General features: G+C 38.2%; 2 protein-coding genes across 13 annotated transcripts in view; one reads left to right on the top strand and one right to left on the bottom strand.

Moving 5' to 3' along the window:
• Nucleotides 1-32436: 32436 nt before the first annotated feature.
• Nucleotides 32437-50307, top strand: MYOC (myocilin). Of its 2 annotated transcripts, none has more exons than XM_056815548.1 (3): nt 32437-33178; nt 45410-45535; nt 48779-50307. In XM_056815548.1, exons 1-3 carry the CDS (start codon nt 32632-32634, stop codon nt 49561-49563), a joined length of 1458 nt encoding a protein of 485 aa, XP_056671526.1. In that variant the 5' UTR covers nt 32437-32631; the 3' UTR covers nt 49564-50307. The 2 variants fall into 2 exon arrangements, with proteins under 2 accessions (XP_056671526.1, XP_007480835.2); XM_007480773.2 differs by having other exon boundaries at nt 32450-33178; nt 45410-45514.
• An 18148-nt stretch (nt 50308-68455) lies between these two features.
• LOC100020287 (protein PRRC2C) overlaps nt 68456-72089 on the bottom strand; it is a 96597-nt gene continuing 92963 nt past the window's right edge. For all 11 annotated transcript variants that reach the window (XM_056815536.1, XM_056815546.1, XM_056815541.1 and 8 more), the window contains one exon: nt 68456-70418. In XM_056815536.1, coding sequence (XP_056671514.1) covers nt 70161-70418 — 258 coding nt within the window. In that variant the 3' untranslated portion in view covers nt 68456-70160. The remainder of the gene's footprint in view (nt 70419-72089) is intronic.

The following is a 72089-nucleotide window of genomic DNA, read 5'->3' as shown; positions in this document are numbered from 1 at the left end:
GTATAAAAGTTTTTCTTTTTAATGAAGTAAAAAAATATTTATTTTCTTTTTTGCAACTACCTCTGTTCCATGTCTGATTAAAAATTTTCCCCTTAGATTTATCTGTGAAAGTATCTGATTTCACTGTCTTCCTTTTTTATGATGTCACCTTTAATATATATGACTCGTATCTATTTTGATTTTAGTGTAGTATATAGCATGAGATGTTGGCCCAAACCTAATTTCAGGCTAATTACTTAATAGTTTTACAGATGATTTTTGAGAACTAAGAAGTTATCACCTCTTTGGTTTATTGAATGTGGGTCCATGGTGTTCAGTTCTTTCTAATTCTTCCCTATTTAATCTGTACATGAATCTACTTTTTATCTAGTACCAAACTGCCACACAATTCAGTGTTTCAAAAGTCTTAGTGTAGTTTTAAGCTATTAATGCTTAAATATTATGCCTTAATTAAACTGCACTAAGACTTTGGGGTTCCTCATATAAATACTTGAGATCAGTAAATGCTATTCCCCCTTTGTTCCTATGTCTTTTCTTCTTTTCTTTGATATTCTAGACTTTCTCTTCCCCCAAATGGGTTCTGATATTGGCTTATTGACTCTATAAAGTATTCCTGAGGTAGTTTTGATTAGTATAGCCTAATCTATATTAGTAATTAATAATAAAAAGTAATAACTAATCTATTAATAAAGTCTAAATCTATAAATTAATTAAAGTAGTGTCATATAATATATATATATATATATTATCATATTAGCATAGTACAACCATGAACAGTGAGCATACTTCCAATATTTAAGTCATTCTCTATTTAAAGAGTGTTTATAATTTTAGTCAGAAATCTTGAGTCTGCCTTTATTGATTTTCTTCTGGAACTTTAAAACTTTTTAAAGAACTTTTAAAGAATTAAAAAAAACAAATTTCCTTTTCTATTATTCCCATCTGGATTTTTTTATTGCTATATAGAAATGTAATTTTTAGTGGGTTTATTTTTTTATCCTACCACTTGACTGGCATCATTAGCTGTCTAAATTAATTTCTTTGTTGCTCTTCCAAGAGTTTTCAAAGTAAACCATCATTTTATAAGCAAAATAGGAAAAATTATACCTTTTCAATGCCAGTACTTGGGCCTTTAATTTCTTTCTCTTGTTTTATTGTGATTGAAGCATTTAATAAAGCATTTTTGCTATTCCTCTAAATAAGCTGAAGAGATGTGGGATTGACCATCAGACTTTAAGAATTCAAGGGAGTCTCCATTGGAAGGCTCCAAGGATCTGTGTTTGATCCTTTGTTTCATTTTTCATCAATGACTTAAATAAAGGCAGGGAGAACATGTTTAATAAATTAGTAGGTAACACAAAGCAGGGAAGAATAAGTAACAAAAGATATTGTGAGAAAGAGGTACAGGCTCAAGGAAAGGTGGGACTCACTAAAAGGAAATATCTCAAGATCTTGAAACTCTGGAGAAGTGATGCAGGATCCCAAAAGATCTTCATAGGCCTTTAGATTGAATATAATTTAAAAAATATAAAATTTTACACATCTGTTCAAGAAATCCATTTCACAAATACAAGGTGAGTTATAGATCCACATCTCCAACTGCCTTCGGGACATGCCCTCCCTGGTGTTCAATAGGCATCTTAAGCTCAACATGCCCTAAACAGAACTCAGGTTCTTTCCTCTAAAACCTTCCTTTCCTCCTAATTTTCCTATTTCTATTGAGAATCAGCACCCTAACCCAAACCATAACCCAGGTTTGCATCCTTGGGGACCATCTTCCTTCACCTTCTCATATGCAATCAGTCTCCAAATCTTGATGGTTAGACTTCCACGGCATCTTTTACTTCTGTCTCCTTCATTCCTTCCCTAGTTTGGAGCTTAATCAGTTCTTTCCGAGATCATTTTAATGGTTTCTGAATTGTTTTCTTGGTCTCCTGCCTGTCCTCTTTGATGCATCCTCGACACAGTTGTCCAATTCATATTATTAAAACATGGCTCTGACTATGTCACCCTCCTTCTGGGAAAAGTCTAGTAGCTTTCTATTTCTTATATGAGAAAATAGAAACTCCTCTGCTTGTTTGTTTTAATAACCCTTGGTTTCTATCTTAGAATCTATATTAGGAATTGGTTGCAAGAGGGAAGAGTAGTAAAGACTAGGCAATGGGGGTTAAGTGACCTGCCCAGGGTCACACACTTTGGAAGTGCCTGAGGCCAGATTTAATAAATGCTTTTGGAAATGGATTGAGTTAAATGGGAGAGGCATAGTTAGCAGTTGGCAAAACAAAAAACAAAAACAAAAAAAATATTTGGGAGTCTTCATTTATGGCAAAAACAATATGTGACATTATAGTGATATGGCAGCCAAAAAACTAATGTTTTCTTTGGCTTCAAAAAGGGACAGATTTTATGAATGTGAGGAAATTCCTTTAATCACTCAGGTCATTACTTTTCCCTGAAACGTTTAGCCTTTAGTGAGTTATATAGAGAATGGAGAGGTTAAGTGATTTATCCAAGATCACATAGTCAATATGTTTCCAGGGTGACACCTGAACCCCAGATATAGATGGGGCCCAATGGCCACTGAGATCCCTTCCAAAGTGGAAATTCTGTAATTCATTGACTCTAGGTTCCTCCATATCTACCTATGCACATATGTGGAATATTTTCACAGGTAGGGGCTGGCACCTAAAGGGTTAAGATGCAGAAAAAAAGTTGGAGAGAATAGAGAGATAAAGAGAAAAGCAGGGAATTTGGAGTCTTATTTTAAAAAAAGTAAAAGAAGAGACAGATGTCTTAGCCTCATTTGAAATGGGAGAAAGAGGCACAGGCCCAAAATGGAAAGAAAGATTGGCTTGGTATTCCACTGCTACTATGAACCATGTGTTCTATGGAAGTTTCAAGGAAAGATGGGACTCACTAAAAGGAAAGATTTCCAGACCTTGAAACTCTGGAGAAGTGAGCTGAGTTTTCTTTCCTATGATATGGGAGTATTTGGGATAAGCAAAACTTGTTCTTTATTCAATGTCTTATTAGCTTAAGTAATTATAAGTGAGCTGAAAATCTTTTTAGGGAGAAAATAAAACCAAATGCTGATTTTCCAAAGAGAAATATTCTCATTAGGATTCAATGGGATATAGATCAATTTTAAAAGATAGCATTGGAGGGGTACATTTTCTCCAAATGGAATTGGGTAAAAGGGTGATATTATATATATATATGTATATATATATATGCTAATGTTTATATAGCTGTTAGTATATGCCAAACAATATGCTAAGTGATTTTAAATTATTATCTCATAGCAATCCTGTGAAATAAATGCTATTACTATACCCATTTAACTTGGAACAATGGAAGTGAAAATACCACAGAAAACTTTGTTATCCCAAGTGCTTTCTAAAATAAAACTGACAGGAAGAACAACAAATGGATGGAAACCATAACATGCATTTAAGTGTCTCTATTTGAACCCTAATTTCTCTGTATCGAATAACTTTAAAAATTGGCACTTTAAAAAATAAAGTTAAGTCAGATCTTTGGGAAAGGAAAGATTTTTAAGACTAAGCAAGAGTTAGAAAAAAGTGATAAAATGTAAAATAATTTTGATTACAGTAGGTTAAAAAGGTTTTATACAAATAAAATTAATGCAACCAAAATTAGAAGGGAAGTAACAAATTGGGAAAGAATCTTCATAACAAAAACCTCTGACAAAGGCCTAATTACTCAAATTTATAAGGAGCTAAATCAAGTGTACAAAAAATCAAGCCATTCTCCAATTGATAAATGGGCAAGAGACATGAATAGACAATTTTCAGATAAAGAAATCAAAACTATTAATAAGCACATGAAAAACTGTTCTAAATCTCTTATAATCAGAAAAATGTAAATCAAAACAACTCCAAGATCACATAGTCAATATGTTTCCAGGGTGACACCTGAACCCCAGATATAGCACATGGGCTAAAATGACAGCATGTTAATAAATGTTGGAGGGGGTGTGGCAAAATTGGGACATTAATGCATTGCTGGTGGAGTTGTGAATTGATCCAACCATTCTGGAAGGCAATTTGGAACTATTTCCAAAGGGCGCTAAAAGACTGTCTGCCCTTTGATCCAGCCATAGCACTGCTGGGTTTGAACCCCAAAGAGATAATAAGGAAAAAGACATGTACAAGAATATTCATAGCTGCACTCTTTGTGGTGGCAAAAGATTTGAAAATGAGGGGATGCCCTTCAATTGGGGAATGGCTGAATAAATTGTGGTATATGTTGGTGATGGAATACTATTTTGCTCAAAGGAATAATGAGCTGGAGGAATTCCATGTGAACTGGAAGGACCTCTAGGAATTGATGCAGAGTGAAAGGAGCAGAACCAGGAGAACATTGTACGAAGAGACTGATAACACTGGGGTACAATCGAATGTAATGAACTTCTCTACTAGCAGCAATGCAATGATACAGAACTATTTGGAGGGACATAGGAGAAAGAACACTATCTACATTCAGAGGAAGAACTGTGGGAGCAGAAACACAGAAGAAAAACAACTGTTTGATCACATGGGTTGATGAGGATGTGATTGGGGATATAGACTCTAAAAGATCACCCTGGTAAAAATATCAATATGGAAATAGATCTTGATCAATGACACATGTAAAACCTAGTGGAATTGTGCATCAGCTATGGGAGAGGATTGGGGGAGGACAGGGAAAGAACATGAATCTTGTAACCAAGGAAAAATATTCTAAATTAACTAATTAAATAAAATTTTTCAAAAAATAAAATAAAATAAAAATAATAAAAAATGAAGTTAAAGAGTCAAATCAAACACCCTGATAAAATCCAATATGAAGATGACATCTAAAAAGCATTGAAGGATCTCTTTATGAAATATCTCAGAGAAAAGATAGTTCCAAAATAAGGGGAAAGATATCACAAATTATATTGATAATTCTAAAAACAACTGAATTGTCATTATCTACCAGTCCATATGCCTACATCTTCATCTCTTTATTAAAAAGATCTATGCTCGTAGTGAGGGAATCCTTGATGAAAATATTTGAAAGAAACAGGCAAGTTTCTGAAATTATTCAGTGGAATACATTTTTAGAGTCATATAACTGAATGAAAAAAATTTTAAATGCAAGAACCTGCTGTATATTCTTTGTTGATTACAAAAATTCATTTGACTCAGCAGAGCAAATTCACTCCAAAGTCTCTCCTCCAACAAAGAGTCTGTTGTATGTATTTTATCCCCAACTCCCAATATGAATGTACATAGTAGATATCACATGTTTGTTAAATTGGGATAGGGAGAGGGAAAGAATGAGCAAAGGAGACAGAAAAGGAGTGGCCAGAGACATGGGAAATGTACCCAAAGTTCACAAGTTCATAGAGCTTAGAGCTAGAAGAGACCTTAGAGATTATTCAGAATTGAAAAAGAAAATAGATAAATCATGGCAATAAATAAGTTTTTATTTTAACTTTGGGATTAATTGATTTTTTCAACAAATTCATTTTTGCTGAAGCTAATATTAAAATCACATTGCAGTCCCCAATCATACAGTGGTCTTTACTGAAGAGAATCCACAATGAAATTCACAAGAGGATAATAAGATGGAGTCAACTCAATTCTACACATGTGAATTTTCATTTTTATATAGAGTCCAAAAAAGTCAGAAAGCAAGTGGTCATTTCTTTGGGGAGAAAATGTTTTCTTGAAGAGCTGGACATGAGCTACTTGGTTTAGATTTTTAAGGACAGACTGTTCTTTGTTAAAGCCAAACTTCTTGGCTTTTTGAGCAAACTGCCTCCTTGGCATTCTCTCACTCTTTAATTTTGCTAGTGAGAGATTTAGCTTACAATTTCAAAATAAAAAATTTAGTGACACTTTCTTCACTGAAATTCTCGGAGTCATGTCTACCAAACTCTACTACTGTGTTTAACTGAGCCTTCAGAGAAGAGAACATGCATTTCCTATGGGGAAAAGAGCAAACGAATAGACTAAAATGTTTAAAATGATCTCAATTTTTAAAAAGGATCATTTTAATAATGTCTTCTTAATAGGCATAACATGAATATGCCTAATATTATTTATTTAATTAATATGCACAAAATACAAAAGCACAGCTCAAATACTCAGATGGAAGAATGAGATACGAGGAACAGACAAACTGCAGTTACTGACCTCTCTCTTCTTAACTGAGTTCTGCTTTTCAGTAGTGCTTTGCATTCAGAGCCGGTGGACTGGAATTGGCAAGAGTACTTCAATATGGAAGGTCAAACAAAATAAGAAGGAACGGTTCTCTCAAAACTGAGATGGAAAATTATAGTTAGATTAACCAGAAACTGATAAGAGTTGGGATTTCATGATTAAATCATCAGATTATAACTATAAGGTTATTTCTTTAAATATTATTTATTTTTTAAAAAGGATTTCTTAGTAGTTCTATGGTGCTTGTTTGAATAGACTTCCCTTTGGGGGAATAAAAAGATTATCTAGTAGATAAAAACATTCCTTCTCTCAGAAAAACTTCACCTGTGATTGAAGACTAGGCTTTCTTACCTAAAGACAAAGAATTATATGCTAGAGGTGAAAATATACTGTCAGAGTTCACAGTCACAGAATTTCCAAGTTGGAAAGGACTTTGGAAGCCTTCAATGAAGGAGAACTCACTTTTTTTTTTGAGGCAACCTATTCGACTTTAAGACAGCTCCACTTGTTAATAAATGTTTTTAATATAAGCCAAAATCTCTACACTTTCTTCTTATTGCTCAAGCAAAGGGAAATAGGATAGCTAGGTAGTGAAATAGATAAAATGATGGACCAGGAGTCAGGAAGTGCTGAATTCAAATCTGGCCTCCAAACCCTTACTAGCTATGTGATTTTGGGCTAATTGTTTAAGCATTCTCTGTTTCAGTTTTCTTAGCTATAAATGGGGATTATAATAGCAGCTGCCTCCCAAGGTTGTTGGGAGAATCAAATGAGATAATATTTGTAAAGTGCTTAGCACAGTGCCCAGCACCTACTAGACACTTAATAAATGTTTGTTACCTACCTTTCTTCATCCAAATTCCTTCTGTGGCTATGCAGAACAACTTAATCTTTCTTCAGTATGCCATGTCTTGAAGTCATCATCCATTTCAGTCCTCTGACCTGACGACCTGTTACTATTAATGCAATATTGCCTTTTGTTTCACCCTCTGCTGATCCTCACCTAAATGTCCTTTACTAGATCCCTCTTTGCTTTCTTCACATAAATGCCTTTTTACTAAACTATCTTAGTCATGAAATTGTTTTAACCATATGTGCTTTAACTAGGCTGGGTAGTGAATGTATTAGATAACATATAGAATACATGAAGATCCTGAAAAGCTAGAATATCAGGATAACCTAATAAGAAACTGCAGTGGATTTGACATCAGAGGACCCTAATTCAAATCCAAGTTCTTCCTGTTACTGTATTGACCTAAGAAAAGTCATTAAAGCCCTCTGAATTTTCTTATTTGCAAAATTAGAAGGTTGGACTAAATGACCTTTTAAAAATGTTTTTATATTTTATTTTTTCCAATTATATGAAAAAATTAACTTTCATTTTAAAAATAAATTTGAGGAGAAGAATGACAATGAGAGAACTTGACAAATAAGATTCAGTTGAAGGAACCTAGGGTGTTTATCCTAAGAAGAGAAGCCTAACAAGGCAGAGAGGTAGTCAGGATAGTATTCTTATAGTGCATAAAGGGCTGCCAACCTCCTAGAACAAAGAAGTTGAAGCAATGCAGTATGTTGGAGCCAATCCCAAACAGTCCTGGTGGAGTTGATTGTTAAATTTTCAGTGTGAGCATTTACATCTTAAAATCAGCAAATGCTACCAGTTATGGATTTATTTATTTTTTATTATCTAAAATTAACATTTCTTGGGTAAATATTTACAAAAATATAAATTGTCTAGATTAACAAAAGAGGAAATGGAATACTTAAATAATTCCATCTCAGAAAAAGAAATTAAACAAACTATCAAGAAACTTCCTAAGAAAAAAATCCCCAGGGCCAGATGGATTCACAAGTGAATTCTATCAGACTTTTAAAGAACAACTAATCCCAATACTATACAAATTATTTGTTAAAATAAACAAAGAAAAAGTCTTACCAAATTATTTTTATGACACAAATATGGTACTGATTCCAAAGCCAGGCAGACCAAAAACAGGGAAAGAAAACTACAGACTAATATCCCTAATGAACATAGATGCAAAAATCTTAAATAAAATACTAGCAAAGAGACTATAGCAAGTTATCACAAGGATTATTCACTATGATCAGATGGGATTAATACCAGGAATGAAAGGATGGTTTAATATTAGGAAAACCATCCACATAATTGACCATATCAATAATCAAACCAAGAGAAATCACATGATTATCTCAAAAGATGCAGAAAAAACCTTTAACAAAATACAAGACCCATTCCTATTGAAAACATTAGAAAGTATAGGAATAGAAGGTCCATTCCTCAAAATAATAAACAGTATATATTTAAAACCATCAACAAGTATCATCTGCAATGGGGACAACTTAGAAGCCTTCCCAGTAAGATCAGGAGTGAAGCAAGGCTACCCATTATCACCTCTATTATTCAATATTGTATTAGAAAAGCTAGCAGTAGCAATTAGAGAAGAAAAAGACATTGAAGGGATTAAAGTATGCAATGAGGAGACAAAACTATCACTCTTTGAAGATGATATGATGGTCTACTTAAAGAATCCTTGAGAATCAACTAAAAGAATAGTGGAAATAATGAACCACTTTAGCAAAGTTACAGGATCCAAAAAATAAACCCACATAAATCATCTGCATTTCTATATTTCCAACAAAACTCAGCAGCAGGAGTTAGAAAGAGAAACTCCATTTAAAACCATTCTAGAAAAAATATAAAATATTTAGGAATCTATCTGTGAATACAAACACAGGAAGTATATGAACACAACTACAAAACACTTCACACCATTAAAACTGTATCTAAATGGAAAAATGCTAATTTTGCTCATGGGTAGAATGAGCTAATATAATAAAAATAATAAACTTACACAAACTAATTTACTTATTTAGTGCCGTACCTATCAAACTACCAAAAAAATCCTTATTTATAGAATTAGAAAAAAATATAGCAAAGTTCATCTGGAAGAACAAAAGATCAAGAATATCAAGGGAAATGATAAAAAAAAGTGTGAAGGAATGTGGCTTAGCAGTACCAGGTCTTAAACTGTATTATAAAGCAGTGGTTATCAAAAAACCAATATGGTACTGACTAAGAGACAGGAGAGTGGATCAATGGAATAGACTGGGTAAATGACCTCAGCAAGCTAGTATTCAATAAAAACAAAGATCTCAGCTTTTGGGACAAGACCTCACTATTTGAGTGAGGGATACAAACTGCTGGGATAATTGGAAAACATCAACATCTCACACCCTATACCGAGATACATTCAAAATTGGTAAATGGCTTAAATATAAAGAATGAAATCATAAATAAATTAGGTGAACATAGAATATTATACCTCATATCTGTGGGAAGGGAAGGAATTTAAGACCAAGCAAAAGATAGAGAACATTACAAAATGTAAAATGAATGATTTTGATTACATCAAATTAAAACCAAAATTAGAAGGAAAGCAACAAACTTGGAAAAAATTTTATAACAAAACTCTCTGATAAAGGTTTATCCCCCCCCCCCAAATAAGAAACTAAATCAAATTTACAAAAAATCAAGCCATTCCCCAATCAATAAATGGTCAAGGGCCATGAATAACGTTAACATTTCTGTTGTTATCCTTTAGCTATTCAATCTGTCTAACTCTTCATGACTCCATGGACCATAGCATGCCACATCTATCCTTCTATCCTTCACTATCTCCTTAAGTCTGTCCTAGCTCATGTTCATTGCTTTTGTGACACTCTCTTTCCATCTGATCCTCTGCCATCCCCTTCTCCCTTTGCCTTTAATCTTTCCCAGCATTAGGGTCCTTTCCCAATGAATCCTGTCTTCTCCAAAGTATTTAAGTTGCAACTTCGGTATTTGGCCTTCCAGTAAAAAGTTGGAATGATTTTTTTTTAAAGTATTGACTGATTTGATCTCTTTGCTGTCCAAGGGACTCTCAAAAGTCTTTTTCAGTACCACAATTCAAAAGTGTTGGTACTGTAATGCTCAGCTTTCTTTTTAGTCTAATTCTCACAGTCATACATTGCTACTGGAAAAACTATAGCTTTGACTGCTTGCACCTTTGTCAGCAAGGTGATGTCTCTGCTTTTTAGTATGCTGTACAGATTTGCTGTGGCTTTCCATCCACGGAGCAAGCATATCATAATTCCATGGCTTCAGTCATCATCTACAGTAATCTTTGAGCCCAAGAAAACAAAACCTGCCATTGCTTCTATTTCTTCTCTCTCTATTTACCAAGAAGTAATGGGACCATTTGCCATGACCTTAGTTTTCTTTTTATGTTAAGGTTTCCAGATTTTTCACTCTCCTCTTTAACCGTCATCAAGAAATTTCTTAAATCTTCACTTTCTGCCAGGGAGTGGTATCATCTGCATTTCTGAGTTTGTTGATATTTCTCACAGCAACCTCAATTCCAGATTTTGATTTGACTAGCTTGGCATTTTGCATGATGTCAATGACATTCAAGACATCAGCTTTTAAACTTTCCATCTCCTGTTTGGCCATATCCAGCTTACCCTGATTCCTAGATCTACCATTTCAGGTTCTTATGGAATATAGTGAGGGAGAAATGGAAGTAATATATATATTACACTTTAAGGTGTGTGATGTATACTTTTTTTTTTGAGAGAGAGCTGGTTGTTAAATATTTGCCACCCTATTCTTGGAGTGGGTAGAATTTGGAGAGGAGCAGATGTAGGATTGAGGTAAGAAAAAAACTTTTTAAATTAAACTGTCTAATAGTAGAATAGGATGCCTTAAGAGGCAGTGAATACTCCTTAGAGATGATGGTTAGTTGTGGTTTTATAGTGGGAATGCTGAACTAGATTCCTGAGATCCCTGCCAACTCAGAGCTTCCAGGGGTATAGCAATAAGTATTTGGCCCATTGCAAATTTGGAAAAGGAAGCTTAGAGGAGTCTAAATTATAGTAGGGTGCCCATGTCTGTAGGGAACACATTCCAAGACCCATTTGCAAGACATAGCTACCATGGAAGGCTGAAAAACAGATATAAGTGAATGCTGGCTGACTCCATAACAGGATTTTCTTGTACATGCATATAATGAAGTTTAATTGATAAATTAAGCACGCAGTAAGGCATTACCAATATTAAATACAATAATAACAAAGTATATCGTACATTATTAAACAGTACTGTTCCCATTTTCCCAAGGTTTAAATGGCTTGCCCAAGGTCACATAGCTAGGAAGTGTCTGAGCCACCTAGCTGCTCTTTACTTTAACTTTTGATGTTATGCTAACTGTACAGTAATATGCTCTCTCCCAGTTCCTGCCACTCGACTCAGTGCTCCACAGCCTCTCCCCACTCAAAAAAGAATCCCTAAAAAATCCCTTCAAGTAAAAGCAGAATTAATCCTAATGGAAACTGCCACCCTGGGCAGACTGAGACCTCCTCAGGTAGACATCTGGTACAGAGGAAAATATGCCTCAATTTCCTCATCTATAAAATGGGAATAATAATAACACCTACCAACCACAATTGTTGTGAAGGTCAAAAGATTATTAATAAAGTGTGTGATGTATAATAAGTTATATACAAATATTAGGTGTTGTTATTAGCTATCATTCCTATTATTATAGTAAGTTCAGTTAGAGTGTTATTCTTTTACTAACCCATAATAATGGCAATAAAAACAGAAGGAATATTTTAGCAAATATGAATAGTGTGGATGGAAAATGTTACATTTTTCTAAGGATCCTCCCTGGATGTCCCTCTGGCAGGAAAGGCTATCCTGATCTTTTTTTCCAGGAAAAACAAGGAGTCATAACATAAGCCTAATTCAGGTTGAAGTTGAAGACTGTTACTATTTACACCATTTCAGCATCTAAATTTCATCATAGACGAGACATACTTTCTCAGCTTTTAGTCAAACTTATTGTAAAAAAAAAAACAACCACATGACTTCAGATTTCAATCGATGTGATGCTCTAATGGGTTTTGCAGAAGAAGAGCCATGCAACTCAAATTGTCCATTTTTCTTACAGGATCATGTGAACCTAGAAGAGGAAATAAGCAGTGATACTTTAGTTAACAAGGAGAAGGCAGGAGTAATTTACAAAAGTTGCAAAAAACAGAAGAATCAAAGAATAAGAGATGCAAACTTACCAGGTACTATCTTGAGAAAATATGGTCCCACAACACTTGAAAATGGCTACAATGGAGAAGGATGAGGATAGAGCCTGGACCTGTGAATCCACTGGTAGAGGGCAGGAAACTGCCTCTGCTAATGTAGATCAGTATCTTTACTACAGTTTCTAGTCTCCTAGAGCACTGAAACCTTCAGTGTCTTGCCCAAGCTCCAACCAACCACTCTATCAAAGTGCCAGACCTAATAACAGAGCTAGAAAATAATATTTAGCACTTTAGAATATAGTTCTTTGAGGGCATTTATGTCTTTGTATCCTTCTCATACAGCTGGCGCTCAGTAAATATTAGTAGAATTGGATTTCAGATGAATTCTCAAAGGAGGAATTTGAGATCAATGGGTAAACTGAGCCCTGAAACTGAGTTTGTAAAGTTAGTTCTAAATAACTGGCTCGGTCTGGGAGCTTTCAAGCTCTTTTTGCCTTTTTGTTGTTGTTTTTGAATTCTAAATTTGAATGCCCTTGTTTCTCAGCTGGCAGTGCATGTGAAAGACTATAAGGCTCAAATAAGAAAATCTTGTTCCATGGTGAAGTTTTTCTGAAAGCTCTGGTGGAATTGGCTGATTCATATAACAAACATTCATTCAACAAATATTTATTGGGCTTTGACGCCCCTGGGAGCTAAATCTTTTCATTTAATGATCCATGTTATTCTTGTGTCCAGCGCGCCACTCCCCACACCCCCACCAAAGGAAAGAATCTGCTTTATTTACGTAATTCAGGTCATTTTCAAATACAGAAAAATAGTGCCATTGTTTAAGTTTTCTTCAATGAACAGTGACTTGGCATAAAGGGACTTGGCATATGCCAACATGATTTGGCATAATAACCCAGGTTTTCTAATCTTGATTTCTGTGACTAGTAGGTGCTTGACCCAGGACAACAGAATCAATCAACAAATATATTTTAGATGTCTATTATATTCTCTCATGGAGTTAAATTCAATAGAAACACTGCATACAATGTGTAAATAAATGGAATAAATACATATATGATATATATAACAATAAGTGGACCTGCCACTTTATTTCTTTGAGGCTCAATTATCACATCTATATAATGAAAGGGTTGGACCAGAGAGTTTCCATGGTCTTGTCTGGCTCCAAACTCTATGACTCTCTGAATTGCTTGAATAAGCATGGCATATAAAGACTGCTGAATTCTGAGTTAGAAACTCTAAGTTCAAATCTTGCCTCCATTGTTTAATAATTGTAAGACTAAGTCATACTTTGAGGAGGGTCTCTGAGTTTCAGAGAAATTTGATGCAAAGATTTTTCCCCCTTCAACCATTTCTTGTCCTATGCTAGATACATTGATGTCTGTACAAAAGCTTTACAGTTTCATGTAATCAAAGTTATCTATTTTATCTTTTGTAATTATCTCCCTCTCTTGTTTGGTTAAGAATGTATCTCCTACCACAGCCACAGAGAGATATATAATCTGTTTCTCTTCTAATTTTTTATAGTATGACCTTTAATATAAAGGGTACAAAGAAGACATTGTGGAATATGGTATAAAGCACTGGTCTAAGTCTAATTTCTGCCAGATTGCTTTCCAGTTTTCCTGAAAGTTTTTCTCAAATGAAGAGCATATTTCCTAGGTAATTTCTGTTTTCTACTTTATCAAACTCTGGGTTATTGAGTTTCATTGTTTTCAGTCTCTCTTGTTTAGTCTGTTCCATTGATCTGTCTATTTTTTAACCAATAACAGATGATTGTGATGACCACTGCTTTATACTATAGTTTGAGGTCCAGAAAGGCAATATCCCTCTTTATCGCCACTTCCTTTCATCATTTTATTTGATATCCATTTGATATTTTAGCTTCTCCAAATGAATTTTTTATTATTTCATAAAAATGCTTTGTTATATTATTATTAATTATATGTATATACTTAATATATAATAATTACATTTCTCATTATGTTGTTAAAGCACCCACTTAGTAATTTGATTGATATAATGTTAAAAGTGTAAAAAAAAAAAACACCTGATTTATGACCATTCCATACAAGTGAAGGACCAGCCCATGACCTCCTGGGAGTAGCGACCCCACCAGGAACCTCAGAGATTCTTCACTCATCAAGTTCTTTTATCTTCACATGCTTGGAGATAGAGAGTGGGGATGGAATGGATGAAGACAGAAGAGAAAGGAATGTTCACAGAGCTGACCCACCACTCCCTTTTCTCCACCAATTGTAGAGTGTGTTCCCAGTTCTCTTCTCATTCAATGTAAGATCATGCATTTCCCCTCAGAAAGAATGCTATGTTATGGTTAGATGGTTAGGGTTCTCAACAGATACATTAAACTTATGTTGTAACTGAGCTTTAGTCACAGAACTACCATTTGTATTTTTTTTTCTGTGTAAAAATGTGTTCCGGGCATGTGGCAAGAAAGGGAAAAGTAGTACTAGGAAGATTTTTCTGCCTCATCTCACAAAACAGAGCTGGCAGCGAAAAAGCAATAAGGTACAGGGTGGAGTTACCAGGGCTTTGCCCCAGGGTGACTATTTTGAAAGCATTGGAAATATTTATAATTCTTTCACAGCATAGAAAAAAAATCAGTTTACCATGTTTCTTCTCCACCTTCCCTTCCCAGAAGCAACATATTCAAACTTTCCTCTCCTCTCTCTACCCCACAATACCCCACCGTCAGGAGCTGATTCTGGAGAGTTAAAACAAAACAAAGAATTGACAATTGAGGCAAAGGAAAAGGATTTATATGTTCTAAAATATTTATAACAACTTTCTTGCAAGAACGAGAAATTGAAAGGATGCCCATCAATTGGGAAATGGCTAAACATGTTGTGGCATATAATCGTGATGGAATACTACTTTGCCATAAGAAACAGTGAGCAGGTTATTTATTAAAAACCACTGAAAGACCTACATGAAATTATCAAGAGTGAAATGAGAACTAGGAAAACATTATATACAACAACAAAAATATTATTTGAAGAATGACTTGTGTCTGTTCACTTCCAGAGAAAGAACTGAAAAATAGAAATAAGCAAGACATAGCTTTAAATCTATATCTATATCTTTTTGTCTTTGTGGGGAGGGGACAATGGGAGAGAGTGACCTGGGTTTTTTAGTGTAACAAATAAACAAATAAATGAATTTTTAAAAAAATAATCTAGCTTTTTGCTACTTTTCTAGTCTTCTTATATTTTACTCCCTTCAATGTACTCTAGGATTATTGTTACACTGGCCCTCTTGCTGTTCTTTGCATAGGACACCTCATCATCTATGTATCTTTGGACTGACTAATCATAATTCCTCAAATGCCTCTCCCTCTTCAGTTCTTTCTCTTAGTTTCCTTTGCTTCGTTCAAGACTATAACTAGATGCCCCACTCCTTTCTAGCAAACACAAGTAAAAGATTAACTTGAGGACTTTTTTTTTCTGTTTCTTTCTTGGAGAATGATTTGTACTCTGATAGAAAAAATAATAGTTTTGTCCTAGTTACAAAATCATGGATATCTACCTGGATGCTGCTCTAGTAATTCTCAAGCCATTTTTACTTTCCCTGTGGGGAACAAACTTTGCCAATTCATGATGAAGAGAAAGGCAGAAAATATGCAGTATTGTGTAGTAAGTACATAAGGATAATAAAACAAAGTATTATGTAAAGTCTGAGGGGGAAAAGGTTGTTTCCAGCTTTGGGAGTGGGGAGGGTGATCAAAAAAGGATTCAGAGAAGAAGTGACATTTGAGTTGGATTTTAAAGGATGGAGAGGAATTCAAAGGATAAAGAGAGGTTGCTTTTAAAGCATAGGAGATAGCATAACTGAAGGCATGAGAGCATAGTGGATTTGATGGGAGAGTAGCTCCATTGCTTTCCTTCACAGGTTTCCATGAGCAGTTTCTGCTCTTCAAATGGGAGACCTGCTTTTTAATAAAATGGAGGAAGCAATATTTTAAAACTATATATAGTACTTCATTTTAGAGGTGTTTGCTGTTCCATTCATGCTTATGCAAGACTTACAAGCCCTAGGAAAGATTCTCCTATTTGTGATGATTATTTCAGTGTCCAGTGTCATGTTCTTTAGGGTCTACATTTCAGAGATCATGAGATGACAAATACTAAGTGCACCAGAGAAGAGTTATAAACAGAAATGAATTAAAATTTGTAGGATCAAATACTGATTAAAAATAACTTCAACATAAAAGAAGGCCAGGAAACAAATATAGGAACCAAAGTTTACTCAACTAAGAAATGTAGCTGTCAGAGTTATAAATGGAGATGGTTTTCAGTAAGAGATATATTTGTGATACGAAAGAGTAACTATGGAAGCCACAAGAGTCAGGAAATAGGTCACAGCAATAAAGCTAAGTACAAAAACCAGGGATGAGATTAGGAAGACTAAAGCTAGAAGAAAAATCTGCTAATAAAACAACAACTAGCATTTTATAGTTCTGTGAAGTTTGAGAAGTGATTTATATGTTCTCATTTGGTCCTAAAAAAAAAACACCATTGCCAAAACTATCTACTATATCCCATAAAAATGATAGACTAAAGAAAACCTCTTAGGAAATAGGGAAAAGTCTAAACATTTGAATGTCTTCACTTTTGTCTATTCCAAAAAAGTTAGACTAAAAAAGATGGGTCAGGGAAGTAGGGAATGAGCATTTATATAGGAACTGCTGTGTGCCAGGCACTGTGCTAAGGTGCATTTCCTAGCCATTTCCTAGGGTCAGGAATTGAGTCTTGGGCTTTGTTTGTTTCCTTCCTTCTTTCCTTCCTTCCTTCCTTCTTTCCTTCCTTCTTTCCTTCCTTCCTTCCTTCCTTCCTTCCTTCCTTCCTTCCTTCCTTCCTTCCTTCCTTCCTTCCTTCCTTCCTTCCTTCCTTCCTTCCTTCCTTCCTTCCTTCCTTCCTTCCTTCTTTTCCTTCTTCATCTCTCTCTCTCCGCCCTCCCTCCCCCTCCTTTCCTGCCCCCTTTCCTTCTTCACTTCCTTCCTTTAATGACTTAATGATACCAGAAACCTTCAGTGATTCCCAATTGCCTCTTGATTCCCAAGACAAGTTCCTCAAGCCTGGCATTTAAAACCTTCTACTATCTATTTCCAATCTATTTGGCCAACATCATTCTATCTTAATAACACCATTACAGTTACGTTTCCAACATCCAAGGTCCAGACAAGGCATTCCCCATGCCTAGCATATGCTCCCTCCTCATTTCTGCCTCTCAGAATCCTTGCCTTACTTCAAGTCTCAGTTTAAGTATCATCTATATCATGATGTCATCTTGAATCTTCCCTCTCTCACCCCTTATTGGTGTTTTCTCCTCTACCCTTCCCTCCCAATCTATTTTCCTTATAAGTTATTAATTTTCATAGATGTTGTTGAGTGCCAAGTTTCTAGAAGGTAAAGACCATCGTTCCTATTCCTAGCACAGTGATTAACAAATGTTTAATTGAATTGAATATATTCACTAAGTTTCTTCAGGTATCTGAAGAAATCCTCAAAATAAAACTAATTCTAAGTTACTTAATTTTTGTAATTAATGCAGGCTACATAGCACTTTTAGGAAGGGACAGCAGATTTAGCACATCAAATATATGAGGAAAGAGGTGTAACAGTTCCTGTAAAGTTAGAGATAAAGTCTCACCCATTCTATGAATATTTCTTGAAGGCTTGGAACACCTTGAACCACAAAGGACTTCTTGGTCTACCTTAAATCTTTGTGTTACTCTATCAGAATAGTAGTTGTAGAAACCTTAAGTTAGACGGGGCAAAAGGTACTCACTCTCCTGGGATCCCAGACAAAAAGGTGCTCCCTGAGAAAAAAAGTGACTCTAGCCTTCTAAGGTATGGGTTAGAATCCTACCTTTGTAGCCTGCTGCCTGGGTGACCCCAAGCAAATCACCTTCTAACTCCTGATGTCCATCCCCCCACCTTTCAACTCAAAATCCCTTCTCTACTGGAGTCTCAATTTCCTTGTTTGTACTTTTTTTCCTGTTTTCATTCTGTATACCAGAGTGGAAGAGAAGTATCTGGATTCCAAGGACTTATTCTGCAAAATCAGAATTGGAGAGAGGGAGAGGGGTTGGAGAAGGTCTAAAGGGCACATAGATACTGAGCAAATGATGATGGCGGAGTTATTTTTATTTTTTCCATGAAATCTCTGTTCTACTTAGTTGATGGAAATTCATTTGGCAGAGGAAAGCAGTTTCATAAAACCTGCTATAAAAGTCTCAGGTTTTCATTTAATTATCTTTCACTCAATGCCTTTAGTTGTGATCTAGGAAACTAGCTCACTTCCTGGAGCACAAATTCATGGAAAAAGTTACTAGACTAAGGGCCTTTCATGATTACTGGGTAATGACAGGGAGGGGCTGGTGGGTCCTGGAAGGGAGCTGAGGCAAAATGAATAATAAATATGATTTTCAAACCTTAAAATGTCATATGAATGCCAGTTGTTCTTATTATTATCATTATCATCACCACCACCATCATCCATGTCTCTAGTGAATGTTGCTTGTTCTAGAGATTTACTGGAAAGAGCTTTGGATTCGTTGATCTGGAGATCTAGATCTTTTTTCAGATTTTTTGTCAGTTACTGGCTGTTACTTCCAGCCATGGCAATAGCCTGTCAATTGTTATACCTGCCCTTGAGTCTCTTCTCAGTCCACTCCATCCATCTTCCATTCAGCTGTCAAACTAATCTTCCTTAAGTACAAGGCTGATCTCTGGGCTCTCACTCCCAGGTGCTAGTCGTTTCCTTTCATCTCCAGGATCAAATAAAAACTCAGTCAAAGTTCTAGGCAAGCTGCCCCCTTCTACCTTGACAGTCTTCTCACACCTTACTCATCACCACATATTCTGTGATCCAGTGATGCTGGCCTCCTTGATAACACTAATTATTAACTTCAAATCTAGACTCCAAGTATTTTTGCTGGCTGCCCCCCATCCCCATTTCTGGAATATTCTCACTCTTTATCTTCACCTACTAGGCTTCCAAGGTTTCCTTCAGGTCCCAAATAAAACCTAATCTTCTAGAAGTCTTACCCAATTCCTCTCCCTCTTTTTTTTTTAAACCCTTACCTTCTATCTTACAATCTATGCTAAATATCAGTTCCAAGACCCAAAATCCATAAGGGCTAGACAATTGGGGTTAAAGACATGCCCAGGCAAAGTCTGAGATCACATTTGAACCCAGGACCTCCCATCTTAGGCTTGGCTCTCATGCCATTGAACCACTGTAATGGAGAAAAGGTTTGGGGATGGTAAAGGAAACAGGATCTAGGAGAGAGATAGCTGATGTTTAGGGTTGGCTCAGAGAGAAGAGAGGGGATTTGAAGATTTTCCCCCTTCTGCCTTCCCTCCTTAGCTATGACTTCTCTCCCAGATTTGCTCTTGTCCTTCTTGTCCCCCCTCCACTACTAGAGACTTAAATATTTCTTCTTAATAAGCTGTCTATCCGCCCTGACGCTGTTCACTCACACTTGGTTCAAAGTTTGGGGAAAAGATAACTACTTTAATGTCAATTAACTCAATCAGGGTGATATCAAGGAATGGATGGCAGGGAAAGAATGGAAAAGGAAAGTGGAGGGAAGGGCATCCCTTTATCTAGCTAAAACCCTTTTCCCTCCCTCTTTGAGTTGGGGGGGGGGGGACTCAAGCTTTGGCAGCCTGAGCTTCCTGAGAGATAGTCAGGTTGACTGCCCCTTGACCATAGTTCAGACCCAGGGCACCAGGAGCTGACAGAGATTCAAAATGCCTTTCTCAGGTTTCTCGTCAACAGTCTTTTGAAGGAACTGTGGTCCATGGATATTAAGTGCCCATGGTCACTCATAGTAAATGTTTGAGATTTTAACCTAGATTCTCTCACTGTTTTTGTTATAGTAGATGATTTTATTTATTGATTCAAGATTTTTTAATTGTTTTAATTGGAATTCATATTTTTGTGTTTTTTGGTTTTAAAACAACTGTTGATTTCTGGGATTGTTAGCTGTATGTTCAATTCTTTGAACTCTTTAGCTTTTACTGATAGAAGTATTTTACACAACTGTTTTGGCTATATCCCCAAAGTGTTGCTATGTCATTTCATTGTCATAATTTTTATAACACTATTCACTGTTTTTATTTTTGTTTTTACCAATTCTTTAAAATTATTTGTTTTTTTTAAAAACCTTTATTCTTAAAACAAACAACTGTACCTTTCATTTTAGAATCAATACTAAGTATTGGTTCAAAGGCAGAAGAGTGGTAAGAGCAAGGCAATGAGAGTCAAAGTGACTTGCCCAGCTAGCAAGTGTCTTAAGCCAAATTTGAACCCAGGACCTTCTGTCATTCTTTTTCCATCCTCAATGGATGAACAGATTACAGTTTATGAATAAAATGGAGTACTACTCTGCTGTAAGAAATGAAAGAAAAAACAATTCAAAGAGATATGGAAAGACAACATGAATGGATAGAGTTTGGTGAGCTACAACCAGAAGGACAAAATATTTTAACATCAGTATTATAAAAAATGGAAATTTTTAAAAGAATATTTAGATTAAGAACCAGGCCCAGAGACAGGAGGTCCTAGGTTCAGATCTGGCCTCAGACATTTCCTCTCTGTGGGACTCTAGGCAAGTCACTTAACTCCCCTCCCTTACCACTCTTCTTTCTGGAACCAATACCTAATATTGATTCTACGATGGAAGGTGAGAGTTTCAAAAAAAGAAAGGAAGATGACTTAATAACTTTGAGCAACTAAGTGATCAAACATGATTCCAGAGGATTGATAAGGAGGAACACTGCACACATTGAGACAGAAAAATGATGGGACTAAAATGAAGAATAAGAAATGCATTTTTGGATGCGAACAATGTGGAAATTTATTTTGCTTGACTGTATTTATGATTCGGAGATTCTATGGTTTTGTGTTTGTATTTGTTTCTTTTTGGTAGGTGAGGAGAGTTGAGATGAAGAAAACCAAATATTTGATCAACCAAATAATCAATGATAACATTGAGAAAAATAATAAAAAATTTAAAATTAGTGTTAATATGAGAGATTTTGCCAAATGAAATTTTGATAATTAGATAAACTATGCCCATAGACTTCCTCTGACCTACCATTTACCAAAAAAAAAAATCGCTTCATGATGAAATCATGCTGGCTCTTTGTGATAACTGTTTCCCTTTCTCATTTGACAATCTTGCCCAAGAAACAAACTTAGGTGAGTTTGCATAGGTAAATCAAGTCTATTTAAATGGGGTACACAGCTAAATGTCTATATAAAGTGTTAGGAGAACTCTCAACTGTGTCCAACCAGAGAAAATTGTAGTCAAACTGCCTGAGGCTAAAATGGCAGTACAGGCCTAGCACCTAGAGGAATGTGGACAGCAATTCCAATGCCCCAGCCCTCCCTCTACAGAAGGCACAGTCTTTGTACCTTTGTGTTAGTCAAGGGGTAGGACAATGGTATAGTCTGTTGCTTATAGGAATCCAAGAGCCAGACAGAGCCTAAAAGGTCATCCAAGCTAACTTCCTCACTTTAGAGGATTTAAAATAACTTGCCCAAGGAGCTAGGATTCAAACTCAGAACCTGTGATCCAAGAGGAACATTCTTTCCACTGAACAACACTGCCCCCTTAAAGGCTGGAAGAGAAGCAAACATCTCATGGTTGAGTTGGGAATTAGAAACTGTTGAATTCTTCTTTGGCAGTCATGATCTCATCAGTTAACCCTTAATGGCCTTTGGCCATTAGTTCTCTTTGCTAGCATCCTGCAACAAGTATTATAGTGTATTCAGAATACAAGGTGGGCTAGGGAAAAGGTACCCCACTGCCATTTTTATGTCCCAGATCTGAACTCTTCATATGGATTTTCTTCCTGTTTCCCTTTCCCAGAAATCTCTCTCTCTCTCAAAAAAAAAAAAGTTCCATGTCACCAAGCTGGAGGATTCTTTAAGAGTCACCTCTTATACTTCCTGAGTCACATCTCTCTTGGCATCGCTGGCAGCATGGTGGCCCAGGAGGCAAAAGGTTTCAAAAGGTTCACAACAAGCTCTTTAATAGACATTCTAGAAATGTGCCAAGAACTGAAGTCAAGCTTGCCAACCTAGTGTTTATTGAGTCCCTCTCCTTCCCCTTTTTGAAAATCAAGACATTGGCTCATCCATGGTCCCATGGCACCTCATTCTCTACAGTTTTTTTTTTTTTAAATCACAAGGAGAAGCTCCAACAATCACTATCATAAGTATTTTTTTCAGGATCCTATAATGTAATTCATCCAAGATTAGTAAGTTGAACTCCACAATAGGTCCTTATATGACTTAGATTTCAATTAAAGTATTTTTTGTAATAACAATAATAACTTACACAGTAAGGTTTATAAAACACTTTATTTACATGATCTTGAACCCTGAAACAGCCTTGTGAGGCAAGTTTCCTAATTTTCTTAGGCGCCTCGAGTCAGGAAGACCTGAATTCAAACCTGACCTCAGACACTTACTACCTACATAGGCCTGGGCTAATCACTTAAGCTCTGTTTGCTTCCATTTCTTCAACTATAAAATGAGAACAGTCATGGCACCTGCCTTCCAGGAATGTGGTGAGGTTCAAATGAGATAATGTTTGTAAAAAGCATTTAGCACAATGCTTGGCAAATAGTAGGTGCCATATAAATGATTTTCTCTTCCCCCTAATTTTGCTAATGAGAAAACTGCAGTTCAGAGAGGCTGTGATTTTTCTTCTGACCAAACATGATTTGAGCCTAGATTTAACTGACTCCTAGTCAAAGTCTTGATCTTTGATGTCACATTTCCTTTCACTTTTCTAGTCTGAAGAACATTCTCCTTTGTAGAGAAAACAAAAAAGAAAATAGGAATTAATTCCTTCCTATTATAATCCCATTAACCTAAAGGTTCCAAATACCTTCTGTGCTCTTCTTGAGTAACCAGAAAAACTCTTTCCAGTGTCCTTATTTTTTGTCACCAGTAGGATCAAGCAATTTCCCCCATTCATCTTCTGTTATCTGTGTCTTCTTTCATCTTCTGTAAAGGTATTTTTTGAAATAAAGGTTAATCACTGAGTTTCCTGGATATCCACATAGGACTCTTTAGATCAATGACCCTATTTTTCTTTATCAGAATCTCATTTTGGAGGGGCCATGAAAGATGGTGACATTAGAAGGAACAGTACAAACTAGCTCTGCTCCCATGGCAATCTTTCCTACAACACAGATTGAGGAAGAACACCTTACAAGTGGTGACTGAGAAATCCAAGGAAAACAATAGTGGGTCATTGTTCTGGGCCAGGTCAAAGGAGGGAGATGACTAGAGGGAGAGGGGTTCAGCAAGGAAGGACTCTATCAAGCAGGAGATTTTGTTGGGGAAGTGGTTCTGTCTGGGAGAGGGACAACATAAAGCTGAGATGTCTGATGTATTAATTTGACTCTGGAAAGGGGTCCGGGATCAAGCCTAGACAGAGAATGGACCTAAAGTTATATACTGGGTGAGAGAACAGAAACAGAGGTCAGTTGGACCCCAGAGTGAAGTCTCAAGGTATTCTGGAGCAGATCAGAACTGGGGTTATAGATGGAAATTGTGTTTTGGGTCAGGAAGCATAGACCATTGGTACATGCAGCTATGATTCTCTCACCCTAGACCAGGCACAGAAGGAATCTGGGGTCCTCAGCCAGGGGGAAGCTTGTAGGTCTGTCACTCTAAACATGCGGGACCTTCCAGTTTGCTGACAGGGGCTGGGACCAAAAGCTGTTAGCTGAAGCTCCAATCAGGAGAAAGTTTGTATTTGTGTCACCCAGACCAAAAATGGGGTTGGGAGCAATTATTAGATGCACTGAAAGTTTGCAACTCTCTGGTTAGAGTCACCCCCAATCCTTGAAGAGCACAATACTCAATACTCATAGAGAGCATTTGACAAGTTCTCAAAAAACATATGTAAGGGTTAAATTAGAAGTTTTGACAAAATAAGAGAGCAGCTTTTAATAATTAAAGTTTTAATGAGAATATATTAGAGTTATAAATTAATATTATCCCTTTAAGCCAGAGAAAAGAAAACTTCTAGCAGCTTTTAACAATTAACACTTTAGCATAATTAAAATAGAGATAGTAAAAGAATATTGTAAAATGAATATAGTAAAGAAGAGAAATATAGGAAAGAGGTAGAGAAAGAAAATTTCCTAATGTCTATACTAGTTATCCTATAATACCTATAACTAACTATAATTACTACCTAAAACTGCCTATATCTACCTATAAATAACTACTACCCCACAAAGTTCCAATCCAATCCAGCCCAATCAAAACCAACCCAATCAGTATTTAATCCAACCCCAGTTAGGTCAGTCAACAAAAACCAGTCACCTTCCAAAAAGTTCAAGGAAGGGAAAAAACCCTAATAGCCCAAATCAAAAGCCCAAAACCCAAAAGGCAAAAAGCCCTCTAAAGGCTAAAGCCCTCTCAGTACTTTCAGGCCTACCTTTATATTCCAGCAACTAAATGCCAACCACCAACTAATCACTAACCCACACCACCAGCAACCAACTCCCCCAAACCAACTCACACCCAGACCAGCAGTCAAATTCCTGCAACTGCCAGCCCTAACTGTCAGCAACTGACAGCCTGACCAACTCATGCTTAGCCCCTTTTATAACCTCCTACTACCTCACTTCCTATCTCTATGGTTCCTCCTTCCTATCTTTATGGTTTCTACTTTCTGTCATTGTGGGCTGGTTAATCCCTACACATCTCTATGGTAAGAGGACCTCCAGGTCCCCTGTTAAATTAAAAAAGGAATAAAGAATTCTTTTTTTACACATATATGTCAGGATCTAATGCAAATTCAGGAAGCAAGGCTGGAATAAAGACTAAAAGAACAAAAACCTTACCAATGATAAAGAGCTGTATAGAGGAAGGATCTCCCAAGAAAAAAAGCCAGAAGGAAAGACCAGTCACCTAACATTTATAAGCAAAATATAGTTTGACCACAAAATCAACCACAATTCCTGGAAGAAATAAAGCAAGTTTTAAAAAAAAATAATACTATAAATGAAAAGAGAGCCCTAGAGGAAGGAATTGGAGAATAAAGACTTGGAAGGAGAATTAATAAATAGCTTTGTACAAAAGGCAAAAAAACCTTAGCCAAATAACAGACTCCCTGATAATTAGTCTGAATCTAACAAGAGAGAAGTTAATTAGAGATAACAAATATTTTTTCTTTTCAGAGAGTCTTTTGTTAAACATATACCAGGAGACCACTAGATGGGAGAATATTACAAACAATGGACAAGAGGAAATGGATAATGCATTATAGTGGAATATCACAAGCCTGCAATAGATGCATAATATAGTGGAGATGGGAAACTTCAATTATCCACTCATATACTATTGTTCTCTCTCTCTCTCTCTCTCTCTCTCTCTCTCTCTCTCTCTCTCTCTCTCTCTCTCTCTCTCTCTCTCTCCTAAAAGTATAGCAGCTAATAAATTCTTGAATTACCTTAATAATAATTTAATTCTTCAAAAGGTGGAAGAGGAAATGATAAGGTGGTCTGACTCTGACCAATAGAGAAAATTGAAATACCTCAAAAGGATATATATATATATATATATATATATATATATATATTAAAACAATAAGAAGACCAAAACACTTTTTTTTAAATGTGAGTTTATATCACATAAGGAAACACTGACTTGGAGAGCAAGTCAATGAGAAAGAAATCGAATAATCATTGGATTATCCCAAAGCCACAAAAACAAACAAACAAACAAACAAACAAACAAAAAAACCCAGTCGGGGATATCATATTTCAGGATTTGGTGGCTATGTCTATATCATGTCCTCTCTAAAAAGAGAGCTTAAAATAGGATATCCCAAAGGTAAAAGATTTAGGTTTACAACCAAGAATAACTTCTTTGACAAAACTAAAAATGAACTTTTAATGGTTTTCCCAAGTGTTCCTTGTGAAAAGATTAGAGCTGAGTAGAAACTTTGCAATGCAAATTTAGGAGTCAAGAGAAACAGAAAAAGTAAAATATATTTGAGTAATTGGAAGGGTGAACTGCAGAATTAAATATATATATTCTAATAGGGGAAAATAACATGAGTTTAATAAATGCTTATTAACTGATTAATTGATTCTTACTATGGGCACAGTGTAACATGGATGATGAATATAGTCTATTTTTTGGACATTGTGCAGGGAGAGCTGATGACTTGGTGGATATTTAAAAGAAAGTATCCTCACCCTACATTTTACTTTTTTCTTGTATTGGACATTGACCCTGACATGATGACGTCTTTTTGGTCCTCATCAAGTACCAAGGACACAACCCTATCTCTCTGAAGGTGTCATTTGCTCTAGACCAAAACTCATGGTTTGGACCAGGCTCAGTCTTGTAGGGTAGGAGAAGGTAGTCCTCAATGAGAGAGTGAATAGGTTCCATTTTTAAATATTCTACAGTTCATTAGACCTCCATCTCTGTGCTTCAGAGAAAAACTTATTTAAGGCTTGAGTTTTGTCTCAGGTCTTGGAGATACAAAAGAGGTAAAAGGTAGTCACTGCTTTCAAGGACCTCACAATCTAAAGAAGAAGATACACTATATATAGAATAAATAGAAAATAATCAAGAGAGGGAAGGCACTAGAATTAAGAAAAATTGGGAAAGGCTGCCTGTAAAAGATGGGATTTTATTTGGGACTAGAAGGAAGTCAGAAAAGCCAGTAAGTAGAGATGAGGAGGGGGAGCATGTGAGATGGGGATGGGGTAGGGAGGGAACAGTCAGAGAGAATTCCCAGAGATCAGAGATGGAGTATCTTGTTCAAGACGTGGCAAGAAGATTAGAAAGAGGTGGAAAGCAGAATGGAGAAAGGAAATAGACTAGAAGGAGTATATGAACTGGGGCAGGGAAGATAACAAGATTGAACTGATGGCTGGTTTGCTGAAATATGAAGCATAGTTTGATTTGAGGCCAGCTAGATATATTGAGAGCTAGGCAAGCCTGTATTCACTTTAAGATGGTTGTCTCAGAAGGGAAATTCCAAATGTGAATTTAGGTGAGTAGATTTAACTTCCCCAAGGATTGTGTCTGCAGATTGTGGAGTCTAGTGCACAATGTAATGGTCCAAGTGGAACAGTAATAATGACAGTGTAGCAGTTGACAAAATAACATGAATGGGTGCCTGGATGGGATGGGAAACAAGGGGATTCTATCTATCCTTTCTCTGGCCTCTTTAGAAATCCACTCTTCCTAAATCTAGAATATGTATCAGATTATGTCTGCCTTTATCTTCATTATCATCACCAATTCTGATAGAATATCCTTTTGAGGTATTTCAATTTTCTCTATTGGTCAGAGTCAGAACACCTTATCATTTCCTCTTCCACCTTATGAAGAATTAAGTTATTATTAAGGTAATTCAAGAATTTATTAGCTGCTATACTTTTAGGAGAAAGAGAGAGAGAGAGAGAGAGAGAGAGAGAGAGAGAGAGAGAGAGAGAGAGAGAGAGAGAGAGAGCGAGCGCAATAGTATATGAGTGGAAAATTGAAGTTTCCCATCTCCACTATATTATGCATCTATTGCAGGCTTGTGATATTCCACTATAATGCATTATCCATTTCCTCTTGTCCATGGTTTGTAATATTCTCTCATCCAGTGGTCTCCTGGTATATGTTTAACAAAAGACTCTCTGAAAAGAAAAATATAAACATAATACACTTTTTTAAACTCTTACCTTCCATCTCAGAATCAATACTGTATATTGGTTCCAAAGCAGAATGACTAGCCAATGGCACTTAAGTGACTTGCTCAGGGTCACACAGCTAGAAAGTGAATGGGGTCATATTTGAACCCAGGACCTCCTGTCTCTAGGTCTGGCTCTCAATCCACTGAGCCACCAAGTTGTCCACCACAATACACTTTTAAGTTTAATCTACAATATTAATATTTTCTTCATCATTTTCTTAACCATGGAAAGCCCTGATCTACAGTGTTTGCCAGTTTCTGAGGCATAAATGCTCACATTGATGAACAATTGGTTCTCAACTTGCCCCTGCTCCTATTACAATATTGTTTCTTCTTCCATTTATCCTCAGCCAAATGATTTCCATTCTGTTTTTGGTTTCTTTCAAAGGGTTATAGTTTCCTCAGACAATATGGCTTTGCATTTCTTATCTAATCCATTTTATTCCCATAGTCCCTCATACCATCAAGTTTGAGTGATACTTATGAAATGAAATGTATCTCTTTGTCTTGAGATCAGCAGTTACCTTGTTGAAAACCAATACTCTATGTGCTTGCATATGTGTGTTAGAGATCTTGTAGATCAACTCCACCCTTTCAGGATATTAGCTCCTTTGAATTATGGAGCCTTTCCATTATTTTTCTTCCTATGCCATATTTGCTACTTATTATCTTTGTTATTTCCATTAGTTGTGGTATTTAGTGAGTTTTCTCCACTGCCATTTCAGTGTCCTCTTTCAATTTAAGATCTTGATCAGATCTGCCAGAGTCAGTGAAATTTATATTTACCTGTCCTCATTAGGCACACTTCATGCCTGGCCAAGAGCTTCAGGTTTCAGTATTTTAAGACCAGAAATAAAAATCCTGTTCTCTAGTATCATCTTCTTTATTATTTATTAACAACCTAAATAAGTTATGATAACATGAGTAAAGCACTTTGCAAACATTAAAGTACTATATAAATGCTCAATATTTTTATTATTATTACTGTAGCAGTTAGGTAACACAATGGACTTTCCAGGAAGACCTGAGTACAAATCCTACCTATCAAGAATTCAAATCCTGCCTTTCAAAAATGCAGCTTGACCTGCTAATTGTAGATGCCGTTCTAGGCTCTGATATAAAAGGGAAATTGTATACTCAGCTACTCTCTACTAGGACATCTCCTTTAGACATTTAATTTCTATTTATTTCATCTCTTCCTTTCTCGTCTATCCTCACACCAACTGATTAGATTTCTGATGTCATCTATTCACATATCTTCATTGCAGGGATGAAGTACTCCTGTCTAAGGAGGACTTTTCTTGGATAGTTCAGTATAGTAGAACTCCTGGATTTGGGTTCAAAATCCAAGTCTGCCACATGTGTAACCTCAGGAAAGCTGCCTAAAGTTTCTTCATTTGCTTCATCTGTAAAATGGGTATAATAACATTTGCATTGTGAACTTTAGATTACTCCACCCTACTTAATCTAACAAAAACAGGAATGTCTACACCCATACTTAAGGATTAAGTATTTAGGAGGATAGCCTATGACTGGTATGTGCTAGCAAATGACAAATCAGAACAACTGACAGACCCCTGGGCTGTCCTAAGTCAAGCTTAAGCTACCATTGGTACATGTGAGATGCAGGAAGTGATGTAAAAAGAGTCTATATATTTTGCATCACTTCCTCTCTCCGGTCTCTTTCCACGGAGAGGTGGTTCTGGCAGCAGCTTGCTGAGCGTTTTGGCATCTTGGTATGGTGGCAGCTATTGTCCAGTTTTGGCAGTGAGTTTTCCTTGATACTATACTGGGAGAAGCTTAGTAGCCTAGTTCAGGTGAGGCATCTTCACTGGGCTCTCTCGGAGTTTAGGCTGATTCTTTTCTCCTTTACCTTCCAAATACTATCCTCTTAGAAAAGCCTCTAATCTTCAAAGACCTTGTGGCACAGGTCTTTGAACTTCCCCTGGCACAGGCCAGATGGGAGAAATCCTATACCCTCTTTCTCTCCTCCTTAATTCCTTCCCTCTATATTAATTAAAATCACCATAAATTTCCAAACTGACTTGGGTATTTTATTTGGGATTTTCTCTGGTGACCAAATTAATTTAGATTAGGTCACAACCCTAAAATTATCCTTACAGCATACTGGTAAAAACCATGCTTATATAATTGTTGGAAAATATGCAAAATGCTTTGTTACCATAAAGGACCATAGAAATATGGTATGATTTTCCATGTACCCCACAGTGTATTACTGATCTTTTCTTCCTAACGTAGTGCCCGGCTGTGCTTGTGCCCTGGCAGGGCTCTTGCCTTGATAATTCTAATAGTTCAGAGAAGTACTTCTGTTATGTTTACTGGCTGCATGAAAACCTCAAAATAGTGCCACTTGGTCAGCTGTAAACAGATGTCAATCCCTGAAGGTTTCAAGTTCAAGTCTAAGTTTAGAGCTACCCCCTTTGCCACATGTCAGGGTGAAACTGCAGAAATGCTTGGGAAATGCTCACTCCAAAAATAGGGAGCCTGAGCAAAGAGGACCAACCTGAGAACTAGGCATTCACACCTTCACTGACAAGAGATGTGTGGCAAACACACCTGGGAATTATAGTAGCTGCCGGCAGTCCCAGTGTTCACTATGGTGTAGAAGTTATCCCTGCCTGGTTTTTTTTGGGGGGGGGGTATGGTGAAAGAAGGGTAAAATTAGTCATAAAGTTGATTTAATATAGAAAATGAAACTGCTGGTAATGCGAGCTAAATTATATTTGCTTTATAAATATTAACATAAATGTAAGCATAGATATGTGCACTGTGCCACTGACAAGCAAAGTAGATACAGCAGCACAGGAAGATTTGAGTTTAAATTCAGATTCAGAAACTTACTAGCTATGTGGCTATAGGCAAGTCACTTAACCTTGTTTTTCTCAGTTTTCTCATCTATAAAATGGGCTGGGAAAGGAAATGGCAAACCATTCCAGTGTCTTTGCCAAGAAAACTCCAAATGGGAGTCACAGAATCAGACACAACTGAAAGCAACTCAATAACAAAACATCCATATGTATGGGCCTATCTGTATGTCTATTGAGTTATCTTTAGGAGTAGTGGTATAGAGGAAAGATTATTAGAATTGTGTAAAACAACATCAACCTTGGTCCAAATCCTGCTGGCTCTGCTACTTACTCGTTGAGTGATTGTAGGTAGATTTTCTCTCTTAAAATCAGTTTCCTCATCTGTCAAATGAAGATAATAATACTTAATATTCCCTAACTCAAAATATTTGTAAACCTTAATGCTCCTAAATCTAAATATTGAAGAATATTAAATTTCCTCTATATTTTATTTCAATAACAAATTTATACAGTTTTTTAAAGTTTTATTTAGTTAATTAATTTAGAATATTTTTCCATGGTTACATGATTTATATTCTTTCCTTCCCCTCCTTCCACCCCCTCCTGTAGCCAACGAGCAATTCCACTGGGTTTTACATGTGTCATTGATAAACCTGTTTCCATATTACTAATAATTTGCACTAGATTGATCATTTAGAGTCTACATCCCTAATTATGTTCCTATTGAACCATTATACATAGGCTTTCCCAAGCTATATGATTCAGGTTGTCTCTGTCCCCTCTTCCCTCCCCATTCCTAGGGTTGACAAGCAATTCCACTGTTTCCCCTTTTTTTTTAGACCCTTACTTTCGATCTTAGAATCAATATGATGTATCAGTTCCAAGACAGAAGAATGGTGAGGGCTAGGCAGTCAGGGTCAAGTGACTTACCCAGAGTCACACACTTAAGGAATTTTTTTGGTTTGGTTTAAAGGGTTGGTTGTTTTTTTTTTTTTTTGGTCCAAATATGGTTTCATCTGTATGATGGAACTCCATTGACAAAGAGCACACATTGCAGAGCAGGTTCTGCTCTGCCCTGGTGGGAGGGAGTGTCCACACCAGTGAAATCACAGATCTGGTTCCCTCTCAGCCCTCACAATATGTCTGCTCATCTTAATTTTAAAACCAGAAAAGAATCACGTGAGAATTTTGCTTTTTGGTCTCCTTTTAAGAGTGTAATGACTCGAGAGGGCTGTGTTCACCTACGTGGCACCGTGGCCTTCCTTGTGGTGGATCACACACAAGAAACCAAAGAGAAATCCTTGCTATGTGTCTATAATCCCCTGAGCCAAATAGTCTAGGGAGGTTGGGGTGGGCAGCCTGTGAAACTGACATTCTTCTTTTAAGAAATTCGAACCAGAGATTTTTTTTAAAAGGAAAAAAAAAACCCTCTCCTGACGATGAGAAACAGCTCCCCTCTTCTCCTTCCCCTCATTGCCCCACCCAACTTTGCCCTGCTTCTCCTGGTGGCCTCCTCTTGTTTCCTCCGCCCCTGCCCCCCCATAGATTGGCTCCCATCAGTATATATGAAACCTCTTCCCTTGAGCTCAGACACTGGAGAGCTCCCAGGGCCACTCATTCTGACAGTTTCACTGAGAAACTGAACATTCTCAGGGAAGCACTGTGGGATAGCAGCAGTACCTTGTGGGATTTCTGGGCAGTTCTTTAAAGAGCTGGCAGAGCCATGCTGGGTCCTCAGCTCCTGGTTTTGGGTTGCTTGGTGTGGGGGGCTCTAGGCAGGACAGCCAGTCTCAGAAGGGCTAATGACAAGAATGGCAGATGCCTCTACACTTTTACCGTGCCCAGCCCCACTGAGTCTAGCTGTCCAGGATCTACTGAAGCCAATTCAGCCATCCAGGAGCTCCAGAGAGTTAGCAGTGCCCAGAGGTCAGAGTTAGAAGCTGCAAAGAGCCGGCTCAGTGCCCTGGAGACCCTCGTGAGGCAACTGGGAGGGGATGTCATCACTCCAAGTCTCATGCCTCCAGCAGTAGAGGACATGCAAAGAGAACTGGATAACCTGAGGAGAGAGAAAAGCAGCCTGGAGCAAGACTATAACAATTTCCTCCAGGAAAAAGCTTCCCTGGAGAAGGAGAAAAGGCAGCTGGAGAATGAGAATCGAAACCTGGCCAGGAGGCTGGCGAGCAACCGCCAGGAGATGGAGATGCTAAGATTAGGCCAATGTCCTCAGATCAAAGAAACAGCAGCCGATGTTCCCCAAGGTTCCAAGGAAGGTAAGGCCACAAGGTGGACAAGCTCTGCTATATAGGAAATAACATGTAACAAGGTGGAATTATTTCAGGAAGCTTTTAGGTGGCTCAGTGGATAGTGTGGAACTTAAGAAGCAGGAAGATCTGAATTCAAATCCTGACTCAGAAATCATTCAGCCTCTCCCAGAGCAGAAATAACATGGTTTAAAGCCATCAAATCAAAAATTTAGAGTTGGGAAGTATCTAAGAGATCATTTAATGCAATTGCCTTAATTTTATGGGTGAGGAAACTCAAGCCCTAATAGATTCATGCAACTCCTTCAAAATCCTAGACAGTTAAGAAATAGAGTCAGGATTTGGACTCAGGTCCCTGGCTCAGGAGGGCAAAGTGATACCATGGAAAAGGCTTAAGGCAAGTGCTAAGGGACTTGTCTAAGGTCATGTAGGTAAATAAGGGAGAAGTCCTGGGATTTCAGTTCAATTTCAGTGTTCTTTCCACTCTATCAATCCACATTCCTAATCCAGATGAACTGGTTTCAAACCCTGGATCTGGTCCTTATTTTCTAGGTCACCTTAACTTCTCAGTGCCTCAATTTCCAAATCTGTAAAATAAAGACAAATTGGATTAAATGACCTGAAGATACCTTCAACCTTTAAATTTAGGAACCTAATGATTCTCTAAAGATATTTTCCATTCTTATTCTCTCCTAATGAAGCAAGGCAATGTGGCTTATTGGGTAGGGACCACACCTGCCAAAAAAAGACCAGTCTCCAGCCCTGACTCTGTCACATACTGGTTCTGCATCCCTGAGCAAATCAATTAACATCTCAGTGGTTTAAAAAACTCTAAGTCTGGGATAATGGGGTGACTCAGTAGATAGAGAACCAAGCCCAGATATGGGAGGTCCTGGGTTCAAATTTAACCTCAGATACTTCCTAGCTCTGTGACCCTGGGGCAAGTCACTTTATCCCTATTGCTTAGCCCTTACCACTCTTCTGCTTTGGAATCCATACCAAGTATTGATTCCAAGATGGAAGGTAAAAGTTTAAATAAAACAACAACTCTAGGTCTATAGACCATTGACAGAGTAATGACCTGCAGACTAGTAGAGAATCTCTTATCTGGGAATTCCTTATGTCAATGAAATCCCAGGTCCAATTCCTATCCCTTCACCTAAAGAGGTGCTTACAGTTGGTATTGTTGAGTTGGTTTTCCAGTTGTGTCTGACTCTGTGATCTCATTTGGTGGTTTCTTGGCAAAGATCCTAGAGAGCCTTACCATTTCCTTCTCCAGTTCATTTGACAGATGAGGAAACTGAGGAAATAGCTTTTAAGTGACTTGCCCATAGCTACACAGCTAGTAAGTTTCAGGAAGCTGACTTGAACTCTGGTCTTCCTAACTCTAAGCCTGGCATTTTACCCACTGCACCACCTAGCTGCCCAAGCTTAGAGTGCCTGAGGGCAAATGGCCATAATTCCAAAGCACTCAAAATGATGCTTCAGTTGGTCAATTTCCCTTTACTCAATATTAACAAGGAGTTAATTTTTCCCCCTTTAGTGCCTCTGCTCAGAGAATTGCTTTTTCCCTCCCCTCCACTCAGATTCAAGGAATGCTAGTGCTGGAAAAAATTTTAGATGAAAGCTCACAGGCATTTAGGGCTGGAAGGGACCTTAGAGACCTAGTCCAATATCCTCCTTTTATTGATGAAGATGGCTCTGAGGAAGCAAGCCACTTGCCTAAGTCACAGAGTTAGCAATGGATGAAACTTGGACTTGAACCCAAGTCTGGTGACTTCAACTGTAGCACACATTCAATCTACTTTCTTGGGAATCATGTGTATGTGTATGTGCCCATGTACCTGTGGACCAGTCCTCAGTGCTTTGTGCATTTTAGGTCCCAAATAAATATTCATTGAATTTCGTGTTCGATGCTCCTGTCACCATTTTAATCTTTAACGTAAAGTCAACTGTGACATTCTAAAGTTATAGTCTTGACTCATCATCAGAATGCTTTCTATAGGAAAGACAATACCTTACAATTCACATGTCTGTTTAGTTTGACTTCCATCTTCTCTGGAGGTAGAACTAAAGAAAAACACAATTAGATCTATGTATACCTATATATAATATATTTATGTTATCTGTGTATTTATATTTATTTACATATTATATTTGCCTTCCTGATTACACACTTGATGCCCTAGTGCCATCTTGCTGTCCTAATCTCTCATGTTCATCCCTTTGAACCAACTGGCCCAACACCCTGGTGTTCAAGCCCCCATCATCTCTCACCAGGATTATAGCAATATCGGCCTATTTGGTTTCTCTGACTACTTCAGCCTCTCCCCTTTCCCACCCGGCCATCAAAGGGATTTTCCTAAAGTCCAGGTCGGATGACATCCCTCCACTGCTCGATAAACTTTCTTGACTTCTTGTTACTCCTAGAATCAAGTACAAATTCCTTTGTTTGACATTGAAAGTCTTTCACAGCTCACCTTCAGCCTGCAGTTGAGTCCTGGGTATCCCCACACATTTTCCGGTCCAGCCAAAGTGGCCTTATTACATATACAGGACACTCCACATCCTCTGCCTGTGCCTTGGTCCTGAGCATCCATCCTCTAGAACCGGAATGTACTCTTCCTCACTTCCACTTTCCATAATCTCTTGCTTCTTTCCTCATTTCTGCATAACCTCTTATATAAAGTCTTTTATCTCTTCAACTGCTTATGTCCCACTATTATCTTTAATTCATATATATTTTATACATGTGTATATGTACATATACAAACTTTTATGTATATACATAAGTATATACATAAATTATATGCAATATTTATTGTATGTGTGCATATACACATTTGCAACTATAAACACATATTATATAATGGGAGTGGGGGAATCTAGGTGGCCCAGCAGATAGAATGCCTAGAGTCAGGAAGATTCATCTTCCTGAGTTCAAATCTGACCTCAGACATTTACTGGCTAGGTGACCCTGAGAAAGTCACTTTATCCTTTTTGCCTCAGTTTCCTCATCTATAAAATCAGCTGGAGAAGGAATGGTAAACCACTCCAGTACCTCCACCAAGAAAACTCCAAATGGAGTCACAAAGAGTCAACTGCAAAAGAAAATGACTGAACAACTGTGTGTAGTTTATATACACAGATGATATGTCTATATATAAATGCATGTGTATAAACATATTATAGTGTATATATGTGTGTGTAAAGTGAGTAAAGCATATATAGTATATAGGTGTGTATATGTATAGGTGATGTGTATGTATGCATAAGTTTTCCTCAACTGAGGGAAAGGGACTTGAGGGCAGGGGCTGCCTCTTTTCTGTCCAGTGCCTCTGATCTGGAGATCCTTGCCCAAAGAAAGCATTTATTCAATGTTTGTTGACTGAATTGAATTAGTTTTCATTTTTCATTGTCTTATGGTCTTTGAGGAATTTCCTAGATAGCATTTAAAATTTTATCATGTATTTTTTCCATTTCCTGTTTTACTTTGGAAATATAGGTCCAATTTGACAGGGTAGTGATCTTCCTCCCTCTAGGTGGAATTTTGAAAAGAGGAGAAAATTCCAATGAGAAGCCCTTCATTTCAGAGGGCAATTTAGAGATCCTCTAGTCCAGTGATGGTGAACCTATAACACACATGCTAAAGATGGCACTCAGAGCACTCCCTGTGGGCATGTGGCCACCTTTCCCCCACTACCTCCACCAGAGTTTGTTACTAGAAAGACAGGAACTTGGGAGAAGCTGCTCCCTTCCCCATCTCCACCATGCTTGATGATATTTTTTTCACATTCCCTGCCCCTCCACCCATCAATCCAATAGGAGCGCATAGGCAATAAGGTAGGAGGCTCATAGGCAGCAGAGCTGGAGGGGAGTAGAGTGCTTAGGCTACTCCCCTCCTCCTCTTCACCTGCACTGAGGACATTCCTCACTTCACCTGCCCCTCTACCTAGCAGTCTAATGGGAGCAATGTCTCCTTCCCCTGTGTGGGGTAAAGGGGAGGGAATATGCCTGGCACATGGTCTCTGGGGGGCAGGGCACAGGATGTGATCTCTAAAAGGTTCACCATCACTGATCTAGTCCAACTTCTTTATTTTACAAAAGAAGAAACTGAGTCCCAGGAAAGCAAATTGCTAGAGGTAAAATTTGGACCTAAGTTCACTCCTTCATCCTATTCCAACTGCTCTATATTGCTTTCTAGGCTTTAGGACCTAGGGCTTATATAATAATCACTAGCATATTTATATGATATTTTTAAGATTCACAAAGTATACTTACAAGTGTTATCTCATTTTATCTACACAATAACGCAGGAAGGTAAATACTATTAAGGTTCCCATTTTACAGTTGAGGAAACTGAGGCTGAGAGAGATTAAGTGCCTTGTCTAGTATCACAGGCAGAATATGAACATCCTCAGATGGAGCACTCAATATTCTACCCATTGTATTACTCAATTGCCTTTTAAATACAGTTGCTAATTGGCCTTCATTTACTATAAGTAGTAAATAAAAAGTAACCTGAAGAAAATGCAATAAAGAGCCATATTTTTCCACCTTCAGACAAAAATATTTTTGGTTAGTGGTTTGAAAGTCTAGTAGGGGGACCTTGTAGTATAGCGACAAGAAAACTAATTTGAGTCAGAAGACATGGGGTCAGATACAGTGTCTGAGACATGTCAGGTGACCTCAGATAAGTCTTAACCTTTCTGAATTTCAATTTTCTCATCAGTAAAATGAGAATACTTACATAGGTATTGCCTCCTTCACATTGTATAATTTAAAGCACTATTTAAGTGTCAAGAATGGGGAAACTTATATGAGAAAAACTGAGAAGAATTTAAAAATAATTACTGTTTGTTGACAGAACAAAAGAACTGTCAAGATTCTGTCCCTCTTGTCTCATCTTCTAGAAATCAAATGGTACACAGTCCAATACTATCAAAACAGAGAGAAGCTATTATAGACAAAGGCTTCAGAAATGTACTTCTATAGAATTGTCCTAAAATAAAATGGTCTTCATTGGGATAGGGAGAAACAAATGACTCAGGGTGACTCTGGATGATGACTTGTTAGAGATGTTATAAATGGAATTCATGCTTGGGTTAGTGTTGGACTAAACTGTTGTCATTTAGTTGTTTTTTAATTGTGTCTGATTCTTTGTGACCCTATTTGGAGTTTTATTGGCAAAGATAATGGAGTAGCTTGTCATTTCTTTCTCCAGTTCATTTTACAGACAAGGAAACTGAGGTGAACAAGATTAAGTAACTTGCCCAGGGTCACATAGCTAGTAGGTATCTAAGGTAGGATTTGAACTCAGGTTTTTCTGACTCTAGACCCAGTACTGTACCTACTGTATCACCTAGTTGACCTTGGACTAAATTACCTCTAAGATGTCTTCTAATTCTGAGGTTCTATGATTGCTTATGGTAATATCAAAATAGAATTGTACTTCTAAGCTAGTGGTCTCCAAATTAGGGCTAAGGGATCCCTAAAGGATCATAGCATGACCTCAAGGGGTCCATGGCTTGATTCCCAAAGTTGTAATGTAATTAACTAATAAGAAAGCGAGAATTTGAGTGACATCCTACCCTTCTCACAGCAGCAAATCATGAAGCTTGCCTCCAGCCAATCAAGCCTACCCTTCACCCAATACAACCCAACTCTTCTTTATTCTATCTTTCTCACTGCTGCTCATGCTCCCACTTTTTCTGAGCTAGAAGTTGGCTTTCCAAGTTAGTTATAACTTAATTCCAAGTCAGGTATTTGCTGTAGCAACTACACAAATGCAACTAGAAAAAGTCACTCCAATCTCATGTATCCCCCCCCCCCCAGCCCACCCTATCCCTCATTGCTGATACATTTGCATCCTCAAGAAATTTAGGAGATCACTGTTCCAGAACAAGGAAATTACTTTGTAAAAATACTTCTAATGTAATTGAATTTTATCCATTTCCTTTTAAGCAATGATCATCTGGATTTATTCAAGTGATAAATTTGGAGGTGATTGTTTATTTTGAAGAAATTATTTTAAAAGTAGAACTCTCTTGGGACATTTAAGATCTAATTCTTTTTTAACAAAACAAAAACAAAAACAAGTTATCTACAATATAGCACTTCATTGCTTTCATACAAGTCATGTAGATTTCTACTCATTCTTTGGGCTGACTTGGTAGATTCATTACTCAGAGATTAAAAGAGACAAATAGATGGAGAGAAATGAGGAGGGAGGGAAGGAATGAGGGGGAGGAAAGAAAGAGAGAGAGACAGACAGAGACAGAGACACAGAGACACAGAGACAGAGAGAGTGTGTGTCTCTGTTGCACTCTGTTGGTGATCCTACAAGTTTTGGGAGTCACAGCAGAGAACTCAGCTCCTGCCAGTCTGACTAGAACTGGATTTTTCTGATGGGAATAACCACTAAGAAATTGGCAGATTCATTTCTAGGCTATCCAATCTGCCAATAGCATTCTCCTTGCCAATAAAGAATGAACCTGTGAGTCTTTCTGGGACATTTTAGCTTGGTTCCTAAAAAAGCCAAACCGTTTAGGTCCTGTGTGCTCTGAAACACTGTGTCTGAGCTCTAGCTTTTTGCCTCTAAGTAGAATTCCATACTTTGATTCTTCATTACCCAGAGTACTTCATCAGCATTACTGCTCCTTGGGGAACTTTTATTGGACTACCTCAGAGCTAGAGAGAACATGCTTCCTGTGCTGGGTTACTCGTTAATTTGTAGGAAGTTAGAGCTGGAAAGGAGCCTGGAGATTGTCTATGGCCAGGGTATGGCTTAGACAAGATGGCCTTGTCTATCTCTTCCTCTGTGTGTGGGTGGTAAAATTTTGTGCTTCTGTGATCTAATGCAGCCCCCACATTCTTTAGGTGAAGAAATTAAGATTTAGAAAAGGAAAACAATTTGCCCAAGGTCACTATACTTCCTCCTTTATTTAGAGAGAATGACATAGAACCACACTAGGGAGGAGTGGGCTTTGATCTAGAGCACCAAAATTTAGACTGGTGTAAAAATGGTGAACTGAGCTTATTACCTAGTTAACATGAATAAGAAATTAAAATAGTAAGTTACTAGATGCTTATACATTGTTAATAGTTATAATCTTCAAATTGACTGACTGAATTTCACTTAATTACTTATATTATTTTTCATATTGTAAATTACAAATTGATTCAAGAGTGCTTCTAAGGCTGACTGTCCCAGGAGATAAAAGTCCTGGGTATAGATCAACTTAAAACTTGGCTGGGATGAGCACTGCCATCTTTGTATCATAAGCATTTAAAATACATTTGCTGCTTATCTTGCTTAAATTAAATTTATGAAATTTTAAGACATTTACTATGTGCAGATAAAAGTACCAAAATAAAAAGTCCCTCACCTCAAGGACTTTATATTTTCTTGGATAAAAACAGCATAAGTATTAGTGTCTTGACCTGCCTATAAGCAAAGTTTGAGTTGCTATTTAGCTCACATGAGTCCTGAGAATTGTGTCTGACCTCTCAGCAGAGATATAGAGAAAATAAACATTTCTAAGGCACATAGTTAGAGATGTGGTACTCAGGATCCCAATAGCACCTTATTAATCTCCTCTTGGGCATGCTTTCTGCATTGTTATTTTGTCTCTACCAAACTGTTTCTAACTATACCAAGCAGTTCCTAATTCTTTCTATCTCAGCGAATAATGAACTTGGAGCCCTTGTTTCTGCTGTCTTTCCAGTCATATGACCATGACCAAGAAAGAGAGAGACAGAGAGACAGAGAGAGAGAGAGAGACAGAGACAGAGACAGAGACAGAGACAGAGACAGAGAGACAGAGAGGAAGGAAGGAAGGAAGGAAGGAAGGAAGGAAGGAAGGAAGGAAGGAAGGAAGGAAGGAAGGAAGGAAGGAAGGAAGGAAGGAAGGGAGTGAGGAAAGAAAGAAAGAAAGAAAGAAAGAAAAGAAAGAAAGAAAGAAAGAAAGAAGAGAGAGAGAGAGAGAAAGAGAGAAAGAGAGAAAGAGAGAGAGAGAGAGAGAGAGAGAGAGAGAAAGAGAGAAAGAAAGAGAGAAAGAGAAGAGAGAAAGAGAGAAGGAGAGAAAGAAAGAAAGAAAGAAAGAAAGAAAGAAAGAAAGAAAGAAAGAAAGAAAGAAAGAAAGAAAGAAAGAAAGAAAAGAAAGAAAGAAAGAAAGAAAGAAAGAAGAAAGAAAGGAAGGAAGGAAGGAAGGAAGGAAGGAAGGAAGGAAGGAAGGGAAGGAAGGAAGGAAGGAAGGAAGGAAGGAAGGGAGGGAGGGAGGGAGGGAGGAAGGAAGGGAGGGAGGGAGGGAGGAAGGAGGAAAGGAAGAGGAAAGGAAGGAGGAAAGGAAGAAAGGAAAAAAGGGAAAAAGAAAGTGATTATAATATATATGTTAAAACTAATTTAAATCTGTTGTTACTAATTACATTTTTATTGTATTAATATTTGATGCTCAATGATTAATAATACATTGAATTAATATGTAAAATAATCTGTGCTGGAGTAAAGATTCAAAGCCTTTTGATGAACAGACATGGAGGGACCATCATGTTTATATTTTGTCTAGAGCACAGCAACACATGGTCCTGTGTATCTAAAATGTAATCATTTCTTGACTTTCCTTCTTTTCTCCTCCTTAAAACATAGCCTAAACCTTTAAGGAAGTTGGCATGTTGAGTAGGCAGTGCTAAGTTAGGATTGCAGTGGGTGCACAGAGAAATATGGAGGGTAATGGACCAGTGAACTGAAGGTCTCTGCTAGCACCAGGAAACTAAAATAGATAGCAGCAAAGGTACCATGGACCTTCATAGAAATTTGTTTCTCATGCCTCACATCTCAATAAGGTGTGCTGAACCACCCATTGCTTTTTCCTATGTCTAAAGAAAAGGGTGGTGTAAATGGATCACCAGAGACCCACTCATAGTAGGGGTACCAATGCTCCAAAGGCACTGTTCTGTGAACCTGATGGCCTTCATTCAAATCCATTTCTTAATGAGTTCTGTAAGTGGCACTTCCCAAGATTTCCTGGGGATGTGAGATAAAGATGGGATGTGCTCCATAGCTATGCTACAACCTTTTAGCATGGGGAATGCAAAGTTTCCAACATCATTACCTATGACACTCCTTCCTCTGATCTATATTCCAGCTAAATTGACTTTCTAGCTGTTCCTCACAAATGATACTCCATTTCCCATCTGTATATTTTTGCATTGGCAGTCCCCCATTTTTGAATATATTCCCACCTCATTTCTGCCATTCTTGTTGCCGTTTAGTTGTTTTTAGTTGTATCTGACTCTTCATGACCCCTTTTGGGGTATTCTTGGCAAAGATATAAAAAAGTAACTTGCCATTTCTTTCTCCAGCTCATTTTACAAATGAGGAAACTGAGGCAAATAGGATTAAGTGCCTCAGTCAGGGTCACAGAACTAGTAAGTGTCTGAGACTAGATTTGAACTTGGGTTTTCCTGACTCCAGGCCCAGTATTCTATTTATTGTGCACCTAGCTTTCTGTTTCTGCCTCTTAGAATCTCCATTTCCTTCAAAACTATTTTCAAGAGGCATCTTTCACATAAAATAATTTCTTTATTCTCCCAGTTGCTGGTATTCTCTCCTGTATATCTGTATTAGGTAGTTAGGCATCACCTTCCCCAGGAGACTTTAAGTTCCTTAAAAACAAAAACTATTTGATTTTGCCATATCCCCAGACCCTACTGCATATTAGGTACTTAATAAAATGCATATTGATTGATTGGACTTTGTCCATGAGACGCCTTAGCTTCCTATGCCTAATCATCACACCCCTATTGCAATATATACCAGGACACTGGATACCAATGGAAATTTCTGCAACTTATTATAGGATCAGACTACATCAAGGCCAACAGCTGCATCAACAGTGAGTCAGAAGGTGGGGGTGGGGTGGGAAGACTAGGATCAGGGCCAGAGACAGTAAATTAGGCAATGGACCTCCACTTGCTTCTCTCCACCACATGTGCCAAGAGTTGCCAGGTCCTTCCTTAAATGCCACATCTCAATTTTGTAAGTCAGCATAGGTAAGAGTGAAAAATGGTCCTCTTGGATGGTGCTGAAAGCTAACATTCATAACATCCAGGATGGTTTGGCAATTTAGAGAGGTTGAGCAATGGGGGGGGGGGGAAAAGGCAGGAAAAGTCCTGTTGAATGGGATAATTCAGATTTTGTTCCTCCAGGAATTCCTCCCTTGCTCTGTGTTACTTATTTATCCTTGCTACATTGCTAAGATGCACAGGACTGTGAAGAAGGTGATACAAGTCCTTGTTGTCATAACCAATCTGAAAAAAATGGAACCAACTGGGGAACTCAGACAAAGGAATAGATCGACTAGCATGACCTATTCTTGCTCTTGCACCTAAGGATCATATATGAATAGATTCCCAAGCAAAAACAGGGATCTGGGATAATTTGTAGCAGGATTGACTTTAGACAAAAAAATATGAAATTGTCTAATATTGTCTTTGAACTTCCCCTTTTTGCACCATATCTCCCAGTCTGGGGCATAACAGCTTCCCCCATTTTCCATCAAAAACTCTGCAACTTCATATTTTATCCACTCAATTGCCTATCAGAACAGTTCTCGGAAAAAAAATCTAATAAACTACTCTTGAAGGGTAGCCAGGTGGAGCAGTGGGTAAAGAACCAGGCTTGGAGTCAGGAAGACTCAAATTTAAACACAGCCTCAGTCCTATTAACTATGTTACCCTGGGAACATCACTTTACCTTCATTTGCCTCCATTCCTTATCTGTAAAATGGGGACAATAACAGCACCTATTTCCTAAGGTAGTTGTGAAGATTACTGAAACAATAATTATAAAAGACTTAGCACAGTGCCTGGCACATGATTGTTGTTTTGGTGGTTGGTAGTGGTGATGGTGGTGGTGCTATTATTGCTCCCAGGGACATTTGTATTTCAATAGCTAGATGAAGCTTTATCTAATAATAGAAGTGAAGTTGATGATGAAAATGATAACTTGTATTTACATAGCTCTTTGGACTTTTAATACCTTATCTTATTTGATATGATCTTCACATGATCCTCTGAGGTATATATTATTATGATCTCTATTTCATTGATGAGGAAATGGAGGCTCAGAGAGCATGACTTCCCCAGGGTCATGCTGCTAGGGAGTGTCTGGGGCATTAGAGTTTTTCTGACTCCAAATCCAGGGCTTACCATGGAACGCACATCCCTGAAATCAAAATTAACCTACTAATAAAGCATCTCTGTTCATCAATTATCTCTCCCCACCTCCATTATGCCTTTCCCAATTCCCTAATTTTTTTGAGAAATATTATGATTTAATAGTCTATATCTTGTAAGGACTCAAGAAACAAAGATTGTTATAAAACTCATCAAATTTCAACTATATATTATATGCTAGATGTTGAATTTAAATTAATACCATTTCAGTTAAGAAAACACACACACGCCACATTATCACAACGAGCATCTCTCATTTATAACTAAGCTAAGGGATGCTAATGTGCTGATTTTTTCAGCATTGTTATCTTGATCTCAAAGACCCTTCCATCTTATCTCCTTTTACACTAGATGCTTGTGGGAAGAGTAAAGACATCTAAATTCCAATATTTTGAAGAAATGTGTATTTAACAACTGAATACAGTTGCTTCTCCCCCCCCCCAGTTACCCTGTTTCTTTTCTCTTTTTCATATACATATTTTGTATTTACTAATATATGTACATGCTAGGTCCCTCTATAAAATGTAGGCTTCTTGAAGGTGTTTACTTGAAAATTTTTCCTCTTATCCTTAAATTATTGTAATTTAAAAGTTGGATATATTTACAAGATCCATTGGAGAGACTAGTCTTCCACAGATCTCAGGGGGAATGTATAATTGAAAATCTGTTACCCTAAAAAAAGAACTACATTTCCCCAGGAGCCCACTGACTTCCTGCCATTCCATACTACCTGTAGACAGAAGATATTAGTGAGTGGGTGGTCCTCTCGGGCCTTTTTGGCTTTCTGTCAGTGAGCATGGTGGTGGTAAGAGAGGGTGTGAAATGGCTGGTTAGCTATGGGCATGTGGTTTTTATTTTGTATCCCTTTTATTCTTTTTACTTCTAATGATATTTAACAAATCTCCTAAAATATAATATTTTATTATTTGACATTAATTTTAATTTTTACACTATATCTATGTCTCTCTTCACTGCTTCATTTATCTCATTCTTTCATTACAGTTTCTAAATGGGGTGTGCAGAAGCTAGACTACCAAGAACTGAAGTCTGAATTAACTGAAGTTCCTGCTTCACACATCTTCAAAGAGAGTTTGACTAATCATTCTGGTAATAAGGATGTGGGCGATGGTATTAACTTTACATTTCTTCTACATTTTTCTTTTCTGATTTGTCTCTATTCCTCTTTGAATTGTCTTTAAAGAACAAGAATTTCCCTTGTGACTTGTGAGGTGACTTTCCCTTTCTTGTGGTTTTCAAGGAAAGGAGAAGAGAAGGTAGCCATGAAGAAGGATCGGTTGCCCTTGTGAATATTATAGGAATTTGCCCTACTCAGTTAGTGGAATCTCTCCAAAGATATTTGACTCACAGACTCCCTATGCTGGAAGGCACCCCAGAACTCATAGAATCTAGCCTGTACCTATTATCCCCAAAGAGTCATCAAGTCAAGTCATCAAATCTCCAGTTGAAATCTTCCAGGGAAAGTAGCATGAGGAAGCTTGTGATGATTTTGGACAGCTCTATTTATTTGAAGAATTTTTCTGACAACAAAATCTGGATTTTTGCAACATCCACACATTGTTTTCAATCTTATCTTCTGGATCCAAGGAAAACAAGTCTAAAGCTTCCAAATACAGCCTTTCAGACACTTGAAGGCAGCTACCATGTCCCCCTGAGTGTTCTTGCAAATATCCCTAATTCCTCTAAGCAATCCTCATAGAGCAGAGTTTCAAATCTTCTAACCATCTCGGTTACTCATGTCTGGTCCTACTCCCATTTTCAATAATCATTCCTAAAACATGGTACCCAAAACTCAATATAATACTGTAGAGGTAGTTTGCATGGGGCAGAGCAGAGCAAAATTATCATCAGAGGGTCTAGACATTATGTCTTTCTTTGAAATCAAAGATCCCTTTAGATTTGGACAGTTATATCACTACTGATTCATATGGGATCTGCTAAAACCACCTAGAATTTTTTTTCATATGAAGCATTGTATAACTAGCCTCCTTCACCTTCTATTCATGCATTTGATTTTTGAAACATAAATATGACTTTACATTTTTTTCTTATGTCTCACTTTATTATGCAGGATGTCCCCAAAGTCAGTGCAGTTAAAAAAAAAAACAAAAAAACCCTTTCCTTCTGTCTTCAAATCAATACTGTGTATTGGTTCCAAGGCAGAAGAATGGTAAGGGCTGGGCAATGGAGGTTGTAAGTGGCTTTCCCAGGGTCACAAAGCTAGGAAGTGTCCATGGGAAGATTTGAACCTGGCTCTCAATCTACTGACCAACCTAGCTTCCCCCCAAGTCAATGCAATTTTAAGCCATTAAACTCTAAAACTACACTATGACCCTACACTTGACATTAACCTACTGAGATTTTTGGATGCTTGCCTTGTCATACAATGTGTTTGCTATCCCTCCCAGCTGGGCACCATCAGCATATTTGATGGGCACACCATCTTTGCTTTCATTTTTGTCTCAGATAAACACATGGAGCAGTAGAGAGCCAACAACAAACTCCTAGAGACCTCTCTCCATGTTAACATCTGTCTATTAATGATGACTCCTTGACTCCAGCCATTCAATTTCAGATCCAACTAATGATAGCATCCTCTAGTTTCTACCCCACCATCTTTTCCATCAGGATAATATAGGAGAGGTTGTCAAATCTTTGCTAAAATTCAGGTATTCTTTATTTACAGCATTCTTCCTCATCAATTTAATGTAGTAACCTTGCCATAAAAAAGGAAATGAGTCAGCTGAAAGCATGCCAAGTTATCACCACTCCCCTTTCTAATGATTTACAAATTATCTTTAATAATACATTCTTGAGGGGGTAGCTGGGTGGCTCAGTGGAGGTGTGAAAATGAGAGATCTTGGGTGGAAATCTGGCTTCAGATACTTCTTGACTGTGTGACCCTCAACAAGTCATTTAACCCTCATTAACTAGCTCTTACCTCTATTCTGCCTTGGTATTGATTCTAAAATGGAAACCACTGGTTTTTAAAAATAATAATAATAGTATATTCTTGAGTTTTGTATTCTACTTCATTCATTCATCAGTTATATACAGGGTGGTAGGTTAGACCACCAGGAGGGTACAAAGATTATTAGGTTTTGAACAATGACACATGTAAAACCTAGTGGAATTGTGAATGGCTCTGGGAGGGGATGGGGAAGCAGGGAGGGAAAGAACATGAATCATGTAACCATGGAAAAATATTCTAAATTAATTAAATAAAGAAATTAATTAAAATATATATTATTACTTGAAAATTACATTAGAGACCTGACAAAAATCTGAGAATATGGCCCATGAAATTAATTTTAAAATTAAAGCAATGGAAGAAGGTAATTCTTTCCCTTACCTCATCTAGTTCACATTTATACTACTCTTAAATGGATTCTCCTTACAACTACGATGTGGGGGGATGTAATATAAGTGTTATCCATTTTAAAACTCAAGAGGAAATATGATTTGGCCTAAGATTACACAACCAAGGAGTACTTTGAATCCAGGGCTTCAGATTACAGACAATCATTCTTTCTACTATATTGGCAGCAAGGTGGCTAAATGAATAGAGTGCTGGACCTGTAGTCAGGAAGTCCTAAGTTCAGAGGTGGACTCAGACATTTGCTAGCTGTGTGATGGGCAAGCCACTTGCTCACTGCCTGTCTCAGTTTCCTCAACTATAACATGTGGCTAATAACAGCAAAGGATCTCACAAGATTGCTGTGAGGAGCAAATGAGCTAATATTTACAAAATTTCTTAGTACAGTGCCTGGTGCATTGTAGGTATTTAATAAATGCTCATACCATTCACTATACTATGCTAATTCTACTAGAGTTAGCCAAGGTGTAGTGATGTGCTTTGAGCACAGATAGGATGATAGAGTTGATTTGTTTTTCAAACCCTAGTTCAAAGGGTCACCTTGACAACTATCATTTTCTTTCAGGAGTTGTCTTTAGGTTAGTGCTATTGACTTTTAGGATGAACACTAGTGTTTCTCTCTCTCTCTCATCTCTCCTTTCCTTCTCACTTTCCTTTTCTCTCTCTCTTCCCCTCTCTCTCTGTCTCTTATCCTCTCCTCTTCTTTCTCCTCCCTCTCTCCTCCCTTCCCCCTTAAAAATATGATCTCTCCTCTTCCTTCCTCTCCTCCCCTTTGGTCTATTCTCTGTCTCTCTGTCTCTCTCTGTCTCTCCCTGTCTGTCTCTGTCTCTCTCTCTCTCCCCTAAATGTTTATCTGATCACCTCCTCTAAACCCATAAAACCAAGCTAATAACCCAGTGAAGGAGCCATATTTCCTGCCTTCACAATTAGCATTGGCACTTTGGTAAGTAGGTTTTATTTTTCTATTTATTCAACAGGTTGTGGAGAACTTGTCTGGGTGGGCGAGCCAATCGCCTTAAGAAAGGCAGAGACGATTGCTGGCAAGTATGGCGTCTGGATGAGAGACCCTGAGCCCGTGTACCCCTACACCAGGGAGACCACCTGGAGAGTTGACACAGTTGGCACCGATATTCGTCAGGTCTTTGAGTACGACCAGATCGTCCAGTTCACACAGGGGTATCCTTCCAAAGTTCACATTCTGCCGGTACCAATGGAGAGCACTGGGGCGGTAGTTTACCGTGGAGCCCTCTATTATCAGAAACACACATCTAGAACTGTGATTAGGTATGAACTCAAGTCTGAAAGTGTGAAGGCTCAAAGGGATATTCCCAATGCTGGTTACCATGGACAGTTCCCTTATTCTTGGGGTGGCTATACCGACATTGACTTGGCGGTAGATGAGTCAGGACTCTGGGTCATCTATAGCACAGAAGCAGCGAAGGGAGCCATTGTCCTTTCCAAAGTGAATCCGGAGACCCTGGAACTCGAGCAAAGCTGGGAGACCAACATTCGAAAACAGTCAGTGGCCAACGCCTTCATAATCTGCGGCACGCTGTACACCGTCAGCAGCTATTCAGCAGCTGATGCCACCATTAACCTGGCGTATGATACCAGTGCCGGGAGCAGCAAGGCCCTGAGCATCCCATTCAAGAACCAGTTTCAGTATAGCAGCATGGTTGATTACAATCCTGCTGAAAAGAAGATCTTCTCGTGGGATAATTTCAATATGATGCTGTATGACATCAGGCTTTCTCAGATGTGAAACGCTCCAGAGCTATCCCAGGAATGAGAGGAAGATGTAGTCCTCGGTACTAACTAGGAACTCAAGGACAAGGGAGAAGGCAGAGGGAAGAGCAAGCTTTCCCCCTGCCCGCGCTGGGATTTTTTGTGCTTTCCTTGTCTGCGCAAACTCAGAAGAATTCATCTTTTCATAGCACTTGGCTCTGAAAGAATAACTTTCTTTTTTTTGGAGTGGAGAGGGAGTGGAGAACATGATAAATTCTGCTCAAAACTAGCAACGCTTTTATGAATAATCCCAAATGGCTGAAGAACCAAACCTTTGGAGGGCTTCTTGAGGAAAGCAAAAGGAAGAAGAATGTCTGGATTGTGGGTTGGCCAAGACCACCCATTCTACAGTTTTTGGTGGTGGATTTTTCATCAGCATAGACTCTTCTTCCATGGATGGGATCACACTATTCCTCCATACCATCTCATCCTGCTTGATTCCCATTCATGTTTTCCTATAAATTTAACACTGAAGACCTGCCCAACTTGCTGCGGGTGGGAGGGAGGTGGAGGATGTTCCACTGCTATTTTAATTTCTTGGGGCTTGCAGAGCTGCAATATATAACACGAAGCCTATGACTCAGTGAAGAGAAGCATCCTAGTGCCTACGCTGGGCTTCGATTCAGAGACGATGTATTCACAAGAGTTCATTCCTACTGTCTCTGATCATGCCCAATGGTGCCTTTTCAAATAAACATGTTGCAGAATGTTCATATTTCAATTTGGTGCATTTGCTATATGCTTGTGTCTATCACACGTGTTTCTTCCAAATCTTGTTGAATGCTTGTATTTGATATCCAGGGGAAGGTTTTAGCTTCTAAAAATGAATATGGAAGAATAGGGCTTGAAGTAAAGGATCACAGATTGAGAGCTGAAAGGGACCAAAGGACATTAAGTCTGACCGAGAAGTAGCTAGCATGGTTTACATCTCCAGCCTCCAGCAAAATAAGGCAGGAGGCAATATTCCCATATAATCTTAAAATCCTTAATTCAGAGCAAGAAGGAACTTGAGAGGTCATTTTCAGCTTTCTCCTTTTACAGATGAGGACAGTGAGGAATGTAGAGGATAAAAAACTTGGCTAAGGTCACTCAGAAACTAGGTGGTACAATGGGGAGAGCACAGGGCTTGGAGTTAGGAAGACCTAAGTTCTTATGAGACATCAGACATTTATTAGCTGGGTGACCCTGGGCAAGTCACCTAAACCCTATCTGCCTCAGTTTCCTCAGCTGTCATTAGGACCCCCAAAATAAATCTTTCATGATGAAATTTTACACAAGCTATTGAAGAAGGTGAGGAAAAGAGGTCAGGATTAGAGGAACTATGGTATCATTTTTTTTAACTCTTACCTTCCATCTTAGAATCAGTACTAAGGGGGAAGGTATGAGGCTCAGTTGACTGAGAGTCAGACCTAGAGATGGGAGTTTCTGGGTTTAAATCTGGGCTCCGACACTTCCTAGCTATGTGATCCTGGGCAAATCACTTAACCCCAATTGCCTAGTTTTTAAGGTTCTTCTGACTTTTAACCAATACACATTATTAAAAGGTTAAAAAAAAGAATAAATACTATGTTTCGATTTCAAGACAGAAGAGTGGTAAAGGCTAGGCAATGGGAGTTCAGTGACTTGCTCAGGGTCACACAACTACGAAGTGTCTGAACCCAGGACTTCCCATCTCAAGACCTGACTCTACCCATTGAGTCACCTGGATCATCATTAATTCTAATCACATAGTACATACACACTACTAAGGACTCTTCTGTTTTTCAGCAACCTGGCAATAATACTTTTCCATTCCACTCACTTTGGTTTCTTGTTCAAATTCAGTGGCATGCAATGATTGAAGTCTCACACTTTCAAGCTTTTATTATTTTCGCTAATTAACAAAAGGCAACAAATATTCTACAACAAAGATAACAAAAACTGTGCTTACTTCATGTCAAAGTATTGATTTTAAAAGAATTTTTAAAAACACCCAAACTAAGAAATAAGAACCCCAGTCAAGAGGACAAACATCTCACTCACACTGAAAAAGGGGTGCAAAGAAGAGGCTCATCTTTTCTAGTGATATGGAAAGCCCCTTGGAGACACATGAGGCAGCAAGTTGGCCTGAGCTACTTCAGTCAGATTTCATCATTCTCAGATCAGCCTAGGTAGCCTTCAGCAGGAGATGGGGGAGGTGGAGGAGGGACGAGGAGTATAGGAGAAGTCGTGCTGGAGGGAGAGGAGAATCCTAGCTTCATGATTCTAGAAGGAAACACAGAATTGAATCCTTAATAGTGACATTTTAGATATGATGACAAGCAGGTTGACAAGTGAAGAGTCAGACTTGTAATGTCCAGGATGGCCTGATCTAGCATCATCATTCTCAACCCCCTACTCTTTTTGACTGTTGGACTAATTTCCTTCGGGGACCTAGCAAGAAGTCTGTAAATATTTCTTTGTTTGCTTAAAGACAGAGGGAGGCAGGCTCTCTTGGCTAATTAAAAATATATACTCTCCCTAAACACACCAAAATATGTATAGGAAGACATTTTGTGATTGCTAAGAATTGGAAATGAAATAGATGCCTTGGGGGATAGTGAAATACATTTTGGTCCATGAATAAGATGGTCCAAGAATACTGTGCTGTAAGAAACGATATGTGTGATGAATTCAGAGAAGCATGGAAAGATCTACATGAACTGATGCGAGGATCCTAGTTTCATTATTCTGGAAGGAAAGGCAGAAATAAATCCCAAATAGGGAAATTTTAGCCATGTCCACAAGGGAGGAGAGGGACTTGAGTCAATATCCCTTGTAATAAGCAGAGCCAAGAAAACACACACAGTAAAGATAACAATGCCTATGGAATGAACAACCACACATACACACACACAAATAAAAACCAATTGTAACAATATTATAAAGATAAGCATGATTCAGATATGGAGGACCCCTTTCCCCCCACCCCACTAATTCATGACATTGGGAGGTTCACAGATGTTACATGTGGCACATTTTCAGACTTTCCCCAAACATATTCATCAGTTGGGCTGTTTTTTTTTCTTTTTCTTTGTGTCTTTAAAAAATGCTTTGTTAAATGGGTGGCCTTCTGGGAGGAGGAAGAGTCCTGGAGAAAGCTATCATGATGTAAAAACAAAAGACAGTAATAACTACTTATTTGGAAAATAATAATATGCTCAACAGCTACCTAATTAATCAGTCCATGAAATCTGGTCCTAGATGAATGAGACTACTGGAATGGGTTTTAGACGCCATCTTGGCCAATCTCCAACTCTTACAAAGGAGAAAATGGGCTCCCAGAGGGGAAGAGATTTGCCTTATATTACCCTGCAAGTGAAAGGAGCTCATGTCTCCCAATCCACTGTTCTTTCCATCACATTACACTGCCTTTTAATTTCATACATGGAAACCTGACCTTGGCAGATCATAAAATGGATGGGATTGGAATATAGTCTAACCCAATGCAGTACTACCCCTAAAAATAATCCCAACAGGTTTTGTCAGTTCTTGAACCCTTTGAGTAACAGGGACCTCATCACCTAACAATATAGATTAAGGGATATCAAGTTGAGGGATATCAAGGCGATCTTCAGTTATTTGAAAAATTATTAATTGTACGAACATTAGACTTGTTCTGATGGATCCCACAGGGTGAGGCATGGCAATTTCAGAGGGACAGGTTTGGGAAACTTCCTAGCAATTGGAGCTATCCACAAGAAGAATGAACTGTTTTGTCCTCACTAGAGGTGTTCCATCAGAGGCTGGACATCCCCACTTGGGCATGTTGCAGGTGGGATTCTTTGTTAGGCACAGGTTGTAGGTGGGTAGGTCCTGAGGTCATTTCATTACCCATTTTATTGTTAGACAGGATCACTTCTTAGAAATTCCTTAGATGGAGCTGAAGCGTGATTCCTTGTAAAGTCCTTCCATCCCCCCCCACGGGTGGTAGTTCTACCATCTGGAATAGGATCTTTGCCCTTCCAGTCTCAAATACTTCCTAGCTGTTGCTCCTGGGTAGGCACTTAACCTGTGTCTGCCTCATTTTCCTCAACTGTGAGGTAGCACCTGCCTGGCATGACTATTGGAGGATTGAATGTGGCGCTATATATATATATATATATATATATATACACACACACATATATATATATACATATATATATACATATATATACATATATATTCATTATATATTATTGTATTATATATACATGTATACATAACACATAATACAATTAAATATAATTATATTATATATTACAGACATATATAATCACATATTTATTTTATTTATATATTTATACATATATAAATATTTGAAACCTTACCTTCTATCTTAGAATCAATACTATATATTGTTTCTAAGACAGAAGAGTTAGAGGTTAGGCAATGGGGGTTAGTGACTTTCCCAGGAGCTAGAAAATGTCTAGGTCACATTTGAACCCAGGACTGACTCTCCATGTGAGATACTATTTGCAAGTCACTTCACACGGTGCGAGATACATTGTATAGGTACTTAATAAATGCTTATTCCCCTCCCCTGTTTAGGATTTAGCTTTCTTTTCTGGATAATGTAGCATATACCCCATGCCCTGCTACCTTAAAGGTTGCCATAAAGATCAAATGAGACCCTGAATGAGGGGAGGAAGTATCTTTCTTTGCCTGTTTTCAGAGCCAGACCTAGACAAACCAGCTACTTTATAATTCTGTGGGCAACATGGCACCTTTCTCTGCCTGCAGCATGTACCTTCTTCCCCAACGCTCCCAGCATCCCACCTCGAGCTCTTGGTATCTGTCAGTAGAGACTCTGGAGGACATCCCAGCAAACTTGCTCATTTTAGAGATGAGGAAATGAGCACCTGGAGGAGCCAGAGACAGGGAGCACCGTGCCCAGTCTTCTCATAGGAAAGAGAAACTGCTTGTCTGGGGATGTCAATGTGGTCATCATTCCTCACTCCATCAACATACGTTCATCCAGTAGCCCAATTCCTTAAGGGCTAAATGGCCTCTGCTTCTAAAGGTTTCCATCCACATCACAGAGAACTAAAAAGAAGAGCTTGCTCCCTTTACCCTGCTTCTGTCCACAAGTAAATTCTCTATATATTATTCCTAGAAGGTCAAAGTTCTCATCATTATTGTTATTATTATATATTATACTATTATGTGGCATATGTATACTATTAACATACTATTATATTATTATTATATATTATATACAACATACTATTATACATAAACATATATTATTACTATGTTATACTATTATATGCTATTATATACTATTATATATTATATATAATGTTAATAATACTATTATATTATTACTATTATATACTATTATATGTTCTATACTATTATATATGATATATAATAGTATTATACATTATATATAACATTAACATGCTATTATATTATTGCTATAATATATTATACTCTATATTATTATATGCTATTATATGATACATATAATGTTAACATACTATTATATATTACATTTTATTATGTTATATACTATATTACATATAATATTAATTCTATATTATTTCTAATACATACTATTATATATAACATTATATTATTATTATAATATATACTATTATATATTATACTATTATATGTTACATATAATGCTAATGTACTATTATATATTATACTATTATAATATACTATTATATATATTATATATATATATTATAATATACTATTATAATATACTATTATATTATACTATTATAATATACCATTATGTTGTATACTATTATATATTATATACAATTATATATTATATACTATATATGACTATATATTAATATGCTATTATTATTATATTATATTATATGATTATATATCATAATATTATGTTATGCATTATACATTATATATAATAATGCTAACATACTATATTAGTACTGTAATATATTATGCCACAATATATTATTATCTATCATATACTATTATGTTATATACTATTATATATTTTATACTATTATATATAATGTTAACAAACTATGATATTATTACATAGTATATGGTATTACTATATACTATTACATATTAGACATAATAAAATAGATCATTAATGTACTATTATTTTAATATTGTTACTATTCCATTAAAATACCATCAGCCAACACAGATGGTATAGGACAGCAGGGGTTGGGACAAAAAGTCTGAAGAAGCTTCCCAAGTAACACAGATGAACCCCTGTTCTGTATATGGAAGGCCTGCCTGCTTTCATTATTCAGGGCTCCTCTCACTTCCACAGCCAGATGGAAGTCCTGTTCTTGTCCCACTAGAGAAGGAGTTCCTAAGATTTGGGGGCATCCTGGGTTTGAGCAATCTGGTTAAGTGTATGAACACCTCAGAATAATGTCTTTAAATGTATAAAATATATTAAAAGGAAATAAATTATTCTGAATTTCAGGTATCAAAAATGAACAAAACAAATTCACAGACTCAAGTTTAAGAGTCTTTGTGTTCCAGGCAGCAAGGTGGTTCAGTGAATTAAAAACCAGGCCTGGAGATGAGAGGTCCCAGGTTCAAATTTGGCTGCATGACCCTGGGCAAGTCACTTAACCCCCATTGACTAGCCCTTACAACTCTTCTGCCTTGGAATCAATAATTAGTACTGAAAGGAGGAAGAGGAGGAGGAGGAGGAGGAGGAGGAGAATCTTTGTGCTTGAGACCATCTTGCCACCAGAAGAATGTTCCTGGGAGAACATTACCCCAAGGAATTGCACAGGAAAGATGTTTCCAGCAATAGTGGTTGGGGGGGGGGAGGGAATATACTTTACTGCCTCCATTTCCAATCAAAGCAAGATGAACAAAGAGATATTCAGTACCTCTGACTCATGGCCACTCTTCGTTTGAACACTTCCTTGGACAAGTCTTTGAAAGGGATCTCAATGCCTTTGACCCTGGGGATGTTCTGAGCTCTTGCTTGGAATGCCAAGAATGAATGAGGGCTTTCCAATTCCAGGAGTGCCTTGTTTATTGTCATGGGTGAATCTGAAACAGAGCATGGAATGGATATTCACTAGGCTTCTCTTAGGGACCTGGAGATCAAAACTAGTAGAGATACTCCTTGCCAGGAGTATCATAATTCACTGGGAAGAATACTGGTGCAGGTATGACGTTTGCTAGGGTTCCTGGTAAACCTATTCTGTTGTCCCCGGCAGTATCTGAGCAGCAACCCCGTCATCCTCCAAACTTCTCCACGTGGGGCACAGTCTCTGAGGAGTTTAGCCTACAGATTTCACAGGGAATAAAGAATGATAATCAAAGAACCAAAGGTGCCTGTCCCATTTTTCCTTTGGTGAATAAAATCGTAGGGACCTAAGAAAACACCAACAATTAGAATTCAGTGAAACAAATATGACCACTTACTATGTACAAGGTACCGAGTTCAGGGTTAGGAATACAAAAGGGGGTACTCCTTTGCCCTCAAATAACTCAGTCTAACAGGTTAGAAATGATGCTGCCCCAACAAGTATGATTCAAGGTAAGATAGTACTGGAGCAAAGGAGAGAACCAAAGTGCTCTAGGGAAAACCTGTGAAGAGAAACCAGCACGTAAAACCTTCTGAGATCTGATTCCAACCTACCTTTTGGCTGAGGTTTGGGAGTCAGAGTCAAATCAGGGAGGACTTCATGAAAGAAGCACTTCTGAACCAATCCTTGAAGAAAGAAAAGGATTTCAATATCAAAAATTCAGGACCATAATGTGAGATCTGTGATTTCAGAGGATTTGTAAACTTGGTTTGGGGGTAAAGGGGGTGAGGTAGGGAATTACATCTTTAGTTCCATTAACCTTGAGCTGAAGATAGCATTTCCTTCAATTATTTGAAACAAATAAACCTACAAAAAGTTAAGAACTCTTCTATAGCCTTAAAACAGTCACACCCTTGGTCTTCCCTTCTTAGAGTTATATAATTAATCACTTGCCCTTCCTTATAGGACAGATGTATTTTAGTTCTTCTCATATGGGTATGACTCAGTTTATATATAACGCTTTTTTTAAAAGATGTGGTTACAAAACTAAACCTTCTTCCCCAACTCCTTTTATATATAAACTCACACACATACACCACATACCTGGATGAGCTTTCATTGCACAGAGATATGAATGCTTCTCCAGGCAATCACTTTTGAGTTCCTGATTCCAAATGAACTGGGTTTGGAGGAGGTGGGTAGGGGTGGGTCAGGAGCTCAACCTTCTTGCCTTTCAAAGGACTCAAGTCCTCCTTCATCTATCAATTCAAACTAAGCAAGCAAATGGCTTCTGACTTGACTACTTAAACTCTTGGAAACACAGCTAACTCACTTTACAGCAACACTACTTCCTCTGCTTCTCCCTATTTAAAAGACTGAAGAGATGGTTTGACTAGTTAGGTGATAGCAAGAGCCTACAGCTGGGCTCACTTTGTGGGTCTTCTTCCTCCCTCATCTGATCATTATAAACATCCTTGAGGTAGGAGACGCGCACACTATCATTCACCATTTACAGATGGGAAAACTGAGACTCAGGTTGAATGATTCACCCAAGATCACACAGATAGTAAGAAGTAGAGCTAGGACTCTCGAACCCAGGAAGCCTGATTCCATTTCCACGGTTCTTTCTATTAGCAATGTGCCCCAGGGAAGTTGCTTAACCTCCTGGTGGCTCAGGTAACTTGCTAAGATTGAGAGTTAGAAAGAGAACAGCTGCTGATCTCCTTTGGTAGTTTTTGTTTTTAAAATCCTAGCTCCCTACACTGATGAAATTCTGGGTCCTGATAAAAACCTATCTCCATCTCCATTATCTGTCTATCCATCTCTGTGTCTCTGTATTTGTATCCCCATCTCTGTGTCTCTGTATTTGTATCCCTTATCATCTATCTCTCCATCATATCTATCCATCTCTGTGTCTGTTATCATGTATCTCTCCATCATCTGTCTATCCATCTCTGTATCCCTGTATTTGTATCCCCATCTCTGTATCCCTGTATTTGTATCCCTTATCATCTATCTCTCCATCATATCTATCCATCTCTGTATCCCTGTATTTGTATCCCCATCTCTGTATCCCTGTGTTTGTATCCCCATCTCTGTATCCCTGTATTTGTATCCCTTATCATCTATCTCTCCATCATATCTATCCATCTCTGTATCCCTGTATTTGTATCCCCATCTCTGTATCCCTGTGTTTGTATCCCTTATCATCTATCTCTCCATCATATCTATCCATCTCTGTATCCCTGTATTTGTATCCCCATCTCTGTATCCCTGTGTTTGTATCCCTTATCATCTATCTCTCCATCATATCTATCCATCTCTGTGTCTGTTATCATGTATCTCTCCATCATCTGTCTATCCATCTCTGTATCCCTGTATTTGTATCCCCATCTCTGTATCCCTGTATTTGTATCCCTTATCATCTATCTCTCCATCATATCTATCCATCTCTGTATCCCTGTGTTTGTATCCCTTATCACCTATCTCTCCACCATCTGTCTATCCACCTCTACGTCTCTGTATCTCTGTATTTGTATGTTATCATCTCTCTCTCCATCATGTCTATCCATCTCTGTGACTTTTTATCTCTGTATTTGTATCCATTATCATTTATCAAGGCAGATCGATGGAGAAAGATAAGTGTGTGTGTGTGTGTGTGTGTGTGTGTGTGTGTGTGTGTGCGCACACGCGCACAGCAACAAGCAATTTCTGGGTAGCATGGAATTTTCAAGGTAAAATCAGGCTGCCTGGTTTTTACTTTTATCCATATTAGCTCCAGTTAGTCATTATTTTCTACCCTGAAAGAGCCATCTGAAGAAGTTTCTAAACAGGCTTTCCCTTCTTAAATTGCATCATCACAGAGCAGCAGAAAGAATTCTGGATTTGGATCCTGAGAATGCACTTTTGAACATGAGCTCTGTTATTTTCCTACCTGGGTAATACTGGGTTGGTCTCTCTGCATCTTGGTCTCCTTATGCTATAATCTGTAAAATGAGAAGAAGGGGGGCTAGATAACTTCTAAGGGCCCTTGGAGCTCTCAATCTTTGTCTCTTTTTTTCCCCATGGTCTTTCGGTGACATTTAATCCATTCCCAGATATTTACAAACTGTGTGACCTTGGGCAAGTCACTTCACTTCTGTCTGTCTTGGTTATCAAAACTGCAAAATGAAAACAACAGTACCTACTTTCCAGGGTTGCTATGAAGAGCAAATGAGATATTTGTAGGATGTTTAGCAGAGTTCCTGGCACTGAGTAGGTATTAAATAAATGCTTCCTTCCTTCCTTCCTTCCTTCCTTCCTAGTCTCACTCCACTGTTTTACAAATCTTAAGCCAACAAGCATTTATTTTTAAAAATTATTTTATTTTTGTAATTGAATGATTTTATGAAATCAAAAACCCCAAACAAAGACCCTCCCCTGAAAAACTGAAAAATAGAATGCTTTCACCAGCATTCTGACTCCAACAGTTCTTTCTCTGGAGGTGGACGGCATTCTTTTTCATAAAGCCCTCAGAATTATCTTTGGATCATCATATTACTGAGAGTAGCTAAGTCCATCACAGTTGATCATATGGTTGTTTTTGCATACAATATTTTCCTGGTCCTGAACAAGCATTTGTTTTTAAAAATGTGTTTTCATTGATCTTATGTTTTTTAAAAAATTCTTATCTTCTGTCTTAGAAGCAATACTAAGCATTGGTTCCAAGGCAGTATCTGAGGAAATATCTGAGTATCTAGAAAGTATCTGAGGTCAGATTTGAATCCAAGACCTCCTGTTTCCAGATATGGTGCTCTATCCACTGAGCAACCTAGTTGACCCCTTAGGTTTTTTTACATCAATAAAAGTTCCCTCAGTTTTCATTCTTCAGCTCCTTCCCAGAAAGCCATCCCAGATGACAAATATTTTTAGGATACAAAAATGGGAAGGAAAAAAATCAGCATAATTGACTAACACATCCAAAAAGACCGAAAACATGTTCAGTGAATGAGCTTGTTGACCTCCCACTTGTGCAAAGTAGGGCACCTTCTCATATCTCGTCTTTTGAATCATGCTTGTTCATGGCAAAAAAAAAAAAAACAAAAACCAACATGCTTGTTGCAGTTTTGCAACATTTGATTTGTGTGTTTGTCTGCCTGTGTATTATTTTTTTCAATGAACATTCTTTTCTTGTGTATATTGTTCACTAGGCTCTGTTTACTTTATACTGCATCTATTTGTATTTCTCTCTCCATGATAGAGCTTTTTAAGGTTAATAAAGCACTTTGGATCCTTCCAACAGTTCTGGAAGGTAGGTGCTATTAAGATCCCTATTTTACAGATGAGAGAACTGAGACAGACAGGTGTTAAATGTTACTTACCCAGTGTCAGTCAGCTAATAAGGGTCTTCAGCTGATTTTGAACTCAGGACTTTGTAACTACAGATCTAGCTTTCTATCCATATTGGAAGAAATATCAACAATCTTGGATATGCAGATGCTACCATTCTGATGTCAGAAACTGAAGAATTAAGAAGCTTCTTGGTGAGGGCAAAAGAAGTGAGTTCAAAAACTGGCTTGAAGCTTAACACCAAAAAAACTAAGATCTTGGTAACTGGTGCCATCACTTCCTGACAAATAGAAGGAGAAACATGGAAGCAGTGCCCAATTTTATGTTCTTGGACTCCAAGATTACTGCAGATGGTGACATGAAATTAAAAGGCACTTGCTCTTTGGGAGGGAAACTATGGCAAATCTTGACAGCATACTAAAAAGCAGAGACGTCACCTTGCCACCAAAGGTCCATATATCCAAAGCTATGGTTTTTCTAGTAGCAATGTATGGCTGTGAGAGATGAAATGAAAGCTGAGCATCACAGAATCTATGCTTTTGAATTATGGTACGGAAGAAGGCTTTTGAAAGTCCCTTGGATGGTAAGGAGATCAAATCAGTCAATATTTAAATTAATTCAGACTATTTATTGGAAGGAGAAATATTGAAGCTGAAGCTTAACTATTTTGGAGAAGACAGAAATCACTGGAAAAGACCCTGATGTTGGGAAGGATGGAAGGCAAAGGGAGAAGGAGATGGAAAAGGATGAGATGGACTGAGTGACATGGGAGGCATGACCATGCGCTTGGGCAAATTTTGGAAGACAGTAAAGGATAAAAGGACCTGGTGTTCTATGGTCCATGAGGTCATGAAAAGTCAGACATGACTGAACCACTGGACAACAACAGTATTCCATTTGGTTCATGTGCCAAAATTTATTTAGCCATTTTCCAATTGATGAGCATCTACCTAAGTTTTCAATTCACTGCTGTCACACACAAACACACACAAAAGGCTGCTCTAAATATTTTGATGGAAAAGGGAACTTTCTTCGTATCAATGAAAATGAGTTTAGTAATGGAATCTCTGGGTCAACAGGTATGGACATTTTAGTTACTTTGCTAATTCCAAATTGTTTTCAAAATGGTGGTAATGATTCGAGCTCCATCAAAAAGACACTATTTCCCCTAACTTCTAACAAATCCTCCAATATTAACCATTCCCACTAGGACAACAAAGAAAAGCAAAACTCAATCACTGCTCTCAAGGAGCTCAATCTAATTGGGAAGATAACATGCAAACAATTTGTACAAAGAAGACAAATACAGGACAAATTGGAGATATGTTAGAGAGAAAACAGAAGGAGGTACTAGTTCAACAAACCTTGATTTAACTTTTTTATATCAGAGTGGATGGAGCCATAAGGTCATCTAGTCCAATTCCTTCATTTGATTGAAGAAAATTAACTCAAAGAGGGGAAGCAACTTGCCCTAGCTCAAACAACTTGGTGGGAGAAATTGGACCAATAGCATTCTGGCTAAAAATGCATTCTTTTCTCCTCATGAGTTTTCCAAATTTAATATGGACTAGGTGTCTTACATGTACAAGGTAATCTATTACCTGGTGTCAGTGTACTGGGCCACTACAATCCTTTAAACTTTCCTAAACAATTCACTGCCATCTCAATCATCACGGTATCTTTTCCAAACCTTTTTATCAACCCTACCCCAAACTTCCCCAGGCTCCCCCTTCCTTTATCTTCTCTGTGAAGAGCCTTACCTTATATTTCCCTGAAAAAAAAATGGTCATTAACCAAGAGTCCCTTTTTTTTTCTTTTCCAAAGAGGTGAAGTTGTTTATTCTTTTTTAAAATAATATTTTATTTAATATTTTTATATTAATATATTAACAGTAATATTTTAAGTTAACGTAATAAAAAATTATCCCCCTCATTTTATATGTAAAAACAATTTTAACCTTCATTTAAAAAATTTTTGGGGAAAAAAAAAAAACTTGGTTCTAATTCTTCACTTCTCTCTTTCCCTCTTCTCCCCACTCCCTGAGATGGCAAACAACTTGATACAGATTTTATATGTTCAGTAATGTAATAAAAATGTCCATATTAGCAAGAGCTTCCTTTTCTGGCCTCCTCCTGATCTCAATTACCCAGATATCTGCCGTCTGTTACTGTCTCCTCCTTCACACTCTTTCACTTCTTGCCCAGGCAAACCCTTAACATGTCCAAGCGATCCCATTCTATCTTGTCTTCTCCAGCAGACTGTCCCCTCTACCGTCCTACACTCTCCTTTAATTTCACTCTCTCCCGGTTTTCTGGCTGCTTCCCTACTACCTACAAATATGTCCATGTTTTCCCTGGCTTTAAAAAAATGTCCTCACTTGATCTGTCTGTCCCTCTTAGCTACATCTCTTCTACCCCCTTGTGGCTAAACTTCTTGAAAACACCATCTAAAATCGATGCCTCCACTTCCTTTCCTCTTATTTTCTTCTTAACTTTCTTCAGGACTAGGACCTCATGGTTCAACCAAAATAGTCCTCTCCAAAGCTATCAAAGATCTTTTAATTGCCAAATCTAAAAGCCTTTCATCAATCCTCGACTTCATTGCAGTCTGACACACTCAGTCACTTTTCCTCTTTGATACACTTCTTTCTAGGTTTTTGTGTCTCCTGGTTTTTCTCCTGGCTTTCTGACTTCTGGGTTTCCTTCGTTGGATCTCTATCCAGGTTGCCTCCACCAAATGTGTGTCCCCCAAGGCTCTATTCTGAGCTCTCTTCTCTTTCACTTGGTGATCTCATCAGCCCTGATTCAATGATCAATTATCTTATAACAATTATCTCTATGCTGATGATTTTCAGATCAATTTTTGTAGTCCTAATCTCTGTTCTAGCTTCCTGTCTCTCACCCCCAACTTATCATATATCTCAAACAACATACGCTATGTAGGCATCTTAGTCCAAAACTGAACTCATTATCATTTCCATCCAAACCCTCCTCTCTTCTTAATCTCCTCAATACATGGGTGCCATTATCCTTCAAGTCAACCAGGTTCAAAACTAATGTGTCATTCTCAACTCCTCTCTCTCCCTTTCTTCCCCCATCCAATCTGTAATTTCTATCTTCACAGAATCTCTAGTATTTATCCTTTTCTCACGAGCCTGGAACATGCCTTTATCAATCTATGCCTGGACTATCACCTGATTGACTTCTCTGTCCCATCTTTTTCCAATTTAGAGCATCCTCCACTGAGTTATCAAACTGATCCTTCAAAAGTGTAGTTCTGACCAATCACTGTCTTTTCAATAAACTTAAGTGGCTTCCCAAGACTTCCAGGATCAAATGGATAATCCTTTGTGTAGCTTTTGAAGTCTATCATAACCCAGCCCCTTTCTTTTTACTTTGCATACAGCAAATTTGAAGGTCTCTTTTTTGTTCCTTGCACAAGACACTCCATTTCTCAAAGCCATGTGTGTCTACTGGTTGCCTGGAACTCTGTCCTTCATCTACTCCTAGTTTCCCCTGCTTCCAGTCCCAGCTAAATTCCTACCTTGGTGCAAGTGGCTTCCCCTCCAATTTATCCTATCCTATCCTATCCTATCCTATCCATCCATCCATCCATCCATCCATCCATCCATCCCTTCCTCCATCCATCCATCCATCCATCCCTCCATCCCTCCCTCCATCCATATTTGCAGGTTGTTAGCTTCTCCATTAGGTTATGAGCTCTTGGAGAGCTGGTTTTTGTTGATGGTTTTTGTCATTTTTAAAAAAAATCTGCGGTGCTTAGCATAGTGCCTGACACATAGTAGGACTTTAATAAATGCTTGTTGTTATGGACTAGACAATAGCAACAAGCTCTCTCTATAGGAAACTTAGTACACCTAAATCATCTTGACTGAAATTCTGTGATGAGTGCCTTGTCCAAATCCAGATTCAGTTACTCTTTGAATACAGGTTAAGCAGCAGAAGCCTTTCAAAGCTGTACAATCTGATATTACTGTTTTATTCGATCATCTGACTATGCCCGAGTAGATGCAAACTCTTGACAGTTTACTTGACTTTCTGGTTGTTTGCAATTTCAGTTATTCCAAATGATAGGTTAAAGGGTTGATGTGAGTGATAGGGGAAATCGATCTCACTATTGATCAGCACTTAAGTACCTACTTTGCCACTTTTATTTTGTTTGTTTTTTTTAATACCCGTCTTCCATCTTAGGCTCAATAATGTCTATTGGTTCCAAGGTAGAAGAGCTGAGGGCCAGACAACTGGATTTAAGTGACTTGCCCAGGGTCACTGGGCTAGCAAGTGTCTGAAACCAGAATCTCTGGGCTTGGCTCTCACCTTACTGAGCCACCTTGCTGCCCCTCTTTGTGCTACTATTTGGGATTTTCTTTGGCAAAGATACTGAAGTGGTTTGCCATTCCCTTCTCCCGATTATTTTACAGATGTGGGGAACTGAAGCAAACAGGATTGTGATTCATCCAGGGTCACAGAGCTAGGGGACGAGGCCAGATTTGAACTCAGAAAGATGTCTTCCCATCTTATTCCCAGCCAGTTCTCTATCCACGGTGCCACCTAGCTTTAGGGAGCCCAGGAGGCAAACAAGCCAGTCCCTGCCTTCAAGCAGTTTGAGGAGGGGGGGGAGGAGGGGACACCATGCAAACAAATATATATAAAGCAAGCTATTCGTAGGATAACTAGGAAATCATTAATAGAAGACACTAAAATTAAGAGTTGGGAAAGGCTTCCTGTAGAAGGTGGGATATAGTTGGGACATAAAGAAAAGTTGGTGGGATTTGGAGGGGTTTAGGAAAGTGCCTCCGTGTACCTCTAGTTTCTCCCCCAAACTCCTGGAAATCATCTAAAGGTACTTTCTGTCTTCTTGAATGTTTCCAATAACAAGAGGCTTCATATAGCACCTACTATGTGCCAGACACCCTTTATAGATCTCATTTTCTCATTTGAGCATTAACCATTCATCCATCCATCCTTGGAAAGTCTATTATTAATCCTGTCTTCCAGTTGTGCGAACTGAGACAAATAGAGGTTAAGTGACACACACAGGGTCACAAAGCCAGTTTAGGTGTCTTGAGGGTAAATCTGAACTCTGGTCTTCTCAATCCCAGATCGCAGACTTAAAATGCTGTTTTGAGGTGGGCTGAAGGAATATTTTACTTGTCAAGTTGCTGCGGGGGGGCAGGGGCAAGTTAGTGTCATTTTAATGTGTATATAATCTTACTGATTAGAAATAATGCCTTTGTTCTAAGTATTCAAGTATTTGTCCCTGTCTTTACCCTGGCTTTCTCCCATGCGGGTGGGGGCTCACTTTCACCTCTTTAGGATCATGTTTCATTCAAAATTTTGTTTGGCCAAGAAGGTAACTAGGTGGCTCCATTCACTGAGCCTGGGGTCAGGAAGACCCAAGTTCAGATCCGACCTCAGGCACTTGCTGTGTGACCCTGACCAAGTCACTTAACCCATTCCCTTAATCCCCCGGAGGAGGAAATGGCCAACTACTCTAATCAAGAAAATCCCAGATGGGTCCCGAAATCAGGTATGATCAAAAAGTGAACAGGTCTTACTCCAAACGTTCTTACCCCCTCCAATCAACAGTGTTTAAAAACATTTTGCCTACAATTACTCATTTACTTTTTCTCATCCGGGCAAGTGTAAGCTCCTTGACAGCAGGGTCTGTTTCATTTCGGTCTATCAGCGGCATCATTTGTTTTATGGGAAAACAAAGGTAACTTATTTCCACAACCCCAACTTGTTTGGGAAGCTCAGCCCTCCCAAGTGCCATTATTATACCCATTTTAAAGGTGAAGAAACTCAAGTTACAGAAAGTGGCAACTCGTTTGGTTTCTCTTGCCTTGAATGCGTGGCATAGAGAACAGACATGGCCCCGAACTAGTGGTCCTTTTGGTCCTTTTGTCGAGTGCTCTGGCAAGTGCAGCCTTTTGTCCCCTCATTTCCCTCCTCACTCATTCAACAGGAACCAATATGGCTCCCACGACAGGGGAGGGGATGTGGGTATGTCAGGCCCTCACGGGCACGGCTGCTTCTGCCACATGGTGGCAAGTTATCCGGGTTGGTCCCTGGCTGACAAAGGTCCTGCCATCCAAGATCTCCCAGCACCCCCTCCGCGGGGACAGCCTTCAACAACTGAAGGTTAACTGTACCAGACAATGAAGCACAGGAAGAGCTCTAAAAGGGGAAATTACTGTTTTGGTCCAAACCTGGGATTTTCTCATACGTGGGAAGTCTATGGAAAGCACCTCACCTGCACGTCACCTGATGGACAGAAATGGTACGGCACAGTAAGAAGCTGTCACGTTCACAGGGTGACGGCGCTAGTGTCTGTCCAAGGCACACCTGGAACCCGGGTCTTCCTAGTCCCCAAATGGAATGTGTACAAGGAAAAAACAAAAAGGAAACACAAACCTTCTTTTGATTCTCTCACTTGGTACCGTGCAAGAGTAACCTCTGCTGGCTGGCTGGAAAACGTGGCCAGGCCATCACAAATGTGTTCTGGTGGGCCGCTGAGACCTGCCCGAACACCAGTCTCACAACAGAGGATTCAGAGGTGCATCTCAGCAAAGACAAAGGGCAGGCCAACAGAACGACTAAGATTTTTTCTCAGATTCCTTCTTGGACCCCCCCCCCCCCTTCTGTTGCTTGTTTTCCTTTGGAGGTTCAACAAGGTCCTAAGAGAGCAATGTTCACCTGTTTTTCCTCTTGCTGACTTGGCCTGGCATCAGGAGGACCCGAGCTCAGCTCCTATCTCAGACATTTCACCCCTGCCTCATTTTCCTTAATGACATGAAAGTCTCACTCACTGGGGAGTCACCAGGATCACAGATGACAGGATGCAGAATGGAAAGGACCTTAATTTGAGTCTTATATTATCATTTGAGAAATAAAAGATCAAATCTAGGGAGGCTTTAATTTTTCCCAAGTCATAAAGTGGGTAACAGACTTCAGAGGCGACACGTCTTCTCTCTAGGACACACTCTCACTCCTTCCATGTTCCCAGTTGTTGTTTAAGAAGGGCAAGGTGTCTCTCAACATTGCCTCCAAATTTGCTTGATTATGGAAGAGTCAAACAAAATGCCTCTAGTGAAGCACAATTTTCCTACTACGGAATTCTCTATATACTAACCAGACAGCCTATCACTTTATATCATTATTTAGACATTAATTTAACCACAACTTTCTGATGAGTAACCACAATAGGGCAGATCTGGGAAACCAACTTTGGCTACCTGTGTGTACCCTTTAAATCTCCTTTTAGATGGTTCTGTCTTACATGTTTTATGGAGTCAATTACTGCTAGACAAGGTCTACACGGAGGCTCACCCACCCACTCTTGGTCCTCTTTGCTAGAGCAGGGGTCTGTGAAAACGGAATGATTTTGTAGGACCTCCAATGGGTGGTGGTCCTTCACCATCTTTCCAATAATCCTCTCTGCCCAGTTGACTTCTTAAATGGTCACTGTTCTTATTTGACATGCCAGTTGTTGTACCTTATAGGAAAGGATTAGGAAACCGAAGGATACATTATTTAGAGAATATTTTATTAGTTTCTGTAATCAAACCCATGTAAATAAGACCTTACATATTTAATACAGTGTGTTACCCCTGTACAAATGGAAAAAAAATTAAGTTTAACGTTTCTAGACCAATATGGCTGTTAATTTCTGTACAATGCCAACTCAACACAGTACAAGTGGGATACTTTTTCCAAAGTTGACATCACAGCTAAAGTTTCCAAAAATTCAAATTATATATATATATATATTTATATAAAAAGATAACCAATAGCAATTTGCTAGGCATCAATAGCAGCAACAGCCTTTCCAGGTTCTGCAGTCATTGAACAAAATTATACACATTAGACTTTCAGCTCACTGTTTCCAAAACAAAAACAAAACAAAAACCCCTGAAAACATCCCCCTCCTCCCCCCAAAGAAGTTTCTAAAAAAATCCCAGAAAAACAGCATTCTGTTACTGATGTGGTACCTGGCGCCTTTTATTAGCTTCTCAATCATCATCTGGAAAAAACAAAAGTCTATCTAGAATAACGTCATTAAAAACAGCTCTGGTATAGCACGGTCACTACTACGTATCATAAGCAGGTACAGGATATTTTACATTCACAGAAGTATAATACAGTACTGTCCTACAGCTATAATACTAGAGGATACAATTAAAAAAGGCATTATTTGACTTGATTCTACTTTTCCAGCGCAGAGTGGGCAGGAAGGGTAGTGTGACACAGCTCTGATACAGAAATGCACCTCCTTAGATAGAATTTCCTTTAACTAGCCGCACAGATCTAAGTGCTTGTTGCTCTACATGAATGTTAGCTGAAAACCGTTTAGAAAACCACTGGCTTCATACAAAGATGGCTGAGCAGAGGCAAGAAGGACTTGTTTGACTTATTAATGCAACAAGTCTGCCATGTCAAAGGCAGGAAGGAAGAGGATGCCAAGTAGTACTTCACGCTTTAGGCCACAATCTAAATACAGCATCATTTCAAACAGAAGCAGTAGCCAAACACTGCCCATTTGGAAAAAAAATTTTTTTAAAAGGATGCTGACATGACTATCCATCCGTTTAGAGGTCAAGGGAGGGGAAGATCAGTTACTGTCCTTTGATTGTGTTCATTTAACTCAGCTTCCATGTTACAAAACAACAGCAAGCTGCCATAATACAAAATAAGGCTACTCTGTCCAGCACCATCCATCTGCAGCTCTTACGCACGGAGCCTATAAAAAACGGAAACAGCAGCCAAGGAACATAAAGGAGCGATCAGAAACCATCTCTGCTCAGTAGCTGGGGAAGCACTGCTCAAGCCACATTCTGACTCTGATGTGCTATCTTGTCTTCATGCTTCTGCTATGGCAGCTAACCGTGAAGATTCTGCATTCCTGCATTAGATGGACTCAGGCCTGTGTTTGTTCATACATGGGTATCTCCATCCTGACTATAAAAATGCATCGCCCAGTGCAGACTGACCTCTGGCTGGGTGACACAGAGCCTCAAGCTTTCCCTGGTGCTGTGGGACAGTGTCAATAGCTTCTTGTGTCCCTGGTGTGTCCTCCTGAGCCACAACAGGAGAATGTCACAATGACCGTTTCACCCTCTTCCTTCCCCCAGCTATGGAATCCTTCTGGCATTAGCTGAACTCATTCTCCAACCCACCCCCCAACCCCCAAAGCCCTACCCCTTTCCCACCCCAACTATCAACCGGAGCCTTTAGGATTTGGTTTCTTCGGTTTTGATGGCCTGGGGTTTGATTGGTCCGGTTCTAACAGGTTTGGCTGCAGTGGTGGGTGTAGGGGGAGGCTTGTCCTCTACTCTGTCCTGACAAACTCCAGGGGGGTCAGTCAGAGTTTCAGGAGTTTTGTTTGAATCACTGTCCACTTTCTGTGCCTTGCCTCCTATCTGTTTGCTCTGCTGCTGTTCGGAGAAGAACCGTTGCGTGGACTGAAGAACCTCTGCTCTCTGCTTTGCCTTAAAAAAGGAGAAACAACCAGGCTGAAAAGGCAGCAACATTGTAAAAGCCGAAAGAAACATACAAGATTTACGACCAAGTAGAACCATCACCCAGATCTAGAGTATCCACTGGATTTTCCAGCTTAAAATGTCAGGAACACCTTGAAGGAGCATGTCTAAGAGATACTTCTCTTCTGAGAGGTAAAATGGAATGTTCTCATCATTACAAGAAATTTGAAGGCACAAATGAAAATTCAAAATGTATAGTTATCAGTAACTGCCTTCAAGGAAGCACCGATATTGTGGCTTTACCAAAAAACACCTAGAACCAAATGTCTTGGTGTGGAGTCCCCTTCTTTACTACACTCTTCTAAAAGGGAAAAGCATTCAGAAACTGGCATTTAACCACTAAATTCTGTTAACCACATTACTGGATAATGACAGACCAGTTAATTTAATCTTATTTGCAAGATATCTCAAAGAACATACTTACGTTAATCCACAAATGACACCAAAGAACCACATATAATCAGTATGGGTTGATTTTATATGTAATTCAAAATATTACAATGCAAGTTAAATAAACACCTACCATCCAAGTTCCTGAAAGCAATTTGCACACAAGCCCCTAAAACTACTAAGAAGAGATTGCCTACATTTATTTTAATGTTCATTAGGGGAAGTAGTGAAAGTGAATTGAGCAGCTAGCAACAGAAACCAAAACCAATCACAAAGAGCTGTTTAATGCCCATGTTCAAATTTTGGGAATTTTAAATCATATTATTTCTAATCATAAGTTAGCTTTATAAAAAAAGTATGTCATTCAAGCCATATATATCACTGAAGGGGCTTTTAATTTATTCCTTTTTAGAAATTCAACAGATGACAAAACCTTTAATAAATCTTAAACTCAGAGAATATGACATTTAACAAATGATTCAATATAACATATCTTCATCAAAGGAAACCATCAAAATGGACAATTCTACTTCCTTATTTTTTTTTTAGTTTTTCTCCTGCCAGACCTCCTAGGTGGAAGACTGGTAGAATTCCTTAGATCTCTAAAGCCAAGCCTAAGGACACAGAAAGTAAAAGAAATTATTCTGTTGCCTGTAGAGGTAGCAGACAAGCAACATGGTCATTACAACCCTAGATTGTCCCCACACAGACTCTTAGGCATTCTTTTATTGTACTGTATCTTTTTATAATGGATTTCATCTAGAAGGATCCCAAAGTGCTTTCCAAGCTTGCTTTATTTAAAAGTAATCCAGTCCTATGACAAGACATTGGTGTTGTGTGTGTTAACAGGTACAGAGGAGTACACAGGAAACATTTTAACACAGAAAAGCCAGAACATTTTACCCAAATGGAATTTTGACAGGACATCAGTAATATCACTGGCTCATGTGGGGGTAGGGGTAGGGTGATTTTCAGTGATCCCCAAATAGTTTTCTTTTCTTCTTTAAAAAGGTATAGCTGCCTCAAGGCTAAACTCAGATCTCCCTCAATTTATTTCATTGGCAATTTATAGGCCACAGGTATAAAAATGCTGGTTTGTTACCAATTGCAATTGCAACGGAAGAAGAAAAAATGGAGGAAAAAAGCATCTAGTTTCGGGTCGATTCACTAATACAATAATGCCTGGATTTGTGTTAAGGGTCCATAGGCATCTTAAGACATGGTTCAAGA

The sequence above is a fragment of the Monodelphis domestica genome, chromosome 2, assembly GCF_027887165.1.
Source record: "Monodelphis domestica isolate mMonDom1 chromosome 2, mMonDom1.pri, whole genome shotgun sequence".
NCBI classification, from domain to species: domain Eukaryota; kingdom Metazoa; phylum Chordata; class Mammalia; order Didelphimorphia; family Didelphidae; genus Monodelphis; species Monodelphis domestica.
This window is presented reverse-complemented; position numbering and strand designations above follow the sequence as displayed.

Excerpts from the sequence above, each read along its gene's own strand:
- MYOC (XM_056815548.1), top strand. The coding sequence starts at position 32,632 with ATGCTGGGTCCTCAGCTCCTGGTTTTGGGTTGCTTGGTGTGGGGGGCT. Across the intron at positions 33,179-45,409 it reads TCCCCAAGGTTCCAAGGAAG|TTTCTAAATGGGGTGTGCAG; the intron begins GTAAGGCCACAA and ends CTTTCATTACAG. Across the intron at positions 45,536-48,778 it reads TAATAAGGATGTGGGCGATG|GTTGTGGAGAACTTGTCTGG; the intron begins GTATTAACTTTA and ends TTTATTCAACAG.